At 56.9% G+C, this 70,195-nt stretch overlaps 1 protein-coding gene across 1 annotated transcript; it reads right to left on the bottom strand.

Moving 5' to 3' along the window:
• Positions 1-37,509: 37,509 nt before the first annotated feature.
• RTN4R (reticulon 4 receptor) lies at positions 37,510-61,737 on the bottom strand. The gene is made up of 2 exons (XM_066365324.1): positions 61,507-61,737; positions 37,510-39,188 (listed from the first exon to the last, which is right to left on the bottom strand). The coding sequence occupies exons 1-2, from the start codon at positions 61,526-61,528 to the stop codon at positions 37,789-37,791; spliced, it is 1,422 nt and encodes a 473-aa protein (XP_066221421.1). The 5' UTR covers positions 61,529-61,737; the 3' UTR covers positions 37,510-37,788.
• Positions 61,738-70,195: the final 8,458 nt, after the last annotated feature.

Raw genomic sequence — 70,195 nt, 5'->3', positions numbered from 1 at the left:
GGTTCCCTAGTGCCAGTGTTGTGCTGGAGGCCTCTCCTCAACTCCAAGCACAGTGATGGGAATACTTACACCCTAGAAATGGGCAAATGCTCAAAATCAGAGCCTCCTGGCCTATCCCCAGCCAGTTATGAAACGTGCACCCGCTCCTCATGGCCTGGAGAAGCCTCCTTCCCACACTGGCCCTTTTGGGGGCTCACCAGGCACCAGGGTCACTCATGAAAGAGCCTTGCGGATCAAGCACAGCCCTCTGCTAGGGTTTGGAGGACTCCACTGGAGGATGATCCACTTATTTGTCCAGCGTGCCCACTGCTGGCTCAGGGCCAAGACAGGTGCCTGCCTAGGTGCCTGTGTGGACAGGAAAGTGCTTCTTGCATAGGCATTTGGGGGTGCCGCAGGGAGCCCACCTGCCCCACCTACATGGCCTCCCAATCCCTCTGGGGCTTTCCTAAAAAGTGGATTTTGGGAGGGAGTGAGGTTTCTGCTGTGGAAAATTAACCCTGGATTTCCTGGGAAACAGAAAAACAAGCCAACGGCCCCCAGGGACCAGGATACTTGGGATGTGGCATGTCAGGTCCCGTGTCTGTATCTGAGCCAGGTTGACCCAGGGTGTGGGCAGGGCATGTGCTGAGGTTAGTGAGTGGTGGGGGGATTGGGGCTCTTGAGGCTCTGCTCTCTGGCTGCTTGGCCTCCATTCATCAGCCTGCAGTTTCCCAACCCTATCCTTTGAAGCTGCAATAAATATTGATTCAGGCAAATCAATGTGTTTCCGAGGACCTGGATCGATAACAAAGTTACAAGGATCAGGGCAAAGTCATCCACGCGCCAACTTCAACGTTGCTTTCAATGTTGCTGAGAGCCTGGCCGAAAACGTACTGGCCACATAGCCAGGGGCCCAGCACCAAAGCCTGGGTCCACCCAAGGGTCCAGTAGAAGCCAGCCCTTCACCCTCACCTGGTGGTGACTGAAGGGGTTTGACAGGTAGCATCCAGTTGTCCTTTTCCATGCCTGCCTGAGTCTGTCCTATGCCAGGCTCCCAGCTCAAATGATGCTTACCTTCCTCATCCTCATTCTCTTTTGGGCTTCTCTCTTGGGTACCTGAGCAGGTCTGTACCTAGTGACTATTGGTCTTGGTCAGAGCAAAGGGCCCTAACAAGACAGCCTCCCTTGGGGCTTTCTCTGTGGTTCTTGCTCTCCTTTCCCTGGTGGCATGCCCCTGAGATGGGGAGCTCACCACCTTCTAAGCTGCCTTTCCCATCTCTGCCCCTAGCCAATACCTCGCGTAGATTCCCAAAACACAGAGGGGGCATCTTCAAATGCACACTTCAAGCGGCAGCCTCTGCCTGCTCAAGGTCGCTCTGGCTGTTTTCCTCCCGCTCCATATTCTCACCTGGCCTGTCCCCTCCATCTCTCTGAGTCGAGTCAGAATCCTTGACTGGCCCATGGAGTCTTCTAGGACATAATCACCCCTCAATATATTATACATGCTCTTTGCCTGGAGCTCTTGTCCTCCCTTCTCCATCCTCCGCCCATATAACACCCCCTCCCAGTCCTTTTCCTAAGCTCTCACCTGTTGGGCTGTCCTCCCTAGAGGGTGAGGGTGGGGCCTGGGACCTTCAGAGGACACCCTCTGAGTCTCTTCTGGGGGAGGCTGGGGAGGACAGGCTCCAGGGATTGCAGCTGGGTGGTTGACAACTGTCCTTCCCCGTCTCTCTCATGGACATTCCTGCCTCCCTCCATTTACTTCTCCCCTGATTGGTCTCCCCCCTTCTCTAACCATTTATCATGTCTCCAGCTTACTCCGCGTCTCTTGAACTTCAAGGCTAGGTCTGGTGTGTACCAGCGGGGCTGCTTTATGAGAATTTGGGAAATGCAGATGTGATGTTTCCAGCTAAGAGTCCCAAATCACTCACGCTGCCCCATTAGCAGGGAAACCGGCCTGTGCACATTATGCACTGCCTAAGTGGGAACCGAGACAGTGGTTTTATGACCCCATAAAACTTTAGGAGTTTATTGCTATTGAACAAACATGTAATCCGATGCTTCAAGTTCAATATATGTAGCCAATGGCATCCAGAGCTGGCTGCAGCTGTGCCTCCCATGGCTGGGCCATGCGGCCGCGTAGGCTGAGCTACTGGAGCTGATCGGTGATTGACTGGCTGCAGGATGGGAGAAAGATTTATGGTGACCATGCTGGGACCTATCCTTCCGCATATTGAACAGCCCAGAGGGTGAGCAAAGGGGGAGGGGCGGCCACCTGAACCGCAGAGGGCTTGGCAGAGGGTTGACCCATAGCCCCAGGGTGAGGGTGCAGAGGCAGAGGCTGCAGCAAAGGGAATATGTGCTCCATGGGGGAAGGTGGGACAGACTAGGGGAGAGGTTCATGGCTATAGCTTACACACCCAGAAGCCCCCACCCATCTCGCCATTCATTACCTGTCCACCCACCTGTCTGTCCATCTATCCATCCTTCCATTTGTTCACCTATCCACCCACACATCAAACTGTCTACTTTCTGTCTCTTCACCTATTCATCCACCCTCGATCCACTTGTCCATCCGTCCTCCCACCCCCCCGAGCTGCCCCTCATCCAGGAATAGGGCTGTCCTTCCAGTCCCCAGAAATGACCTGAGCCTGGGAAAGCCTCCGTGACTCACATCAACAGCCAGAGATGCTGACATTATTGGTTTGGCATTTCCAGCGCATCCAAGCCTTCTCGTCCTGGGCTTTATCCTCTAGGATCCCTTCCTCGTGTCTGTGTACTTCATATATTTACTCTAGAGAATGGAGACTCCCATGACTAATGATAGTTTATATCCTTCCGTTCTTGCTCTGTGTACACACTCTTCCTTCCAAGTTCTTATGTGACTCTCTGCACTTGTCTGTTCTGCATTTACACTTTGTATTGTTAGACATTGTGGCTGTTTCCACCTTTTTGGCAGCAACAAGTAATGCTGTGGCCGCACCTGAGTCCACTCAGCTGGGCCTGCCTGTCTGAGTCAGACACAACAGCACCGATCTCAGGAAAGCTTTAGCATCTCATGACACTGAAAACCTGGCCCACAGACCCCAATCTTGGTACATGCGGGACTTCTGTGGTAGCTGGCTGGAGAGGCTGGGGCATCCAATGGGGCTCAAGTCTGGGGAAAGCGAATGCCCCGTCCAGGTGCTGCCTTGTCTACAATTTCCTCACGTCCTTGGTGTGTTGGCTTCAGATAAGCTTGTGCTATGTTAATGGGGATAATTTTTTTGTCACATTCATGTCAAAATATTACCTGATGCATTGCTTGCCTTTTAGCTGTATGGTTTCTTCTGAGCCCCCTGAGAGTTGAGCTTTTACACAATCAAAGTGTACTCATCTTTGCCTTTGTTCTTAGAAAGTTCTTTCCCATGGGAATTCAGTCAATATTTGCCTCTGTTTACATCTAGTTCCTCTCAAGTGGCTTCAGTTCTTTCCTGTCAGAACCACCTTATCCTCCAGCGCACATTTTTGGGTCCCACACTCTGATCAAGAGGATTCCGTGGGATAACTCCCTCCCTTCATCCCTCCCTCCCTTCCCGCAGAAACTTCTCAGTTGCCTCCAGGTTGCAGCTACTGAGGGGACAGACCGGACAGCACAGGTGACAAAGCACAGAAACAAGGCGTGGAGTCAGGGCTGGGGGCGGGGAAATTGGAGCTGGGATGGCAGAGAGGGCTTGGGACGCTGGAAAATTTCTGGAAGGATGACCGACACGGGTGGGCAACTCAGCCAAATAGTGTGTGTGTGTGGGGGGGGGGTTGAACAGTGTTCTGTGGAGGCCCGCAGAGCAACAGAAAAGAACAGCTGCAACTCTGGGAGGCCCATGTGTGGGAGGCAGTGTTGGGAGGCTCAAGGTAATCGGGTAGAGTCTGACGGACTGGGACAGAGTTCTGGGGCAGCCTGCCTGTGGACCTGACCCACAGGGGTGCCAGAGGGCTGAGTCGGGAACAGTGCCCTGAGAGGGAGCTACTGAAGGACAGGGAGACCTGGGGCTGGAATGGGGGCCTGAGGCCCCAGCTTGGCTCCGTGTGTCTCTCGCTGGCCCAGCCTTTCCCTGTATGGTAGCCTTGTCCCTTATTGCTGAAGTTTGGTCCCATCAGCTCCTGGATGGGGCAGGTGCCACATCCAGCAGATTAATGGTCAGCGAGGAGGGGCAGTTCTGCTGCCTAACCTTGTCAACTTCATTATCAGCCTCTATGGGCACTTGGCCCAGGGCACGTGCTGGGCTCCTGTCAACTCAGTACTGCTAATTGTAGGGTCTGGGTGGTCCCTCTGACCTCTGTCACCTGGATCTCAGCTCCTGCCCTGTGGAGGCTGGTGGGTGTGGGGAGCAGGGAGAGGCATGTAGGCAGGAGCTGGCGCTGAATAGGGCAGCACCTCCTTGTAGGGCCTCCTTCCAGCTGGGCCAGGCCAGGCCCCTCTGCTTTGCATGCATTTTGGTCCGCTGGCCTGGAATCACCAGGATTTGGGGAGCCCCTGTATTGCCATGCGCCGGGGGAGGGGGTAAGAGTGGACCAACGAGCAGAATCTGTGGAGTGAGCACGGCTCTGTTGAGGGCAGGGCTCTGAGAGTAGGCCCTGTCATTGCCCCCACTCTGTCCTTGCCCTGCCCCTCTTGTATTGCTGCTTTGTGACTGCGTCCCTTTGCCCACACTCCCCATCCCACAGGAGCCATCTCAAGACTTGCAGAGGTGGGGGTCAAAGATTCACTCACTTGATCAATAAACTCTTTCTAGGCTCTGCAGTGGGGTGGAGCCTGACCTGAACTCTATGACATCATTCATTTTTATCAGGGCATGAGCCTTGCTGGAGGTGTGAGAATGTGAGTCCCCCTTCAGGGCGTCCTGTGCAGACATTGGTCCTCTCCCAGCTGCCCCTAGGCCCCAAAGCTCACCACAGAGGTGGATAGCTCTGCTCTTGAAAGTTGTGGCTCTGGCTACCTCTCCCACCAGAGGTGAGCGAGGACACCTCCATGGTCTCCCTGGGTGTGGCCGAGAGCATGCAGAGGGCCGCTGTGGCCCTGCCTGTCCCCTCGGCAGGCCCTGCACCCGTGCTCTCCAGCTCCCACCCCCCAGGTCCTCCCCTGTGAGCACTGGGCTCTGTGATTCACCTAGGGAGGTGCCTGGGAACTTTCCACCTGATGTGGATTTAAAAGCAGCTCTTGAAACCTGAGGATCCCGAGGAAATCAGCCCATGTGCGGCTGGGAGTGTCACTCTCGCTGCAGCCTCACAGTCAGGATTGGTGGGCGGACCTGTCTTCATCGTGGAACCAGGATGCATGGAGCTGACTTCATCTTTGCTGAATTATGGGTTTAATAGCAGAGGAGCTGAGCAGGCCGCCCTGGGTGCTCCGTGCTGGCTCAGGGCCAGGGGTCCGGGGCTGGGGTTGCCATCGCCTGGCACCCGCCTGCTCCCTGTCAGCCGGCGGAAGCAAGCTGAGAGATTTATCCTCCCCGACTTTACGAGGTACTAACAGAGAGAAGGCTGAGAGGCAGGAGCTAAATAATTGATGGTTCTCACTTCCTCACTTGGTCCGGGATCAGCTGAAGCAGCCAGATCTGGGGGCACGATGACCTCGGAGAGCTGGGAAATGAGCCAGAGAACTGGAGGACCCCAACTTGGGGCTCCAGGGGGTCACAGACACCTTGGGCAAGTGTCCTCAGGAGCAGAGTCCAGAAGATCTCAGGGTTGGCCCACCCCCACTCCTCACTTGCACTCTGTCCAACGCCATCCCCCAAGCCCATGGCTCTGGATGTGGTCTCCAGCAGGCCTCGGGGCTCTGTTCTCAGCCATGTGGGTCATGGGAGACGAGTGGAGGGTGGAAGGACGGTGGTTGCAGTGGGCACCCTGAGCACCCCCTTTCCTGGCAGCCTCGGCCTCCCTCTGAGGAGTCCCTCCCACTTGCTGGACACATCTGTCCTCCCCCTGTGTTCTCTCTCTTCTCTTTTTGCCTCCTCCTCCAGCAGCCTGAGGACCACTTCCCTGCCCAAGAACCAGGTCACACACTCAGGTCCTGTCTCAGTGTCCCCTCCAGGCTCCCCTGTGTTCAGAGTCCCCAGACCTTGGTTCTGGGGCTTTCCCCGTTGCTGGAATGGACATGGTGATAAAACACTCACATATGGTGCCTCCCCATGTCAGATCCTAGAGGCTCAAAGGCAAGTGACTAAACCACAGAGAGGCACATAAAGTGACCTTAGCTGCCACATATTGGTCACCAACCTTCCCCGGTGGGCAGCCCTGGCTACCTGACTGCCTGCTTCCTGTGGTGCCCGGAATGCACACTCAAGACGGCGCTTACCAGGCAGGTGGAAGGCTGAGCAGTGGGCGGGGGCTTGGGGGGGGCGTGGATCATCCCTTGGAGTTTGTTTTCAATTAACACTTGTTTAGTGCAGCGTTTGTCCATCAAATCCCCCTTCACGCAGCAGCCAGGCACCCTCTTGGCCCAGTATAATCTGCTGAGCTCTTGCTCAAATATAAGCAGCTTTGCTGCTTACTAAACACGGCTAATCCAATTTGGGTTTTGGGGATTGGAAGTGGGCAGCACCAGCCATTGGACAATCCTCCGAGCAGCCAGGGCGGGGCAGTCAGGGTGGGCCTGGCTGAGAAGGAGGGCAGCCACGAGGATCTCACAGAGGCAGAGCAGACTTCAGCCCTGCTGGGGCTCACCCTGCCTGGGGCCCAGCCCCACCCTGTGCCACACCACCTCCTGTCCCCCCTGTCTGTCCCTCTGTCTGACTGTAAAAGGTAGGGGGCGTCACGTGGCTCTGCAGCCTGTTCACTGGGAGACCAGGCCCAATGCATCTCGTTTCCTAAGGACCAGGAGGGACCCAGGAGATAGGGACCGCAGTTTGGGGCCTCAGCATCATTGAGGGGCCAGGGCACAACCCCGTCAGCCTGAGACCCCAGCTGAACCTGCCTTTCCCTCCTTCCAGTTCCCCCACCCTTATGCTGGCCCTACTGGGATCTTCTTGTCCCCAGCTGCCAGCCCTGGCCTCAGAGCCCTGCCCACGCAGCCCCGCCTGCTGAGCCTGTAGATGCCAGGCTCCCATGGGCCTCTTGCTCTGAGGTCAGGTATGAGTAGGGTCTTCAAGGGGCCCTCATGCCGGGTTTTGCCTGCCGGTGGGAGAAACCACAAGACTAGCCAGAACATGTGCAGCTCCCAGTGGACGGATTCAATTCAATTCCACAAATATTGACCACTGTCTAATCCACTCACCCTCTAGCATGGCTCGTTCCTCTGAGATACCCAGAGCGACAGCCAAAGCGACCTGTTTAATCTGTCCCGACAATGTCACCGGGTCACAGCCACAGCAAGGGAGCTGAGGCTCTGCAGGGCCTCCAGCAGGTGGGGCCAGAGCTGGGGTCTGAACTCTGCCCTCAGGTCGGCCACTGACAGCCATAGAATGCGCCAGGGGTGTCGGGCTCAGGTCAGCCAGGGGCCAACCATGCCGGGTGGGTCAGAGGCCATGCTGGGGAGGGATCCAGGGCTCTGCCTACACCTTGGTGGAGGGGAAGCTGAGTGAGCCCAGCCTACCCAAAGTCCAGGCCTGTGTGGGGCATTTCAACAGTATCTGATAGCTGAATGGGGCCCAGGACAAAGCCACTCCTTGTGAAGGTCCCCTTTGCTGCAGCAGGACAGGCCCAGATGCCCTAGGTACGCGGCAGGGGTTCAGCATCAGATCCAAGCCCTTCCTGCCACCTCTTGGGGCAGCGCCTTGCTGCTCCGGGGCTTCCCCTCTCCCTCATCCAACCACTTGACTCCGACCCTCAGAATCTTTACCTGAGACCCCTGGACCCTCCTTGTGCCTTCAAGACCCAGGGTGGAGTGGAGGGGGTGAGGGAGGGGCTGGGCCACAGTGTCTCTGCCAGGCCAGGTGTGAGCCCCTCATACCTGTGTGGGCTCACCGCACACCCAGGCCGGGAGCACTGCAGGGTAGAGTTTGAACTGGACTACAGGGGCCTGGAGTCTGGTTCCTGGTCAGACACAGGACGGCCACATCCCACTTCAGTGCCCCTCTGGCCCAGCACTCTAGAAGTCTACCTGAGCGGTACCCCTGAAACACCCTGTGTAGAGCAAGGCGCACTCACTCATTTCTCAGGCCCGTATATTCTGGGCCCACCCGTGTGAGGCCGAGGCTAGTCACTCACACCTTAGAGAGACTGAGTAACCCCTGAGGGCAGGACCTGGGCTGTGGGGTGGTCTGCTGCCAGCCTGGATTCACACGTGTGGGAGTTGTGAGGACCTCGGACATCCCCTGCCACCCAAGCAGTCCTGACCTGGTAGCTAATCTCTGCTGGGCCCTGCAGCTTCATGCTGACCCTGGCACTGGGAAATTAATCAGAAATGGAACTGATGGATTAAAGTGGAAACAGGAGAATTGATTTTTCTCCCTGGGCACTTAAATGCTACTCTCTGTCAGGTGATCAGCTCCCAGGCAGGCGGGGGCCCTGAGAACAGAGATAGGGTCAAGTTTCAGCCTAACCTCTGGGAGGAAAGGCGTGTGAAGTCCCTTCTCCTCCAGCCAGTGGGGACCAAGGGTTGACACCCTCTCCCCATTGGCTGTGTGACACCAGGCCAGTCCCATCCCTGTGAGGCCTTGATGTAACCTGGGGGAGCTCATCACTCAGTCACTCATTCATTCATGCACTTGACAATCCCTGTGCCAAAAGGATAGCAATGAGCCGCCACAGGACGCACGGCAGCATCTGTGACCAGATGTGTGCAGCCCCAGCAGCCCCACATCTGCCTGTTGCAGTTCCCTGTGCCTTCTGCCTCGAAGTCCCACCTCTGCCTGCCCACCCTCTCCTGCTGTGGGCCAGGCGTGGACTGCGTTAGGCAGGGTGGACACCCCCTTGTTCCAGCTGCTTGAGCTTGAAAGTGAGGCAGGAAATTCTGTGGGTGAGCACGGCAGGCAGCATTGGGATGCTTGATGCCTGGTCTGGGACTCTGAGACCCTGGAGCAGAGTGTCTGCTGTGCCCCACCTTGGGCCTGGCAGCAGTGACAGGGGGAGTTGGCAGGTACTGGCTGAGGAAGGGCAGGTGACACAGTGCTGGGCCTTGTCTTGGTGCCACAGGCCCACATCAGCCTGACCCTGGGAGGCTGGGAGCGACCAGACAGGCCCAGGGTAGCAGAGGAGTCCCCAGGGGGTCTGGATGGGGCTCAGCCTTGGGGACACTGAGGTTAAATTCATCATTGGATGCCCCCAACACATACAGCTTCCCCCACAAATAAAGGCCACAGATAAAACATTGGTGGCAGTGAACAAGCCAGTCTGGTGATGGCTGGGATTTCTGGGCTCAGATTTGTTCCCCTCCAGGAAGTTCTACATTGTCCACTTTTCTAAGAGTCTGGCCAGGGACGCTGGTTCTTGTGAGATGTGTGTCTGAGCCTCAGTTTTCTCCTGCATTTAGCAACATGCTCAGCAGAGATGGCTTAGGGGTACAGAGAAACTAAAGTTCCCAGAGCCTTCCTGGCTAAACACCCGGGCTGCAGACCCTCTCCCAGAGTGAGATAGGGCTCCTGTGTACTACCTCCCTGGTGGTCTCTGGCAGCCCCTCCTAGCTGTCAGCAGGGGTGACCCAATCAGACTGTGAACTCTGGTGGCCTCCGCGGACTTCAGGAGAATTGCTGAGTTGGGAGAGCAAAGGGCAAGCTGAGGGCCAGGCTACCTGGGCGGCCTCCAGGAGCTGAGGGGGACAGGGCTGCAGAGCGAGCAGCCCACTGACCACCTGAGCAAGTGCCCAGTACGGGCAGGAGACTGGGTATCCACGATGCCATCCAGGTGAGAGCTGAGGCCGACCAGGCCAGCTACATCTTCATTCTCAAGGCACCCACCCCTGGTGGCTCTGGTCTCTGAGCTATGGGTGTCTGAAGCATGGCAGTCAATAGGGGCGGAGGTTAGGCCTCACTCCAGCCCTGACTGCACTGTCCACCGGCGTGATGGCTTCTGCTCAGGCCCCTTTCTCAGGCCAGGGTCTTTCCTCACAACCAATAACCTAGGTGTCATGTGATAATCAGAAAGAGAGCACGACCCAGGACCCTCAGGCTGTTCCCACCACTGTGAGGACCGCTGCTGGTTGTCATGCCATCCAGCCTTGTTTCCTGCTGTCCCTGCAGCAGAGCACACCTCTGTCCACCCCAGGCAGCAGCATGTCTCCCCACTTGCTTCCTCAGCTCACTCTTGGGGTCCTGGGCTCCTCCAGGTGATGATGGTGACCTGCCACACCAGCCAGTAACTCCCCCAGCCCTATCCAGCCCCTGAGAGCTGGGCCGGCTTCTCTCACTTCTGCTCTGTGAGCATCGGCATGGATGGGCCTGGGCTACTGTCCTGGGAGCCTGAATCTTCTCTTTTTAAAGCTAGAACTTCTTGGTGGTCCTGTCTGTCCAAGCTGTGCAGCAAGCCTGGGCTTCTGCCTGGGGGTGGGACAGCCCCCATGGATGTCCCAGTTTGAACCAGGCCTCCTGAGCTGGGAGTGGCCAGGGCCATGCTGGGTGGAGCCCAGGGCACTGAGAAAGGCCTCGAGTTGTGGATGGGCTCCAGTGGGAGGCCTGGATGCCAAGCAAACCTGGTGCAAACTCGGTTAACAGGTCTGTTGGCTTAGTACCAAAGGCTTAGGGGCTGCTCAGGTATGAACAGGGGCCAAGCAGGTGAGAGGGTTGTCAGGGGGCTCAGGCCCTAAGCAGGGGCTGACCTCAGGCTGACCTGTAGTCAGCATCTGCCTTGTATGAGGTACCTGGGTTGGCCCCTGCCCAGAGCTGGACAACTCTGGATGCTGTTCACACTTGGGGCTCCCACGGGGTGAGGCCAGCCTCGGCCTCACTGAGGGCTCAGCTTCCTCCTCAGGGCAGCTTCCCTCACTTCCCCACTGAGAGTCCTTCCCTGTGCACAGCTGCTTTGGCAGACCCCGAACTAAGACAGCCAACCATCAGCGTGCCCCCCGTCCTCCTTTCCCTCCTCTGCTTGCAGGCTCAGCTGCTACTTAGCTCCTGCCTGGTGCTCGAAGGGGCTGTGCTGCTCCTGGTTGTGGAGGAGACAGACCCTCCTGGCTGTGCCTCTGTCCTTGACCAAGGTGTGGCCTCGTGCCTCGGGGCAACTGCCCTGCCAGGCCCATCTCTCTGTGCCAGCACCTGGCCCTGACGGTCTCTGAGCTGCTATCACCCTCAAAATCAATCATGCTGGCAGCAGAGGCACAGAGAGCCAGACGGACCAACAGCCCTCCTGGCGGGGGCCCTCCCAGGCCTCAGACCCGCAGATGCTGACTCTTCCCCTGGCTGGGCAGCCCTGGTGCCGCCTGGAGCCCTCCAGCACTGCCCCGGGTGGAGAGGAAGGGCTGTGCACAGCTGCTACCCCACCCTATCAGCTGATGATCCCCTTTTATCTGGCTACCAGCGTTTGGGCCCAAAGATGGGCCTTTACCCCTTGTCTGGCCTTGGCACAGGACCCCTGCGCACTGTCTCTTCTTGGCCTCTGTGGCCCAGACCAGTGCCGCCACTTGTCACAAGGTCCCTCTGGATCACATGTTTTCCAGGCCTTTAGAAATCGCAGGGATGAGTTTCATGGGAGAAGATGTCTCTGCCCCCATTTTTGCTGCCTTATTTCTACACCCCCTCACCCCATAGGGCAGAGCCCACGCCTTTGCCGGTCTCATTCTCCATTGCCTGCCTGCCTGGCACTCCAGTTCCAGGGAGGCCTCCAGAGTGCCCAGCACCATGGTGCCCAGTCTCCACAGCCACTGAGCAGGCGGGCAGCAGAGCAGACCTGCTGGCCGGCTGCCAGTCCTCTGGAATCACCACCCATGGCCCGCTCACTGGTCGGCTCAGAGCCTGTCTGGATGATGAGGGCAGACACAGTGTCACTGGGGTGCAGGAAGAAGGTCTGGAGCGGCTGCTAGGCCCACGCTGCTCGCCCACCACATAGGAAGGGGCAGCCACAGGTGGGACACCTGTCCCCATGTCAGAGAAGGGATATGTGCAAAGGACCTGAGTGAGAATCAAAAGACAATATGTGATTGTGTGTGTATGTAAATTATGAGTGTAAACATGTGAGTGTGCAAAGGTGCGTGCATGTGTGAGCATGCCAGAGTACATGTGTGTGAGCATACATGTTTGCGTGTGTGAGAGTGCATGAGTGAACAAGCATACAAGTGTGCATGTGTGATGTGAGTCTTCATCTCCAGGAGTGGGAGAAACATGGTGGTCTCTGTCACCTCCCAACCTTCCTCGGGGCTGGTCTCTCAGGACATATGACCCCTCGTACCATTGCAAAGACCATTAGGAAGATTTTCTCAGAAAGAAATATTTGCCCTGTAGGGCACAGCAGTTTCATGAGCTTTACACCCAAAGGTCTCATGCATGTAGGTGAGCCTGTGGATGTGAATGAGTGATTATGCATATGTGCCCCTGAGTATTACTTGTGACAAGGATGTGAGTGTGCATGTGAGTCAGCATGTGTTAACAAATGTGAATGTACAAATATCTGTGCACGTGTGTGTGTGAATGTGAGTGATCCAGGTTTTATATCCTCATGACTTGGTTTCCAGGAATGACCTGGACAGCTGGGTGGGCCCAAAAACACAGCGGGCCCCCGGGCAGTCTTGAGGCTGGAATGCCTAGTTTCTGGCTTTGAGTGACATACCCAGGAGGCTAGGATGCCTCAGAGGGGAGCCTTTGGCCAGACAGTGTCAACAGTGCCGTCATTACCAGCCTGGGAGCTAGCACAGACTCTGGGGCTGGAGGACACACCCTTGGCCCTTCTCTTGGCCTCACGATGATCACCAGCTTGCAGGGAAAGTGTTAGCAGTGTGGGCTTGCCGTGAGGCACTCTTATGACACTCTGCAGAGGTAGCTGCCATATTCTCCTGCTCCCAACAGGCACACGGAGACTTTACTTCAAACCGGGCCCCCCAGGGGACACAACCAGGGCCTGCCCCTGTGGATCCCAGCCTCTGCTGGCCAATGTCCAGCGTTAGCAGAGCAATGGGCAGCGCGCTGTGTTCTCCGTGAATCTGGGGGTGAGAACAGCCAGCTGGGTGGGGGCGTTTCACACGCTAACACAGGCTCCTGGACCCGGTGGGTGTTCGCAGGCGCTGCTTTACTTAGCACCGGAGAGGGTTTGAGGCCGAGGTGCTGAGCCTGGGGCTGAGCAGTGCTGGGGGCAGGCGCCCTGGGAAGGAGGGTCTTGACCAGAAAGTGAAAAGCTTGGACCTTGGGGGCTGTGCTGCCAGGCAGGATCATCAGGGTGCTCCAAACCAGCCTGACAGTGTCTGGGGCGCACGGGCCAAGGTCCAGTGTGCTTGGCTTGCATGTTTGGTTCTGAAGCCCCTGATAGGACAGACTGGTGCCACTAGAGGACTCTCCTCACCTCCTCGCCACACAGACAGACACACTATCACTGACCCCGCACCCCACTTGGCAGCAGAACCATAGACACTTGGTGGGCCCCATGCCTCTGGAGCCCAGGAAGCCATGCTCTCTGGTCTGAATAGACCCTTGGACTGCACCCACATGCCCACCTCCGTCACAGCTGTCCCAGCAGCCCCAGCGGGCGTTGATAACTAGAAACTGGCTAGGCTGGCATTTTGGGAAAATAGCCCATTGAGGCAGGGAGGGCCTGACCTGAGTTCCCAGCAGTATTGTCTCGCTGGGGGAGTGTGTGCCTTGCTCCTGCACCCCCGGGTGCTTGGCTCCCTCTGTGTAGCCCTTCTTGCCTGGTGTCCCCCGGCCGCCACCTGCCTGCCCGCCTCAGGGTGTGAAATTTCACAGTAGCGTTCTCATTGCCAGCTTGTGTCTCACGTTGGGGATGTTTCCATTTTTATAGCAGAAGGCAACATATTCCAAGCGCCTCAGCCACAGCCGGAGCGCGGCGGCCCCTGGGGAGCTGCAGCCACGTCAGATGCTTTGGGGGGGAGCGGCTGCTCTGCCAGCAATGGCCCTAATTGCTGCCACTCAGGGAGCTGGCTCTCGCCTGGGGCGATGCAGAGTGACTGAGGTGGCACTGGTGGGCAGGAGCCACAAAGAAGGGTGTCTGGGGCAGGCACAGCTGCTGGGGCTCAGCCAGTGTCTGCGTCTGGGGACAGCACCATGCCCAGAGACCCACTGGCGGTCCTGGACCAGGGTTTGCCTGTAGGACACGTGTCAGGTGGGGTGTCCGATGACTCTAGGCCGCGTGGGTGTTTGCATACATGAGTTGGTATCCTGGCGCCACTCCTGTCAGCCTGAGGCCCTGGCAGCCTGTCCCATGGCCGCTGGGAGAAGTGACTGAGGCGGCTGGTGGCAGCTCTGCTGATTTGATTTTGTTGCCAGATGTCACCTATAGACTTTGTCTTTGTTTCCAGGGGTGGGACAAACATGGTGTCCTTTGTCACCTCCCAGCCTTGCTTGGGGCTGGTCTCTCAAAATGTTTGACCTCTCACAACACTGCAAGGACCATTAGGAAGATTTCCTCAGAAATATTTGCTGCATAGGGCATAACAGGCTCGTGAGCTTGACATCCAAAGGTCTCAGAAGCCAGTGTGAACTCCACTCTGCTCCTGAGGATTAGAAAGAAAAGAAAGAGGATGATGACTCACTTGGCAATTTACAAACAAAATGATAAGAATGCTTAGGAAATTGGAGAAGGAATCGACTTTACCGGCATCATCAAAGTTTTGCACCTGCAAAGAAGAGGGTGCTATTTGGCTCATCAGGTTGGTGGCTGAGGGTGACATTGCTCACCCTGCAACACTGGAGGGCATTGCCAGCATCACAGGCCTGCAGGGGGTGGGCAAGAGCCAAGGGCAAGGCCTACAGTTAGTCCTGGCCCCTGGGAGACAGGGTGGAATTCTGGGCTGTGCCTTCTATCCGTCCTGTGGCTAATCACCAGAATGTGTCCCCAGGCTCCAGACAGGACAAGGTTGACTGAGGCATAAAGGGCCTAGGATGGGCATGGGCTGTGGGCTGGCATGCATAGGAGTGGCCAGCCTGGCCCTGGGGCTCCATCTTTCTGCAGGGCCTGATGGAACGCAGGGTTGCTCGGCTTTGGCTGATCCCAGGGACGATCAGGAGGTGCTTAGCCAGCCTGAACAACAATGACCTGTGAGCTCTGACACACGGCCAGGTGGGTGCAGAGGCATCCATCCATACACATGGGATTGGCCTGAAAGGGCAGCACTGGCCCTAGGTCCCTGAGTAGTGTCCACGACAGCCGTGGAGCTGAGTCTGAGAGAGCTGGATGCAAATCCTACCTTGCCCATGGAACAGCCATGTCAGCTGGGGCTGCGCTACCTGAGGCCACGCTGCCCGCCCAGCCTCAGTTTCCTCCCAGCACCTGCTCCTCCTGGGCTTACCCCGGTATCCCGCCGGGGTCATGTATGTGCAATTTCCGAATTTCCTGATGTTAACTCCAACTACAGACACCCTCATCTTCAAGGGGAAGGGAGTTGGCCCTGGGTTGTGAACCTCACCAGGGTTTCTGGCATTCATTGGAGGGTTGAGTTTGGGTCCCTGCTAAGGTCCCATAGCAACTCTTGGCTCCGTGGTCAAGATCTCCAACACCCAAGCCTCAGTTTTCACTCATTAAATGGGGCATAATCTCCATATAGGGGATATGGCCTCATTTCTGCCCCCTCTCTTAGCTTTTAGACCTGATCTATCCTTGTGCTGCCATCCCTGGCAGGTGAGTGGCTTATGTGTGTGCATCTTGTATGCATGCATGTGTGCACATGTGTCTGGGTGCTGCTGAGCACAGGGAACCTGGGCCGGGAACTCAGCGGCAGCCCTCAGGCATTGCTCTGTGGCTCCAGGCTCCTCTAGTGTCTGCCCGGCCAGTCTGTGGGTAATAAGGTCAGTTAGCGGGCCTGGCCTGTGCCCACCAGGCCTGTGAACACGTCCCAGCTCCTGCAGGGCAACCCAGTATCCTTAGGAGTCTGCGCCCTTCACACTTGGTTGGCCTCTCTCTGCTGGCTATGGTGCAGGAACCCCTTCCACTGCCCCTGAGAACCCCGTGGAGACTGACAACCAAGACCACGGCCCTGAGAGGTTCCCAAGGGGCCAGGTAAGGAGCCACATGCAGGGAGCAGCAGCCCGACTCTGGCTTGTCCCCTGGTCGGTCCTGAAACTCATGCTCCTTTGATTCACATTGGCTGTCCTGGCTGTCCCAGCTCTGGTACACCTGCCCTGTCCCTGACCCTGGGGGTCCCTCACATTGGGCCTGCCAGCCTGGTGAAGAGTCCCCCACTGTCAAACACCAGCTTTTACCCAACAGCTTGGGGTGGGGCCAGGGGTTGGACAGGGGGCAGGGGGCAAACATCACAACTGCTTCTGCCCCACTTCGTGAAGATACTTGAGACCTTCACCACCAATCCTGTCCCCGACTCACACTGCTCTACACTCAACCCCCCCCAGACCTCAGGCCCTCCTGGCACGCCCAGAGCGCCCCTGGGGCTGTGCATCCCTGAGCCTCTAATTCATCTGTGACTTCTTTGATGGTGTGACTTTCTGACTGATACCTGCCCACTGTGTCATGGCTGCTTCATCCCACCTGTCACCATCGCTGAGATGGACTCTCCTTCCTGTTGCCTCCAGGATGAGAAGGCCCCCAGGGAAATCAAGGCCGGTAGTTTTGCTAGTAATCAGTCTCCTCAGCCCTCCATGTCCTTGGCCTCAGATGCCATCCATGCCATGCCATCCAGACGTGCCAGGGCACGTGGTGAAAGCAGCAACTCTGACAGGGCTGCTGGGTCCTCCTTGTGAGTGGCTGTCCCATCCAGGGTGAGGCCACAGTCACAGTCTCCTAGGTCCCAGGGTTCCACCATGGCTCTGCCACTCAGAAGAGCTTTGTGTGCCCTCCCAGTAACCCAAATGCCCACTGAAATTAGTGTCCCTGGCAGGACCCAGCAGCCCAAGAGGAAGGGCAAAGGATAACTTAAAGGGATAGGTCTCACCATGCCCCTGCCCACCCCTGTGCCTGGATGGCAGTACCTCATCATGCCCCTCCCCTGCCCCAAGAAGTGGTCCTGGGCTGCCTGTTTTAAATGTAGGTTTTAATATTTTCAGGTCTGGCAAAGCCAACAGATCAGGAGACAATTGTCATTGAAAAGATAGTTGGATGCTCACAGTTCCCTAAAGGAGGGGACTGTGGTCTGTAGTCTTCACTGCGATTTCCCAGGGAAGGAACAGACTAGGCAGGGCAAGGAAGCTTGGGATTAGCTAGTTTGAATCATTTCAGGACTCTGGGGTAAGGGGGCTTCCCTAGTTGTCTGGCAACTGGTCCTGGGTGATCAGGGCAGGTGAACAGTGGCCCTGAGTGTGACAGCCCCATAAGGGAGGTGTCTGGGGGTGAGCTGAGGATTGTCTGGTTTGTGTTTGGAAAGTGCACTCATGGATAAACGAGTTGTGTGCTATCTCTTAGGAATGGGCTGACCAGGGGAAGGGCAGTCCCTCCAGGGTCAGCAAGGACTCAAGCCCTCAGAGCAGCAGGATACAGAGGATGAAATGCATACAATAACATAGCTTCTGCAAAGGCTCAGTGTAAGGGGGTGAGGGGTGCCTAGCGGGTGCTGAAGGCCCAACACCCCACCCCACCTCCATCCCCCATCTACCAGGAAGACCAGGGCCTACCCTCACTGCCCACCCAGTGAGCCATCCAGGCCTGTCACTAGAGGCCCAGAGACCTGCCTGCGTGAGGTGGGCAGAGCCCCAAGAGGACTGCCCCCTGTCCCGGGTCTATTCCCCCAAGGCTGCCCTAGCCGGTCCTCACGTGGTTTTGGATTTTGTGGCATTTCATTATAATTTTTGCTTAGGGAAATTTTCAGAGTATGACAAGAAGCCCTCCTTTCTGGAGGCACCTCCCTGACATGGAGCATTTCCTGCTTCTTTTTACCTGTGTGTGTCCCCCTGAGAATGCCCCATGTGTCCAATAGCTGCTGTGTCCCCGGAGCCCAGCACAGTGAGGCCCTGGGAGGCTCCTTGGGATGTAAGTCAGAGCTTGTCCTTCCTGACTGCCTCTCGATACAGCCGCGGGGAACTCCTTTCCTGCTTCCTCTGGGCCTCCATGATTGACACGGCATTGATTTGTCCCACCTGAGGGCCTCAGCCTTCTAGAAGGATGATGTGAAACATGGACATTCCACATGAAGCAAAGTGCCAGCTTTGCTTCAGTTGTCCAGGTTTTATGGACCTTACTTTAGGTTATTTCCTTTCCTTTTTTTTTTTTACTCTAACAATCCATTTATTGAATTAAAGATGTATATTCAGCTCTGGTCGGTTGAATCAGTGGATAGAGCATTGGCCCGGCGTGTGGATATCTTGGGTTTGATTCCCAATCAGAGCACACAGGAGAAGCGCCCATCTGCTTCTCCACCCCTCCCCCTTTTGTTTCTCTCTTTCTCTCTCTCTCTCTCTTTTCTTCTCCTGCAGTCATGGCTCCATTGAAATGAGTTGGCCTGGGCACTGAGGATGGATGGCTCCATGGCCTCTGCCTCAGGCGCTAAGAAGAGCTCAGTTGCTGAGCAACAGAGCAATGCCCCAGACGGGCAGAGCATTACCTCGTAGTGGGCTTGCCGAGTGGATCCAGGTTGGGGCACATATGAGAACCTGTCTCTGCCTCCCCTCCTTTCACTGAATTAAAAAATATATATTGTATATTCAGGCAGCTCAGCAGGTGATCCTGTATAGTAAACCTAGAGTGAAATGGAGACCTATTTACATATATATATATATATATATATATATATATATTAAATGTAATGGCATATTGACTTATGATGGTGGTTTTTTTTTGTTTGTTTGTTTTGTTTTTTTTCTATTTTTCTGAAGTTGGAAACAGGGAGATATTCAGACAGACTCCTGCATGCGCCTGACCGGGATCCACCCGGCATGCCCACCAGGGGGCGATGCTTTGCCCATCTGGGGCATTGCTCTGTTGCAACCAGAGCCATTCTAGCGCCTGAGGCAGAGGCCATGGAGCCATCCTCAGTGCCTGGGCCAACTTTGCTCCAATGGAGCCTTGGCTACGGGAGGGGAAGAGAGAGACAGAGAGGAAGGAGAGGGGGAGGGGTGGAGAAGCAGATGGGCTCTTCTCCTGTGTGCCTGGCCAGGAATCGAACCGGGGACTCCTGCATGCCAGGCCGACGCTCTACCACTGAGCCAACTGGCCAAGGCTTGATGGTGGGTTTTTGAGAGGAGGGGGGATTTTCTTCTTTTTTTCTTTTCTTGTGGTTAAATATTTGTAACATAAAATTTACCATTTTAGCCCTGGCCAGTAGGTCGGCTGTTTGAGAGCAGTGTCCCAAAGCTCAAAGGTTGCTGGTTCGATCCCTGGTAGAGGAACATACAGGAACAGATTGATGTTCCTCTCTCTCTCTCTCTCTCTCTCTCTCTCTCTCTCTCTGTCTTCCCTCTTTCTCTGCTTCCCTCACTGAAACCAATAAATTAAAAAAAAATTTTTTAAATTTACCATTTTAACCATTTAGAGTGTATAGCTCAGTGGCATTAAGTACGTTCACTGGTGCACCATCAGCACCATCCATCTCCAGAACCTTTTCATCTTCCCAGACTGAAACTCTGTCCCCATTAAACAACAGTTCCACATTCCCCTCCCCCAGCCGCTGCCAACCACCATTCTACTTTCAGTCTTTATGAATTTGACTCCTCCAGGCACGGAAGTGGAATCCTATAGCATCTAGCCTTTTGTGACAAGCCTGTTTCACCCCTGCTTTATGCCTTCTTGCTGCCTGGCATTTTGGGTTTTTGTGCTCTGCAGCTATGGGTGGTAAGGTGAATGGATGTCCTGCTCTTTTTTTTTTTTTTTTTAGAGAGAGAAGACATAGAGAGGAACAGACAAAGACAGGAAGGGAGATAGATAAGAAACATCAATTCTTCATTGCGGCACTTTACTTGTTCATTGGTTGTTTTCTCATATGTGCCTTGACTAGGGGGCTCCAGCTCAAGCCAGCGACTTTGGGCTTCAAGCCAATAACCCCACGCTCAAGCCAGCAGCCCCGTGCTCAAGCTGATGAGTCTGCACTCAAGCCGGTGACCTTGGGGTTTTGAACCTGGGTCCTCTGCATCCCAGGCCAATGCTCTATCCATTGTGCCACTGCCTGGTCAAGCAGATGTCTTGCTCTTTATACTGAGGGCTCAAGTCTCAGTTTTTAAAAACGTACCTTAATCCCTGGCTCTCCCATTATCATGCATTTGTGATGAAGTGATACTGCTTCCTAACATGCAAACCATGGAGGAGATGTCTCGGTTGGCATCAGGGTAAAGATGGAGCCCCTGGCTCTGTACACTCCACCCCATCCCCTGGGTAATTAGACATCAGCTCTGACTTCATGACCGTGGACTGTCATCAGCCTGAGAGCACCCAGGCTCTGATGTGAACCCCCAGGGCTCAGAGCAGTGTTTCAGGACAGTGTGGATAGGGATTTCCTGGGATTCCAAGATGGCCTTGGAAGCACAGGGACTAGCTGGTCCTGGGACACTGGTCTCCTCCCAGCTCTGTTGCCACCTCCCTCCATGGTCCGCCTTCCAGACTGGCAGGTCTCCAAGGTGAACCTGTGGCCCCAGTAGAACTAGACTTGTACCTCCAGACCTCCTTCTAGGGAGAAAGGGGGTCCATCTCCTGCTTCAGTTTGAAAAATTCCAAGGAAACAGCTTGACTGATATGACTCAGGTCACATGATTCTTCCTCCACCCAGTCACCATGATGTGGCCAGCAGGAGGAGGTACTGTGATTGGCCCAACCTGGATCATGGGAATGCCCCTGATGGCAGAGGCATCAGCCATCCCAACAGCATTGTCCCTTGTAAAGCCATCAGCCCCAGAGGAGTTGAGCTCTGAGATGGGAGTTTCCCTGAGGCCTATACTGTACATGGTTTCATGGGGACTAAAAGTCAAGTTCTGTGATTCCAGGAGCAAAAACTGAACTCCAGAGCAGGGGCAGACTCACTGGGAGTGACACAGCAAGTTGGTGATACAACTGGGTGCCCCACCCATACTTCACTGTCTCATCCAGGAAGTCTTCCAGGCTTGGTTGAGACAGGCCTGGGAGGGTCACTACCAGATGTCACACTCCAGTGGGAAGACAGGTCTCCCCTTATGCATCTGTCCCCAGTGTCCAGTACAGCACAGGTGCTGGGTGCACAGTTACTGGATTCAGTCAGCTTCCTCAGAGTGAGCTACGAGCCCCGTGCCTAGGAAGTTTGTGGAGGTAACAGTTGTGAGTGCTGGCCCCACTCCTACCCCTGTCTATTATATTCTCATTGGCCTTCACTGCCAGTTCCCCCACAACTCACTGATCTCTTGGTGCAGTGACCCCCTCTCTTTCTTTCTCCCCAGTTTCTAGGCCTCTAAGTAGAATGCACCTGCCCTCACCTTTGCCCCTTAATGACCAGGTCAGGTGCCCTTAACCACTGATGAGCCTGCACTCAAGCTGGTGACACAGCCCGCAGGGAGCCAGCGGGACAGTGACAGGCACTGTGCCTCCTGCCACCATGGGCTTCGAGCCACCTCGTTACAGACAATGCAGCGTCTATTTTGTAACTTATGAACATTTGTAAGTGTTTATGGAACCCTGGCGTGATTGTGGCATGTGTGGTGATGATTCAAGGGGCACATGTGAAAATGACAAGCCTTATAAATGGGAACCGGCTGGATAAAACTCCCCATTACTAAGATTTATGTTGATCCTTGAATATTGAAGATTAATTTTTGAAAACATCTATAAAATAAGAGATTTATACCTAAAACTATACCATATACCATGACAAGAAGGGATTAGAGTCAATTTATTCATGTATTAGTCAAAAACTCAATTTCATATATTGTGTAGAAAAATTAAAACCCTTTCTACATTTTATTACAAATTATGCATCCTCCATATATAAAGATAAATAATTGATAACATTACAAATACTTAATCTAGGAAATATTTATTAGAAACAGACAATTCATTTTTTTTACGTGTTTTGTTGAGGACAATATTGCACTCTTTAAAAATTAATGACCACTCTTTGCAAGAAGAAAATGTCTACATCCTAATTCTTTTGTTTAGCATCATATCTTAGCCCAGTAAACACAGCTGGGCAGCAGGATGTAGTGTGGTGCCAGGATGTTTGTGTCCTAAACCCTGGTTGTGAAGTGGCCAAGGGTCTCAGGCATCCTGGGACTTGACCAGCCCCATGCCTTCAGTCTGAGAAGGTGCATTTGAAGGGTCAACATATTGTGTTTCTTCTGTTGTCCACCTTCTCCTTGAATGGGATTTGAGGATGGACTCACAGCGCCAAGAAATCAACACAGCTAACCCTCAGCCCAGAAAATCACAGAGTGAAATGATCTGGCCTGGATGCTGGAGTTGGTATGCAAAGGAAGGCAGATTGTGTGGGTGGCATGAAATGGGGAGCTTGCTTGGGGCCAGTGGCTTAACCCCCCCCACAGCTGACTCAGCCTGCCCTTCCAGGTTGGGTGACCCCCAGGCCCTCCTCACCATATGCTGTTCCTGCGAGGAGGACTCCCAGCCTTTGTCCGGGGCCCACCTCACCCTGGGCTCCTCCCCCACCCATCCCAGAGCTGTGGTGAAGAGCTGAGAGGAGCCAGGCTGGGGTCTCAGGACCTAGGCACCTGCGCTGCAGGTTGAGCTGCTGGCCTGGCCTCATGCATGACCTTATCCCTTTGCCCTTTGCCCCTGCTGTGAGCTCGGGAGGCTGAGCTGGCATGCGGTGGGGCGCTGATGGTGGTACCCTAGCAAGTCCCCATCGCCCCTCTGCCGGTACACCCCAGGGAGCACTAGAGATTGAATAAATAACTGCTGTGTTTATTAAAAAATAAATTTGGTGCCTAACAAAAGTGCTGTTTCTATACATAGAAAAAAAACCCGTTAAAAATAAAAACCAAAATATTTTCAAAGGCGCTGTGGCATTAATTATTCATCTCTTGTTAATGAAAACATGCCTTTGTAGGCTGCAGGGCCTCCCCTTCCCCCAGGGGCTCCTGGATAAGCCTGGAGCAAGGACGGGGCCCTGAGGGGCCAGGACAGGTGGCTCTGAGCCTCAGTGTTCCCTTGTGGAAAGTCAGGGTAGTCATGGTATTCTCTCATGGCTGTTTGGTGAGCACCTATTCCCCACTTCACGCCATCAATGAGACCCACTTTCCTTCACACACTGAGCCGGGACCAGAGCTAGGGGCCTGGATGATTCAGCTCTGTGTTTTTCTAGGTTGATTGTCAGCAAGTGTTGATTTCTTGGCTCTGTGAGTTCACCCTCAAATCCCATTATTTGGTGTTTTCTCAGAGATTAAGTAAAACACTTATTTTTAAATTACAAGCCAAGGAGAGTGTGGACAGCAGAAGAAACACAACTCGACTCTCCTGTATGCCAGCATAGGGCTGCTTTATGACTCAGGACTAGAGGAAGACAAAGGAGATAGCCTGGCCTGGAAGAGTGAGCAGTGGGTTCATAATCTGGTCCAGGGAGCAAGTGTCTGACCCAGTTTCTGTGTCCAGTGAGGAACCAGCTTGATGGCTGTCCCCTGTATCAGTTAGGATGGGTGGATTATGCTGACATAACAAACAGCTCCAAACCTTAAAAAAACAGTAAAGGATTTCCTGTTCACATGAAATGTTGCCTTGGGTTGGCAGGAAGCCCTATTCTAAGTGATTCAGCTACACAGGCTAAGGGGCAGCCACCATCTGAGGCATCACTGTATTTAGGGAAGAGAAAGAAAGGGATCCTGCAGGCCTCCCACCAAGCCCAGACGTGTCCCACCCTGCTCATGGCCATAGCCCATTGGCCAGACCTGGCTACATGGCCACCATGCCAGAAGGGCTGCCCTTCTGGGCCTGACAGGGCCAAGGGGAAATGCTTGGGGAATAGCAACAGAAACTTCCACCCCCAGCCTCTACCTCCACACCAAGTGTAGCAGTAATTGGCTCCAGGAGATCCTGCCCATCCTGCAATTGGCTAGAGGGCACTGACAGGAATCTCCAGCAAAACTAGGTCCAGGACCTAAATGGAGCCCCTTTGGGGGGGGGCTGAAACCCTTGGCTCCTGCCATCACTGTGGTAACTCTGCTCCGTAGGGACACTGGGAATTCATTCATTCATTCATTCATTCATTCATTCATTCATTCACAAAGTCCCCGAGTCCTCCTAGGGTCAAGTAACCTGGGTTTACCCTTGGTAAGTGGATTTCCTGGGTGACAGAGGACACTGATCCCATTAGCCACCCCACCCAGTGAAGAGGTCTGGGGGCCCAGGAGCCTCTCTGAGCTGCACTGACATCCCTGAGTAGGGCTGGATGGGATGAGCAGCACCCTCTGGCAGTAGTGGAAGGGGAACCTTTCGAAGGGCCATTGAAGCTCCAACAGCTCCTCTGGCAGGTGGCCGGTGGAGGGGAGGGTGACTGTGGGAAGGGAGCCACAAGGGATCCAACCTGATCAGCAAACTATCCCTGTCCTGGCTGCTCCCTATACTGGGGCAGAAAGTGACATGCCTCCTGTGACCCAGAGGCCTGCGTTCAAGGATGTGGCACGAGGATTCCTGTGCTGGGTGCTCCCAGGGGTAGACAGAGCCAGGTGGGGCGTGGGCCTGGCATGGCTCAGCCCTTTTACAGAACGCACGCGGGGAGCTGGCCGGGCACCTCAGCCTGCTTTCAGCCTGTGAACAGGTGAGGGGAGGCAGCCTGGCCCGATTCTCCCATCGGCCTCTCCTCCGCTTCCCCCAGCAGGTCTGACCTCGCTGGAAGCATCGCTCAGCCCAGTATGGATTTCCTGTCTTCGAGGAGGCTGCTGGGCGGCCAGTGCAGGAGCCGAGCTGATGGCAGGCCAGAGGAGGTTTTTCTGTTGTGGTGGGGGAGGGCCGAGGGCTCCTGCGCTGCCCAGAACTGGGGCTCCCTTCCTGCCTTAATTTGGGGGCTCCTCACCTGGTGCAGTCATTGAGCCTTGCCCTGTGATACAAGCAGCTCTCCAGCCCAGACCCCTCCCCAAGGCTAGGACCCTCAACCCTCTGCCTATCCCCCAGGGCAATATCCCAAGGCCCTTTCTAGAGCTATAGTGACAAGGACATGATTGCTGAGCTCAGTGCACATGTGACCTTATGTAGGGGACAGTGTGGTGACAGTGGGCCCTGCGATGAGTCACTGGCCACCTGGCATCAATAGACAGACCCCGGCGAGGAGTGCACATTCTGTTCCTTAATTTCCCTCTTCACTGTGTGGGGACCTCAGGATCAGGGTGCCTACATGGGGACACCTGTGTGGGGAAGAAGAAGGTACCAGGTGGAGACCAAGGTAGGGTGTGAGCTCGGGAGAGCCACTGCTGTGACCTCATAGGCACACATGTGTGCTTACTCACGTAGCATGTTCATAGACACACATGTGTCTATAGGCATATATGTGCCCCCCCCACCCCCATCATCATGTTGACAGACATACAAAGAACTTACTGTGGGGCCCATGGTGAGGACAGCAGGGGCCCTGGGCAGGCAGAGCCAACCGCTACAGTGATAACTAGTCCCTGGTCGCTGGGCCTGGCCTACCCACTGCAACATCAAAGAACTGCAGCAGCCCGGCTCTGAGAGGGGGCAATGAGGCCCCACCCCTACCCACAGTGCTCCTGGGGACTGCCTGGAGTTCTTCCCTGAAGAAGCCCTGTGAGCTGTGGCCCCAGGGGATGGGCATGCCCAGGCTCCTGCAAGCCCCATGTCCCCAGATCCCCCAGCATGGCATCCGTGGGCAGGGTGCAGATGGAGAAGTGGAAAGCAGGAGATGCGGCCAGGAGCCCTGTTGTTGTTGGAAGACGTGGAATAAGACACCAGGCTTGCTTCGGGTCCCATGAGGATTTTGGGGACTCAGACAAGGCTTGGGCAGGATGCATCACTCCCTGGACAGGCTGACCCATGGTCCCGGGGCTGACTGGGCCGCCATGCTGTCAGGTGTGGGTACAGATGGGGGCCAGCTAGGGGGGTTGTGGGACTTTCAGGTGTTAGCCTCCAGCAGCACAGAGAAGACGAACTGCTCCACTGTTGAAACAATTTATTTTACTCTCCAAGAAACTAACAGCTATTTAGAGTCAGCGTGTCTGAGCCGCTCCCGGGGGTGGCAGTTCTGCTCTATTCATCCTCCTCTTGGCTTCCCGAGTGAGGGGGGTCCTGACAGGCCTAGGGGAAGGATGGGTAGAGGACGCCATTGGGGTCTGGGCCATCTCCTTCTGGCCACTTCCATGACCCTGCGGCATCTCTGACCTGTCAGGTCCATATCCCCTCAGCTACTGTTATGGGTGGTCACCAAGGCCTCTGGGCTCCATCCTGGGAGGGTGCAGCGGTGGGGGAGGCGGGCAGCATGCCACGGGCCACATGGTACACACAGGGTAAGCTGGAGCGGGCGGCAGGACAGCCGTGGGGAAGGAATGAAGCGTAGTCAGAAGTGGAGGATGTGCTGTGAGCAGAGGCCCAGGAGAGGGGTGTGCCTGCAGAGAGTGCACAGAGAGGGGGTGGAGGGACCAGCAAGTGGACAGTTGCTGGGAGCGGGGGTCCTGCAGACCTGGGTCCTGTGAGGCACGGGAGTCTCAGAGCATGGCTACCTTATAAGAGGCTGGAAGGAGCATGTAGTGTCCCCTGTGACCATCCCTGCCAGGCACCTGGGGGTCATTCCTAATGACTGCAGCTGGCCCTTTGACCCCCTGGCCACATCACCAGATGGCTCTACAGGACCCAGGCAAGGGCAGGGTCCCGTAGCACCGTACAGCCCAGGGTCAGGTGCCTTGTCCCCAGTCTCTTCCTCCCCTTGATGTGGGAGCTACCTGCCGCCCACCCCATCCCCACATTTGGGCTTTCAGAAGGCTAGGACTTGGCCAGGTGTGGATGCTCACATCTGAGCACCTGCCCCAGCACTGGTCAGCACCTCTTGCCATGTCCCATGGCTCACAGAAGTGACTGCCCTTTGGGGCTGAGTTTGTTGGAGTTTCAGCAGTGGTTCTAATTTTAACATGGAATGAACTGTGAACACACCACACAGCAGAGTGGGGGTGGGGCTTTGAGGCCTTGGCTTCCGGAGCCTTCTGGGAACAGCACCCTCCAGGTCACCCTCCAGCCCTGAACTGGGCAGAGGGACCCCACAGGGAGGGGGCAGTGTCAGGGGAAGGGGTCGGTGAGGTAGACCCCACCCAAGCCTGAGGGCAGCCTTCTTGAACCAGCCTGGATGGGAGCTGCAGGGTGGGGCCCTGCATCCACCTGTGTCTCAGTGCTGAGCACCAGTGAGGGCTTGGTGTGAGCGAGCATGGTGCGCTCCAAAGCTGGCTGCTCAGGAGAAACTCATTCTCGGACAGCCGGGTGCCCCTGTCAGAAACCTGAGTCCCAGGCTGGCTATTGTTGTAGGCTTCGTGGTGACAGGAGGAGACCTTAGGTAAGGGACACAGCGTGGAGGCAGGCAGCTACAGACACATGAACCCCAGAAGAGAACATATTGCCGAAATCATAACCCTGAGAGCTGATGTGCCTGGTGATGTGCGGGCACCGCATCCGAATCTCCCTCTAGGCACTGTGCACACACGCGTGCCTGAGTCCACGTGTGCATGAGGTTCATGAACATGTTGTTGGCCCCTGCTAGGTGCAACCCATGATACAGGTTTCTGGGAAAGTGTGCAAGGCTGGGCTGAGGAGGGCAGGCCTGGGGCCTTCCCTGTAGGCGTTGCTGTGAGTCTCACCATCATCCCATTCCACAGAAAAGGAAGCTGAGTCCCGGGGAGGTAAGGTGACCCCCAGGATCCCCCAGCAGCAGAGACCAACCCTATAGCTCAGTCTTGCTGGCCCTCCATGCTCCCTCCAGGGGCTTTACTAGTAGTTTTCCTAGTTACAAAATAATGACATTTATTCTTGGCTGTACTTGCTTAATTCTTTGGGGAGTAGCAGTTAGGGTCAATGTCCCAAATGTGGCCAATCATAGAAGTTCCCAGGGCACTTGCTTAGCCCTAGAGCCCCAGACTCATTGACTTACTCTCCAGTGAAGGGCCACCTTGCATTTTTAGTAAGAACCAGGGAATTCTGGGATCAGGCTGGTGGAGAAGGTGGGTTGTGGAGGGAGAACTCTGGAGTCCCACGCAAACTCCATTCCAGCTCTTGCAGAGGAGGTGGGATGACAGCTGATTCTGGTCCCCTCATGTCTTGTTGCCCAGCCTGGGTCCCCTGCCAGACACTAACTGTGCACTTGGCTTGGCCCGGAACTGACCTGCCCGGAGCTGGGCTCAGGGCCTCTCTGAGTCTCATAGAGGTATCTGGGCCCTGGACCAAGCCCTGACCTGAGAATTAGAAAGTCCAGGCAGCCTTAGCAGCCCTATACTGTCCCCATCACACCTTGTATCCTCGCCCCTCCTAGCGCTTCCGCTGCATGGCTCCCAGGGGGCCTAGAGCTATTTTGGCTGCACCAGCCTTTCCACTCTGCCAGGCTTCAGTGAGCAAAGATTGTGCCGATGTTAACAGAACTGGCACAGAGGCCCGTGTGGCACTCTGTCAGGGAGAAGGCCCAATTAGGAAGGGAAGTGGAGGAGGGGCAGCCGAGGTGGAATACAGGGAAGCCCTCAGGCCCAGCCCACTCCGGCAGTCACATGCACCCTCAGGTCACCAGCACCAGCAGGAAGACTGCACTGCGGTGCAGTGACAATGCTGGGTTCTCCAGGTGCTCACTTAGTGCCCCACCTGCCAGACCCCGAAGCAGGTGTGTCTGGTTGCAATCTGGGTGCAGGACTTGGGTGCATAGAGTCCAGCCAGGTACAGAGGGGAGGTGGAGGGTGGGCATAGAACCTTCAGGCAGGACACAGGAGCACAAGAATCTGCTGTGGGTGGCTCGGAGCTGGAGGACCCCCCCACACACACACACACACTCAGCCAAGCTTGCAGGTCTCTGGGAAAGCGCCTCATGGGTGTAAATGTCTCTCAGATGCTAAGTGCCTTCTCATTTTTTCCCTGCTGCTCTGGGTCAGCTCCCCTTCTGGGTGGCACGGAGCCAGCACACCAGCCGGCCTCAGCGACACAGCCGTAATTGGGGAATTTCCTGGCTAAATGAATAGCTGGCCACAGCATCCAGCCTGGCCTGTGCCTGGGCCCAGGCCTTAGGGCGCCCTCCCTGGCCTCTAGAGCCAGGCACGCAGTGCGGTGTGGCCAGCGCTGTGATGTGGATGTTTGGGGAATGGGAAGGACAGGTGGCTGAGATCCACAGCTCAGCAGCTCGGTGGGGTTCTGAGCTGGTGTAGCAGGCTGTCCCGTCCAGCCTCTCCACTGAGGACTTGGCCAGCCTCTCCACTGAGGACTTGGCCTCCCCCACCTCCCTCCATCTCCCTTCCACAGGCCCAGGCCCCCTCCTCAAGCGTAGATGCTGGAGGGGTCCACCAAGGAGCTCTTCATGATCTGCGGACCCTCAAGGTGGTGACATGCCTTACCCTGCAGAGGGCTCGGAAGGGGGCCTCAGTCCTGACCCAACGGCGTGCAGTGCCTTTCCTTACTTGTCACCCATCTGTGTGCCCAGCTCAACTCCTGCTGAGGATGCCCAGCCCCCTGTTCCTGCTGGACCTACCTTGCTGGCTCCCAAGTTCTGATGAGAGACCCAGGAGGAGGGGGCTGAGCTGCTATCATCAGGACTGAAGACCACCCACACTCAGAGCCACAGCAGTTGGGGTCCTGACTGGGGCAGGAGGGGTATGTGAGGCCCCTGGAACCAAGAGCCTGTGTGGTAAGAGATAAGCAAGTTCCCCACCCCATCCCGCCTCCCCACGGGACGCAGGGAAGGGTGCGGTAGGTACCACATGCTATGGGCTGGGTCTCCCCACCCTGGCTTTGCCCACTTAAGGCTCTGTGACTGGTAGGTGGGGGACACTCTCTCCCGATTAGGGCTGCCTACCTGCTCACAACACTCTGTATCCTTGGGCCCTGAATGGGACAGGAACCAAGGTGACAGGCTCAGGCTCCCCTGAGCCCCTTCCTCTATACCCACTCTTATTCAAACCAGACCTGGGTGTGCTCGGCTTTCAGGCCCCCATCCCATCCCCACATGAGCATGCCCTCTGACTAGCACTGCTTTGCACAGACTTTGCAAGTCCAACCCTGCATTTTGAGTGTCTGCTCCATGTGTAGCCAGCCGAACTGGAGGACAGGTGGGAGCAAGGGAGGCTCCAAGTCATGTGGCAGCGGCCACCCAGCAAGAGCCTGGGGACCCCAGAGGCAGGTGGGGCCAACCCTGCAGCCTAGTTCTCTCATAAGTGTCCAGTCACCTCCCTCCCCCCTCTGAGAGAGCCTGGCCCTGGCCTAGCACCCCTCACTGGGTTCTCTATGGAGGCCCCACCACCACCCTGCAAGGGCGGCAGGTACGTTGACAGGTGAGCTCGTGCGCACCAGGGTGTACCCTGTACCTTGTACCCTCTCCCCCCAGGCTCCCCAAGCTCAGCGTAAATTGTCAGCTTCTGGCTCTCCTGTAGCAGGAACCACACAAACTATTTCTTCTGCCAGGAGGGCCTTCTTGATACTGCTCAGCCAGGTGGAGTAGAGAGGGATGAGTCCCTCCTTTCACAGGGCCCTCTGGGACTGAGCATCTGTGACATGCACAGCAGAAGATATGCCACAGGCTGGCTCTCCATGGTGCCGAGCATAGTTTTAGCCCCTCCAGGGCCAGGAGCCCCTTTGTCGAGAGGGTCTACTGCTCTTTGGCTCCCCCTGCTTTCAGCAGCGTTTGGTGGAAGAAGAGGGGCTGCTCCAGCCTCCCCAGCTTCTCCTCTTAAGGCCCCAGTCCTTTCCTTGTACCAACCAGTGATGATGAGGCCTGGCCCCCAGGGGCTGCAGGAGACGACTCACCCTGACTAAGACACAGGCCCAGCCCTCTGTGAGGCACCAGGAGAGGGAACAGGCTAAGGGCCGGCAGAGGCCATCTGTCTTGGGTGTCTCATGACCCCGGAACAGTGAACACTTTCCTAGATGCCATGATCTTTCCCATATCTCCTCTCCAGACAATGGAAGCCTTTCTAAGAGCAGCCAGCACATGGCTGTCACAGGTTAGCAATAGGGTCATGTTTGGAGAGGTTGAGGGCTCTGCCAGCAGGGCAGGGGTAACTCTGGGTGAGGGCTCAGATTCCAGGGCAGAAGAAGTGCAGTCATGGCCAGCTTTTGGGGGGTGGCGGCCTCAGAATCAAGTCTTAGAGCATCTGTAGGATTCATCAAAGTGGAGAATGCTGGGTGCCGGACACTGCGGGCTGCCCGGGATGCCCAGGACAGCTGGCAAGGACACTGAGGCTCCTTTAAGACCCTGCTATGGGGATAGTGAATTACAGCCCCCCCCCCCATTTCACCACACCACAGTCTCCCCCTGGCTCACATTTTTTTCTGGAATGCAGTGTTGGATATTTCTGTTTGGTTGTGTTAATTGGGGTTTGTTTTTACAGAACAAGACTAATAGGGTGAGGAAATTGCAAAAGCCTCAGTGTACCAATTACCCTGCATGTGGGGAGCAGGATTGGATGGTGCCCTCACCATTTGGGCATATCTGTTCTTGATAGACTGGGCTCCACAAAGGCAAGGCAAGGCAGGGCTGAAGCTGTCTACATATTCTACCTGGGCCCCTGAACAGACCAGACCAAGCAGCTGGGTGGGGGGGCCACAGTCTTCCCTGGACTTTGGGCAACCACACCACTGCCCTGGTCTGGTGGGTCACACCAAGTCAGGCCTGGCCCAGGGTATGACCTTGTGGTCAGTTTTTTACTCTGCAGGCCCGGAGTTGGTCCATGGCTAGAAGGGGGAGTATCCTGGATGATATTGAGCTGAGACAGGACCGCCACTGTCCCTCACTCCCAGGATCTGACGGAAACAGTGGGGCCTGTGGAGGTGAAGAGCAGGAAAGTATTACTGGATGGACTGAGTGGTGGGGAGATGGACGGACAGTCAGACGAATGCACAGACTAGATACAGATTCTGACTGGGGCTTGGGTGGCAGAGGGGAAACAGGAGAAGGACCCAGGGATGGAAGGGGAGGACCGATGGGTGAGATACTCGAGGCAGGCAGTTGTGGCTATCCCTAGCCCCTGTTGGTTCTCAGGGGCACCAGTGGTCTCTTGGCTGAGCCTCTGAGCTGCCAAGGCCCTGAGACCCTTCTCCCCATCACATTCTGTGACTGCCTCCCAGAAGGCGCCTGTACTCCAGAGGCCGCCAGCACCCCCTACCCACATACACACCTCTGCTTTTGCTTACTCTCTCCTCCATCATTTTTTAAAAACGATTGTGTGGCATTGGGCTACCCCACCCTTGGGTAGCTGGTTCCCACGTTGGCCTTGCTGCTCTGTGAATGTCAAGGTGTTTTACCCGTGCAAGGTCTTTATCATTCCCTAATTGTTCCCATTAATCCCCCCCTTCCTTGGTGAGCATCCCTTGAAGCCTTGCTCATGTGTCCCCTCTGCTGCATCAAAATGAGGCTGCTGTGCTCCTTGGGAGGGGCTCCCCCCGCCTTGGTTGCCCTGAGATGGATGTTCCTTTAGTGCCCATAAATCTCTACACAGCCTTTGTGAAGACAGATCGGAGGCCTCCTGCTCCCCGGTGTTTGTCGGCAGTGGTTTTAATTAGCCCCCCTGGAACAGAAGCGGGCTGGGAAAGGGGTTCTCCGAGGCCCGCCTGCTTTGGCTCGAGGAACCATGGCTGGGGCACAAAACAGCAACAGGTTGCTCCTCCCACATGTGCTCATGTGTGTGGATTCACCATGCCAGACTACACAACAGGCCTCCCCATGCTCAGTGCCAGGGGGCCCCTTTCTTGCCCAGTGAGACCCATCCTGCCCTCACCTGGCCCAGAGAATTAATACTCCTCCACCCCGCCCTGCCACATGGGAAAGAAGACGCTCCAACAAAGAGCTGGTAGTCCCTGCCAGTGGTCCTGGAGGCTGGCTATGAGTCCCGTGTTTCCTCTGTGGTCAGCAATTGGCTGCAGGAATGAAAGAAATGCAGTGTGCAATGCTCAGGACAGCAGATGGTGGAGTGAGGGGTTTCGGAGGTGCGTTCTGGGGGCCTGGGGTGAGGTGTGCTCAGGTGGCCCAGTCTGGTCCCTCTACTTACTGCATGGACTTGGGGACTCCTTCAACCTGTTGGGCCTGGGATTCCAAGTGTGTACTTGGTGCCTAGGTCCGAGCCAAGAAGACACGTCTGCTGGATGTGGGTCCTCTGGGGGAGGAACGGCCTTGAGCTGGTGTAGCAGGCTGTCCCGTCCAGCCTCTCCACTGAGGACTTGGCCATCTTGGAGCCCCTCCAGCACTGGCCCCAAGCTGGACCCTCTCAGAGTGACTTTGTGAGCTGCAGGGACCCCTTCCATGAGGATTCATTCACTCTCCCTGATAGGTAAAATATTGAAAGGTCACCAAGATGGGACTTGCCCCAGCCACAACCTGACTCCAGACCTCCCCAAGCCCTGGGTGCTGCGGGTCCCTCCTGTGACCCAGCTGGGTGGGAATCAGAAAAACCTGGGAGGGTCATGTCAGAGCTGAATGTTGAAGTGAGGCTACTGAGAATCCCACGACATTCTATTTCTACGTCTGGGAGCTTGGGTAGGCGGTAGTGGGAGTGCTGGAGCAGGACCCCTGAACATCCCAGGATTCTCGCCTGACTCCATAGGAGGGCCGGAGTCTGGTGCTGGGGGCCAGGGTCTCCTACACTGTCCTCCTGGCTGACCAGGCTCCCAGTGGGGACCCTGCCAGGCCCCTGGGCTGTGATGTAAACGGGGGCCAGGCTTGCCATCCAGGCGTCTAGGAAAAGCTCAGCCCAGCACAGCGTGAGGGAAAGAGTGGGGCTGGGCACAGCGGGAGGAAGAGCAAGGGCCCCAGAGGGGCTGTGGCCCAGTGAGACAAGTCATGCCAGTGTGGTCACGTGTCTCCCACGGCTCAGAATGTCATCCTGTGCTGAGCGAGTGACATTCCTGGGCTGAGGGACACTCCCAGGCTGACTGGCACAGGGGGAAGATTGATGTCCAGGGCCACGTGACGTCCTGGAGCTGGGGTGAGGCATGGCGGAGGAGCCACGTGCCGGCCCCAGCACTCTGGGAAGAGCCACATTGCTGGTGGTGTATCTGAACAAGTGTGACCTTAGGTGGTTCCAACCCTGCCCAGACATGTCACATCACACCTCTGGGCCTCCGTGTCCTCATCGGCACACTGAGAGTGTCAGCAGTTTCTTCCCGCAAGGACATGAATGAGACGAGGTGTAAGAGGCACTCACCCGGCGCCAAGGGTGGCTGAGAGCCATAGGGCAGGCGAGCGGGCAGGTGCCCTGGCTGCGGGGAGGCCTCTGCCTGGCTGCCCTGGGCCCTGGCTTACCGGACAAATAAACACTTACTTCTAGCAACATGTTTCTGGCATGTTCTCAGTCTCACTGGACATCAGTTTACTATCAGCTGCTGAGCATTTTACTGCTTCTATTATTTCAAAACCAGTCTAAGGATTAAAAAGTAATTATTTCAATTACTGTGCAAAGCCCCGGACAGCCAGATAAATGGGGTAGGTACTCCCACAGGAGGACCTGGGCTAATGGCAGGCAGCACAGGGTAGCCCCAGGATTCCTCAACCTCAGAGGGCCTGCAGAGAAGTGCCCCCTGGGAGCAGCCCAGCCCTAAGCCCAGCACCCCAAGAGGGCTGCTTGTCACCCCATTCACCCACTTTGAGCCCTGGCTCAAGATGTCACCCTCTACCGATTGTGTTCAGCAGTCCTAACCTGGCCAGGGCCTGGGACACAAGGACTGGTCTGTGAGCTGAGAAAGATTCTGTCCACAAGCTGTCCTGTGGTCGGCCTGGCATCCTTGGATGGGGGCCAGGAGCATCCGCGGTAAACCAGCAGCTGGTGTCAGGGGAGGCTGCCACGCTCAACACCACTTCTGGCTTTAATTGGCTTCCTGCGCAGGTCTCGGGGTCTGGGAGACAGAGGCTGGACATTAGCCACCTGCCAGCCACCCAGGTCCATCAGGCATGATCGAAAGGAACCAGCAGGACCAGTGAGGGGTCGGGGTCGGAGTCAGGGTCGGGGTAGGGGCAGGCAGGAGCTGAACCCTACTGCCTTGAGCCCAGCACTCCCACCCATCCCAGCTCCTCGCCAGCGCTGGCTTGCTGGTGATCTAATCTCTTCCGGGGCTGTAAATATCACCCAAATGCTCCTGATTCCTAAATTGTCCTCCAGCCTGGGCCCCCTCTCCTGAGCTCAGCCTGCACAGCCTACGCAACACCCCCACCCAGATGTCTCCCGGGCCTCGACAACAGGGAGGCTGCTCCTCCCAGCGTCCCCACCTCAGGGACGGTGCCCTGTGCTAGATGCTAAGCGCAGACACTGGGAAGCCTGCCCACTGCCTCCGCCTTTTTCTGGGTCTAACTCAAAACTGGCCACATCCTTCCTAATCCCCCCACCCTAGCCTCCTCTAGCCTGGCCAGACTGTGCATCTCCTGCGCCCATTGCACATGTCCCACTGCATGCATAGCAGCCAGATGGAACTTCTCAGGAGACCAGATCCCATCCTTGCCCTCTTGGGACAGAGCCCCAGAGCCTTAGGGACCCCGCGCACATGCCCCAGGTCCACCTGGGCTCACCCATCCCCTGCTTCACCTTCAGCAGAACTGGTCAGCCCCTTGTTCCCATTCTCCACTATGGCCTCAGTTTCTTCCTCCTGGGGGAAGGGAGGGTGTACCCAAAAGGACAGGCTGGTAAGGGCATGCGGGGATGTCAGCCAAGTCGTAGCTCAGTGTGCGCCCTGCAGCCTCCTGAGGTCCCAGCTGCTGGCGATAGGTATAGTCAGCCTTAAAAGTGTCCTGAGGGCAGACCGGTGTCTCTTTGTGAAGAGCAGGCTCAACAGAGGTGGTGAACTTCCTATCTTGGGTCTTAAAACCATTTGCAAATGGGTGTTTGTGGTTTCCTGGCTGCCAGGAAGACAGGGGAGACTAGGGGCTACCATGCCGCGCCAGAGCCTCAGCCCGGAACCCTGCCCCTCCCCATACCTAGCAGTTTGGCTGTGTTTTCTTGGGCATGGCAGGGGCTGCTCAGAAGAAAAGTAAGAAATGCCTGCCTATGCTCCCTCTGTCCACTCATGCCCAGGCACAGGCTGGCAGACTCCTGGGTGCAGTCACAGGGATGGGGTGCCCAGGAATGCTGATGGTGGGCTTCCAGCACAGCAGCTGCCCAATATCTGGACACCAGAGTCCATAGAGCTGCCTCTTTGGGGGCTATCATGGGGGTTTCCTGGGCCCAGAAGGGCTGCAGTGGGAGCCTGTGTAGGGCCTGCCTGAGCTGCTCCCTCTGAGCCCAGGGGCGAGGCGCTGGGTCTTGGAGCTGGGGTGTGTACCCTATGCAGAGGGGCAGGCTGCCAGGACCAATCAGAGGCAGGCAGCACCAGTGGGTCCAAGCCAAGGAAGAAGAGAAGGGGTATACCGGAGGACCAGGCTGCGGAAGGGTAAGGGCCAGACAGGAGGGGCAGGGGTGCCGCCCCCACAGTACCCTGACATTGCCCTGGGCAGGGAGGAAGTCTGAGCTCCCCCGAGGGACAGAGGAGCTGAGGCCTGGTTGCTGAGGATGCCCCCCCCCCCCCCCCCCCCCGCCGTGGGCTTCTGTAGCCGCAGCAGCCCTCATGCCCATCTGGCTCCACCAGCAACACTCCCCTTGCTCCCTCCCCCAGTCAGTGTTCTCCATCTCCCTGCTCCCCCGGGGCCCTGCCCAAGGAGGATGAGGTAGCCTCCATCACATGTTCTCTTTCCCTTTTGCTTCTGGGTCCTCACCGCCCAGGAAACGTGCGTGTGCATATTTTTGCCTGCACTGGGTGTGGCTGCGTGTGTGTGTACACGTGCTGGCCCTGCCCTGCCTGTGTATGCGTTATGTGCATGTGCGTGTACAGGGATGTGCAGACCCATAGGGGCCTGTGTCCGGGCTGTGCCATGGTGTGAGTGTCCCGGGCACATGCCTGTGCAGGTGTGACTGCAGGTATGGTGTGTGACCACGGGCAGTGGTGTGAAGGTACTTACAGCCCCTGCCAGGCCTCTAACGGGAGGGGCCTGGCCTCATGCCCCAGGCCTTCAGCCTATCTGCACAGAATTTTCCTGGGAACACCAAAGCCACCTGAGAGCTGGGGGCTACTGGGGCTAAGCTGGCTGGGTGGGAGGCTGGGAACTCCAGGGGTCCCATGTGGCACCAGAGCAAATGTCCCCAAATGTCGTCACAAAGGCAGCCACATCCAGCTCCCATGGGCTAATGTGTGGTCTGTGTTGGACACCCACACCTCTCCCTGGATGCCATTATCAGCTCAGCATGGTTGGGGGGTACACAGGGGCACCATCTGTCCCTCGTGCCTATAGTTGCTGGGCTGAGATGGTCTGAGTTGCCCACAACCCAGGCTGCACTGCTCATATGGACGAAACTCCCTCTGTCCTGGGGCCTCTGTGTGGCTGCGACTGAGGCAGGGCTCCACCTCCAGGGCCCGTCCCGCCTCTCACTGCCCACAGCACCCCCAGCCTGACAGGCCACAGCTTAAAAAAGAGCTCTTTATTCCACATTGCCCAATAGTTTTACACAAGTAAAATAAAATGCATATTTCTATATCCCACGGTCCGGGCGGGAGGCGGTGTTTTGGAACAAACACTGCCACTGCTCCCTGTAAACATGATGGAGTGGAGATGGGGTGGGTGGGTGGAAGGCGTCCATCAGGGAGGGCCTGGCTGCCCCTCGGGGCCTGCTCCCTGGTGCTGGCTGACAGCGTGGAGGGGACCCCATATGTACACACACCTGGCTATTGAGAAAGGCCTTGCCCTCAGTCAGGGGCTGGTCAGCAGGGCCTGAGCACGGTCCACAGCACCAGTGCAAGGCCAAGCGGGGCGAGGCTGCAGGCGAGGCCAGGAAGGGCCCCTGAGCCCTCTGTATCGCCAGAGACACTGCCCCCACTGCCCGCCTGGCCCAGACGGCAATGGCTGCGGGTACGGTTCTTGCGGGAACAGCCTGGCCTCCGGCGAGGCCCCACGGTGGGGGTCCCTGGTGGCTCAGAGCCCCGGGGCCGCAGTGCAGTTAGCGGGGGCTCAGCTGAACCAGGCAGGGTTCCAAAGGGGGAGTCGTTGATGTGCCGTGGGCCAGAGCTATTACCTGAAGGGCTGTCACCAGACGGCACACGTCCCTTGAGCGCATTGCCAGCCGAGGCTGGACTACCAGCCTCCAGCACCGAGGCCTTGTCCATGACGTCCGGCAGGCAGCACTTGGGAAGCCCCAGCAGCTGCTCATCGGCAGGTCCACCAGTCCAGATGGGACGGGAAGGCCTAGCAGCCATGGTGCAGCCTTCCAGGTCGGTGGCCGCCAGGCGCTTGAGGTCTTGACCAGCCAGGTGTGGGGGCAGGCTGCAGGGCAGCTCCGAGGAGGAGCCGTGAAACTGCTGCAGCCAGGCCCAGAGCGGGCGGGCCCGGCAGTCGCACACCCAGGGGTTGTCGTTGAGCCGCAGGTACTGCAGGGCGCGCAGGGGCACCAGGGCCTCGGCGGGCAGTGACGAGAGGTTGTTGGCGAACAGGTAGAGCGTCATGAGGCGGCCCAGGTCGCGGAAGGCGTGCGGGTGCACGCGGGCCACGTGGTTCTGGTGCAGCAAGAGGCGGTCGAGGCTGTGCAGGCCGCGGAAGGCGCGCTCAGGCACGCTGGGGATGTGATTGCCATGCAGGAAGAGGTGTGTGAGGTTGCCCAGGTCTCGGAAGGCGTCATCGGGCAGTGCCTGCAGCGCGTTGTCCTGCAGGTAGAGGTACTGCAGGGCAGCCAGGCCACGGAACAGGCCGGGGCCCAGCTCCTGCAGGCCGCAGCGGTCCAGGTGCAGTGTGTGCAGGCGGCCCAGGCCATGGAATGTGGTGGGGTCCACGGCACGCAGCTGCGGGTTGTCGCTGAGGTCCAGCTGCTCCAGGAGGGCCAGGCTGGCGAAGGCGGTGGCGTCAATGCGGGCCAGCGCGTTCGAGTGCAGCCACAGGATGGTGAGGTTGCGGCAGGCGTGGAAGCTGGTCGCTGGCACCTGCGCAATGCGGTTGCCGTGCAGGAAGATGCGCTGGCTGGCCGTCGGGATGTCGGTGGGCACGGCCTGGAGGCCCTGCTGCGGGCAGCTTGTTGTTACCTTGGGCTCATTGTAGCACACGCAGGCTCCTGGGCATGGAGCTGCCACCCGCCACACCTGCAGCCACAGCACCCAGGCCAGTAGCCGGCTCCCTGTGGACAGAGGAAAGGGCAGTTAGCTGGCAGGTAGCCCTGTGAGGCTGGGGGTTGTGCTGGAGCCAGGCCACCCCAGGACATGCTGTCACCTCTGGAAATTTGGGTGCCATGATCTACCTGCCATGTGGAAGCTGCTGGACCAACACCTATAGAAACCACATGTTCCCGGGAGGCAAACAAGGCCTTGGTGCTAGAGGCCCGTATTCCAAAGGCTAGCAATGTGCTCAAGGAACATGTGCTATCTGGTGACAGCCCTCCAGGCACCTGCTCTGGCTCGAGTCACATCAAAGACTCCCCCTTTGGGACCCTGCCTGGCTCGGCTGAGCCCCTGTCTGCTGCAATGCAGCCCCATGGCTCTGAGCCACCAGGGCCCCCCCACCTGACACCAGGCTGTTCTATACCAGGAAACCTTGCATACAGATGCCCCATGCCATCATGCCCAGAGTTCAAATATAAGAGCCAACATGCTCACAGCCCCCACCACTCAGGGACAGCCAGGGCCTGGCAGAGGCTCACCTGAAGGCCTCTCAGTATGGACACTCACACCTGTAGATCCCTTCTCAGGACTCCAGTGAACACAGTCCCCTGGGCTTTCATGCTGTCCCTGTTGGTCCAGCACTGTCCCTGGCCTGCCCCATGCCTCACCAGCCCACAGGCCAGCTGGTAGAGAGGCCCTTGGCAAGCACTTGGGGGCCAGACTGGCGGGGCTCCTTCACAGGGGCCCTGAGCCGAGGCTCTGCCCAGGCCTGCCAGTCACCTGCTGGGCCCTTTCAGGCTCTAAGAAGGTCAGGGTTGTGGCTCCGACCCTGTGCTCTGCCCAGGCTACAGGAGATGCTCAGGCCCCAAGGCTGCCCCAACTCTGAGGAGGCTTCACCACTGCAGGGAGATGTCTTCAATGAGGAAACTGCAGCACATTGGCGGAGCCAGGAGCCACAGCCACCGTGGTCCTCTCACAGCGGCCCTGGTCCCACCAACTGGGTCCCGAGCAATTCTACTATGACAGGATCAGGAGGGTGGACACCTGAGGGCAGGTGGGTTCAGGGCTGGGAAGGGTAAGCCCCTCCCGGGAGGCTGCTCCCTCCTCCACACATCCTCACAGCCATTTAGAGAGCTTCCTCCTCGGCATGGAGCACCCTGCACTGACACCCCCTTTAGCCTCCTCCCTTCAGCCTCATTCACTGCTTGATCTCCTCCGCAGGCGAGGAGTTTACTCCTTACCAGCCCAATAATCCTTGCACAATACCAGCTGCCCTCAGTGCCCCTGCCCCCTACCCAGTCATACTCTCAGGGGGTTTCACTCCAGCCCCAGAGGGCCATACACCCATCTTCTTCCCCCACTGAGGGGCCGGACACACTTACGGCCTCACCAGGGACCTATACCAGGCAGGAGACCCTTCCTGCAGCTATGCGTTCAGCCCTGGTCTCACCAGAAAGGCCACATAATACTAAATTCAGTGCCTATCACCTCACCATTAGAGATCCCTTCTTAAGCTGAAGGTTCTTTCTGCCTTCAGGAGTGAGTCTATTAAAATGTGAATCCCCCTGGGAGGGTTACGACTTATCAGCTAACATTTGAGTTATCAGCTAACACCTGCATTGACAGCTAACACTTTCCTTGACAGCTAGCTAAGAGCAGGATTCTACAGACAGGAGCTGGTTAAGGCCTGGGGCTGCAGCTGGGAAGGAGGAAGGAGGACCACAGGCTAGCTTCTCCCACCTGGAACCATGACCTTGGGGCCTCTCACCCATGCTGGGTCCTCTCTGCTGGGGCTGGTCCAGGTGCTCACCCCAAGCTCAGAGCCCCAGCAAGCTGGCATGTGCAGTGGTCACAAGAGGTGTGTCCTCTCGGGTTGCAGTCTCCAGGTCCTGGGTGCCCCCTCCCCACAGTCTAGGGGTCCAGAGAGGCAGACCAGGCCCAGGATCTCCCAAGCACTAGGCACCCCTACAGGCATGGAGGCTGTGAGGGGCTCCTCAGCTGTTGTTCTATGTACACTGCTGACATCCTCCCTGGCTCTCTCCTCGTGGGGCTTCCTTGGGAAGGCAGTCTCATTATGTCAGCTCCACCAGCATCTCACCTGCTGTCATGGGATGTAACTGTGCTACAAAAACAGCACTTCCTGTCTTCGAGACCTCTGAGAAAGAGCAAGACATGGGGTGGGGCCCCACGTACTCACCAGGCCAGGCTCTGAACCTACCTCAACATGGAGGGAGGGCCACATCATGGCTATGCCTTGTCACCACCTGCACCATGCCACAGACTAGGCCATACCACTGACCGGCTCTCACCAGTCGCCCATCGTGACCATGCCTGCCACATCACCGACCCAGATGTATGACTGTCACAGTGTCCTGTAGCTCTCAGGCCTGCAGCTCTGGTTTGTGAGCTTGGTTGTTGTCCGTTTCAGCTGACTTCACCAGAATGGGGGCCAGCTGCTCCGGCCTCCTGCCCTTCCTAGCCTGGGCCCCAGGAGACTGTGAGCTTGGGGTTACACCCACTCTAAGAGTGCCCCAAGCAAGGTTCCAGGGCTTAGCCGCACCACATGGGGGTGGTTGGTTGGCAGAGCGGCCGAATGGCTCATCCCTGCCAGGAAGTGGGCATCACGGGCAAAGGCACAGTTCCATTCCCATGGAGCCAACTGCTTTTCAGAAACCAACTTCTGAGGCTCGGTCCTTCTGCAAGGGTCCTGCTGTCAGCGCAAGAGCCGGCGGTGGGCTCTCTGCTCTCGGCAGCCACAGTAATTGGCTCCGGTCCGGCCCCCCTTGGGGCCTGCCTGCTGGTCTCCATGGCAACCCCTCTGCTGAGCAAGCACAAGGGGGCATCCTTTTATGAGATAATCAAACCCAACTTTGCAGTGTGGGTTCATATTCACAGCAGGGACCCTGGGGACACCAAAGACCAAGCCAGGTAATGGGAGGGCATCCCCAGACCCAGAGGCTGGACTCAGTCACTCACTCGAGCCCTCCGACACCCACTGTGGCCTGCAGCTCCTCCCAACTCTAAAAGGCTTCCCCTGTCCTGTCTCCTCATCCCACCCTCCATCTGTCCCCTCAGCCTCTCCCTTCATTCTTTCCTCTGCCCTCCCTGGCCTCTGCTCCTTGAGCCGGGCCTCTCTAGCCTGTAGGTCTGCACCCTTGCTGGTCCCATCTGCCCATCGAAGGCTCCAGGCTGAACCCTGTCCCATCTGCCCTCTGGCTGTAGCCTGGTCGCCTGCCAGCCCTCAGCCTCATCTTCAGCTTGTGCCCAGCCTCACTGGGTCCTGGTCCTCAGAGAGCACCCACCGCCAGCTTCTCTCCAGGCACGTGTGGTGAGAAAACAGCCCTGCTGCAGCTCTAGCTTGCGCGCACATGGGAATCATGGCACGCACACAAAAATCATGGTGCACATAGGAAACCATGGCACACACACTGAAACTATGGTGCACGCAGAAAGCTGAAGCACAACACACCCCCAAGGCCACTGTGGCCATCAGGGCCCCACATCAGGCTGCCAGGCCCCCTGAGCTACACTCAAACCCAAACTAATCCCTTTCCCCCATTCCTAATGACTATTCTCTTTCTCAGGGTTCAGTGCAGTGCCCTCAGCATGGAGCGGCTCCTGCCTTAGCCCAGTCGGCTAGAAGCAGTGGGCACAAGGGCCATGGTTGGGGGAAGGCTGGCCACTCCTTCTGGGGGTGGGGTTAGGACAGTGACTGGATTCTACTTGGGGCCCATCCTGTCTGGGCAACCAAACAGGGCAGGAATGACAGCTGAGGAGGGCATGGTGTCAAAGGCCCAGGAACATGGGAGGCATTAGGTCTGGGTGTGGCCCTGCAGGTCCTGCACTGCTCACCCTGTCCCAGCTCCTAAGTGGCAAAGGACCCAGTTCCCCTTTACGTGTTGGGACAGGGGAGAGGGAAACCTGGAGAGGAATAGGGAAGAGAGAGGAGGAAGGGGGAGAGAGGGCAGATGGTGGTGGGGGGAGCCAGGAGTGGCGGGAAACTGGGGACTCACCACCAGCGGCAGGAGCCAGCCAGCAGCCGGCAGGCGGCTGCTGAGACAGCAGCTCAGGAGTAGGGATTGCAGGCACGGGGGGGGGGGGGGGGGGTAAGGGAGGGGGCATAGCTTTGGTGTGTACCTGGCTACCACCATGCCAGGGGTGAGCCTGGGCTGAGGGACTCGGGGGTGCCACTCTCCTGAGGTCCCACGGGGATGCTTCTGCTCCCTACCAGTGAGGCTATAGAGACAGCAAAGGGTTGGCCGTCTTGGAGTCCCAGAACACCAGCTCAGTGCCCTCGGGCCGCGATGCTTCCACACTGCAATGGAGTGGTGGAAACTCCCACCTCAGGGGTTGTTACGAGAGTCCACCAGATGCCATAAAAGGTGTGAGTCAGAGCTGCATAAGAATCAATTTTTCTTTTCAGTATCATGAGCCCATTTTACAGATTAGGAAACCGAGGTAGTGGGTAAAGCCCTGACCTGTTCCTACTGGAGAAGGTCCAGGAAAAAAGGCAGGGGAGGGAAGGAGCTACAGTCTATCCAGCCCAAGCCTGAAAAGCGGCCACTGTGTGATCTTGGCAAGAATGAGGCTTAGGCTGTGAGGACGTGAGCAGGTGCCAGGGGCACGTGACTTCCTCCTGTGTCACTAGTGGCTGGGAGGGGATATTTCTAGGGAGGGTCTGAGCTGCTGCCTGCCCCCCCTTCCCCACCAGGAGGCTGGGGTCAGTAGGCAGTAGGGGGACTGGGCAGCTACAGCAGAGCAAGGACATTGATCAGCTCAGGACCCTCCTGAACATGAACATCCCCGTGAAGGGTCACGTCACAGGCTGCAGTTACAAGGCAGAACAGGCCACAGCTCAGCACACCAAGGCCAGAAATAGCTCCGGCGGGGGCGGAGCCAGTGGTGTCCACATGCCGCAGAGGGTCAGGGCAGCGTTGTGCTCACACTCCTCCCCTGTGCCTGCTCTCCACCCCTGCCAGCCCTCCACCAATGACTGCCCCACCCACTCATCCTCTGTCTTCCATCTGTCCCTCCTCAGTCCTCACTTGTTTCTCACACTCACCACCCACCTTCCGTCCGCCTTGGGCCCACAGGCATACGCAGGGGCAGCATGCCTGTTCATTGCATTTCCTAGGCCCCTTCCCAGGCTCCTGGTGCTGGAGGTGGGAGGTGGTGGGGAGCAGCGGCAGCTCCAATGAGGCCCACTGTGCCCACATTGATCTTCTCGGGGCAGTGACTGCAGGGGTGGGCCTGGTCCATACGGGCCAGGTCACCGCCATGGCAGGCGGGTGCCAGACCCAGAGCTGAACAAGTCCAGGCCAAGCTGGCTGCTGTGGAAGAAACTGAGGCCAGCATGGGCAGAGGCTGCCTGATGTTGCACCGACACTCAGGCAGAGCTGGCAGGACCAGCCTCCTGAAAGCACTCAGTGCACAGGCGGACCCAGGGCCAGGGCCAGATTGGGCTCCTCTGTCTGCTAACTTTCCCAGAGATCTAGCTTATTTACCCATTTCACAGTTGAGGAAAATGAGCTTTGGTGGGGGAGCCACTTGCTCACAGCCCCAGGGCGGGTAGAATTCCTAATGTCACTGCGCTAGGTCGATGAAAGGCCTTGCTGAGCAGGAAAGGGTTAAAGCTCTCCCATCCCACCTTACCCATCATCCTCACCTCAGACTCAAGCTTCATTCTCCCTCAAAATTTCCAGCCAATACAGCACATGGGAGGACAACCCAAGGCCCCTTTCAAGTCAAGGAAAGTGAGGTTGGTAGGGGAGGGGCCTGGCCCACCTGAGAGCTGGAAGCCAGAAGGAGGATCCTGTGGGTGGGACCTTGCCTGTCACTCAACACTCACTCACTCAGCAAACTGCATCAGGTGCTGTGCTGGGCACTGCGGGCCTGAGACCCGGATGCAGGGCCTGGCTTGTGACACTTGTGATCCAGGGGTAGGATGACCACAGGCAGTCACCCTGCCGTGTGGCATGTGCCACATGAGGAATTTCAGGTGCCACAGAACCTTGAGCTGGCTCTAGTTGTCAAGAGATGCTAGGGAGGCGTCCTGGAGCCCACTGCCGAGGTCAGGGTCCAGGCAGATGATCCAATGGTCAAAATGCTTGGCCTAGAGACTTGGACAAGGCTGGGATGCTGACCTGGAAGGCTCTGAAACCTCGCCGTATCCAGCCCACATGACTCCGGATGCCTACCTCCCTTGACCCCCACCCCGGGGAGCCCCACACCAGTGGCTGATGATGTCAGCAGCTGAAGGCTCTGTCCAGCCCCAGGGACTTAGCCAGCATCCCTTCCATTCCATCAGGCCACCAACAAACACCTGCTGCCTAATTACCTGGAGAATTCTATTTCCACAATCAGTTCATCATAGTCCCTTGACTAATTGATTCCAACGGCCATGATAGGCTTGAGTCCCCAGAGAACTAATGAAGAACTGGCCGGTGGCCAACATGCCCTACCCTGAGGGGCTCAGGAAAGGGGCACTCCTGTTGTTGGGGCCTGGGACCTGCCCTGCTACACACACACACACACACACACACACACACACACACACACACACACACACAACCTGCTCTCCCTGACTCCTCCCCACCGCCAGCTCCTGTCCAGGACTGAGTGTGTGGCCTGGTAGGGCCAACAGTGCTGGGTCCTGCCCTTCTCCCCCATCCATCCCTTCTCTTCCCAGGACCCTACATCTGCCACCTAAACAAAGCTGACCATTCTTGTGAGGCCCAGAGTGTCAGCCACCTATAGGGCAAAGTACAGGAGCACACAATCGGTACACACAATAGAAACACATATTTGGGATGCACACTGTACGAAAGCATGCTCGGGGTACACACTATAGGATCACATACTTAGATGCATGCTATAGGAATGCACACTCGGAGTGCACACTGTAAGGACGCACACTGGGGGCACATGCTATAGGAACACACACTTAGGGTGCACACTGTAGGGATGCACACTCGAGTCTATGCTATAGGAGTACACAATAGGAGTACGCTCTTGGGCCTTCAGTTGCTGAGGCCTGGGAGGGTCAGGGCACAGGGGTGAGTCAGCAAACTGCAGAGGGGTTGCTGCAGCAAGGCCCGGCAAACGTGGGAGCCCCTCCCAGGAGCCGGAGCTGGTGGAGGAGAAGACAGGAGGGCACATCCCCACATGCTCTTAAGCCCTCGGCTCTTGTCAGACATCACCAACAAGGCAGGCAGATGGCCTCTGCTTGAGCAAGATTTATTCTGCTATGAAAAGACAAGTGCAGATCTTGGGAAGCCCTTGTCGATCTGCCCTCCGTGATCAGTTCATCCAGACTCTCAACCACTTGGGATCAGCCCCAGTCTGGAGGGAGGGACTGGATTGTAGCCCACCTGAGATGTCCCAGAATAGCCGAGTTCTTGTAAATACCCTGACAAGGGAGGCTGAGAGCTCTGTGAAAGGTTTAACATCTGCAGGGCACTCGGGGGCTTTGAAGTTGGGGAGGGGAGGATGAGAACAGCACCTTCCAAGACCATGGAGAAACCCCGTGTGGACTGGTGAGTCTCACGGGATCTGGGGCTTTCCTGGGGATGAGGGTTTCTAGAGGCTATGAATGGTCCTCCTCGGCTGAAAATACTCCCATTTGAGTCACCACCAGCCAAAGCCAGGGTACCACGTTCAGGTGGCCAAATTGAAACCCTTGCCAGAGCCAATGGGCCCCTGGACTCCTATTCCACTGGCATCCGGCAAGCCAGCCCATTGGCTGCTGCCTATCTTTGTCAATAACGTGTTGTGGGCAGGCCGCTCCGCCTGCGCGGTCACTGATGCTTCAGTGCTTCCCCGGCTGAGTGGGGTGTTCCAACACACAGAGCTGAAATTATTTAGCATCTGGCCACATAGAAAAACAGTTTGCCAACCTGGCTTATTGTGGGAGCATGGTGAGTGCCTGCTGCATGTGGGTGTTGCCGCCTTCACCCTCACAGCAGCCTCACAGAGGTCATTCAAACTCCCACCTAACAAAAAGAAAACTGAGGGTCAGAGAAGGCCACCGTCCTGCCAAGGCCACACAGCTGGAGCGGACCGAGCCCGGCAGCGCATCGTGGGGCTGGAGGGGAGTGAGGAGAGAAGGCGAACCTGAAACAGCACACAGGTCAAAAGGAAAACAATTATTTTGCTAAAGAGGCTGTCGGGAGGCTGGCAATCAAACACACAGAGAAGAGGACAACTTAAAACACAGAACAAAACTGGCTGTGAGGAGCAAAGGGAGGATGTCCTCAGGCACCAGGAGGAGGCACTGGTCCACAGTCCCTGCTGGGGGGGGGGGAGATGTGACTGCGGGAGGCAGTTCTGGGTGGGCAGGGAGGCCCTGGGGCCACAGCCCCTCACACCAATTCAGCCACTCCAAGGTAAGGTGCCCTCCTCTAGGGCGTCAGCAACCAGGTTGCCCCAAGGGTGGCTTGCTGACCAACTGGCATCATACTGTCCCCTTGGGCTGGAAGGAGGGGAAGCAGCTGGTCAGTTCTGACACTCCCTCCCCGGGACATCAGGAGTCAGGCCTAGGTGGATGGGATCTTCCCGTGTGAGAACAAAGACGGGACGACTCGGCCTAGGAAAGGAGAGAGGCACCGGAGAGTGGGGCCTCCTCGGAGTCAGGCTTCACTGACCCATCCTGCGGACCCCGGCCAGGATCTTGAATGGAAAGTGAACCGTGGAGGCCCATAGTCCTTGTCACCACATCAGCCATGTGCAAGGCCTGAGATCACAGAAAGTCAAGAGCTGACCCGGGGTCCACTCAGAATGCAGCCAGCCTCACACGAGGGCAGAGAGCCCCAAAGGGGAGTGAGTGGTGGGCCAGTGCTGGGTGGCCTCCAGACATTCCTGAACAGGGCAATAACTGTCCAACCACTCCTCAGACAAGGGCACTAAAATTCAGAGAGGTTAAGTGATCACAGGGTACCAGTGAGGCCAGGGACTGGGTCTAAGACTCCACCTTCACAGTCCCAGGAGATCAGAGCAGGTCCTGAGTCCCAGAGACCCACACAGGAAGGGACAGCTACTCCCCCATCCCTGATGTGAGCCACCATGCTCTGGGCTCCCTGACCCCCACAACGCCTCGTCCTCAACCCAAGCCTTCTGTTCTCTGGGCTACCGAGGTGGGCTCTGGGATCTGGCAGCTTCGGGCTCGAATGAGCTCTGCAACCCCTCTCCGAGTGGCTGGGGAAGCCTCCGGGGCTCTCTGAGTCTGTTCCCCGCCATCAACATGAGGATGATGGTAAGCTAGCACCTGCCTCCCTGGGGCCCCAAGATGCCTCCAGTCTGGATACCCCGTTAAGCATCCACACCTGAGCCGCAGCTCTGTGGGTGTGGGGCCACTGTTCATCTGATCTGGTCAGCCCTGACTCAGGTGAAAATCCCGGGGAAGTGAGGTCCAGGTTTAGAGGCTGTATCCCAGAGCCGTGCTGCTTCTAGCAGTCTCAAGGCTGCTCCAGCCAGGCCTGCCAGCCCTGTTCCATCCGGGAGAGGCTGCGTCGGGGTGGGGGAGGGCCCGGCAGCCAGGCCGAGCTGCAAGCACGCCTAGAGCCACTTCTCCTGACTCCACCACGCTCAGCCTCAGCAGAGAGAGCAGACTTGCAAACAGGCCTGGAGCTCCACGCAGACAGACTTGCCTCACGAGAGAGCCCTGTCCACACTCAGCACCGAGTCAGGCTTCGGCTGCTTCCAGGCAACTACGGCACACTTGGGGGTCCACTTCCCTGCTCACCCACCACCCACGTGGGAGGTGAGTTCATCCCTGAGGCCCACGGCGATGGGGTTGGGATACATGCTGAGAGAGGCAAGGAACAGGGCAACAAGGCTGCCCCCCTAAAGAGACACCCAGAAAAAGGATCTCCCTTCTGGTAGCTCTCGTCTGGTTGCCCAGATCCTGCCAGTCAATACACGCAACTCTCAGCAGAACATCAGACCAACTTGAGTGCTTTCCAAGTAAATGTGACCAGAAAACCAGGTGTCTGGAAAAGGTGCCAATGGAGACAAGAGGAAAAAAGGGCTCTAGAAGAAGCAGAGACAGTGTGGGGCACAGATAAAAGTTAGGAAAAATCTAATAGTGTCCTTGTAGAGATAGAAGAGGATTTAAAACAAGAACAGGGTGCTATGAACAAGGAGCCATCAGAAAACAAGACGAGTGCCTAGAGGTTAAAAATAGAATTGCTAAAATTAAAAAAAAAAAATCAATAGACGTGTTGGAAAACAAGGTCAAGGAAGTCTTAAAAAATAAAAAACAAAAAGAGAAAGGTGAAAATGATGATATTCAGAAGACAAATACTGGTCCAACATCTGTCTTACTGGAAGTTTCAGAAAGAGAAAACTGAGAACATAGAGGAGAAAGAGTTACCAAAGAAATAATACCAGAAAATCTCCCAAAGCGAGACCTGGCCCTCCACTGGGCAAGTGCCTAGCACAAAACATGACATTCATAGTGCGATTTCAGTCCTCTAAGGCTCAAGAGAGGCCTGACCTACCCAGGGAAAAAGCAACATGGCACCAGGTTTCTCTGCAGCATGCTGAATGCCAGTCTGTTCATTGCCATGGCTTCCAAGCTTGAGGGGAAACTATCTGCAACATGGAATTCTGGACTAGGCCAACGCAGCTTGAATAGATTTGCTAACATTCGGGGACTCACAGAATGATTCTTCACTGTGCCTTTCTTAGAGAGTTAGATGGGGGTGTGCTCCAGATAAAACACAACATAACCCTGGCTGGTTGGCTCAGCGGTAGAGCGTCGGCCTAGCGTGCGGAGGACCCGGGTTCGATTCCCGGCCAGGGCACACAGGAGAAGCGCCCATTTGCTTCTCCACCCCTCCGCCGCGCTTTCCTCTCTGTCTCTCTCTTCCCCTCCCGCAGCCGAGGCTCCATTGGAGCAAGGATGGCCCGGGCGCTGGGGATGGCTCTGTGGCCTCTGCCCCAGGCGCTAGAGTGGCTCTGGTCGCAATATGGCGACGCCCAGGATGGGCAGAGCATCGCCCCCTGGTGGGCGTGCCGGGTGGATCCCGGTCGGGCGCATGCGGGAGTCTGTCTGACTGTCTCTCCCTGTTTCCAGCTTCAGAAAAATGAAACAAACAAACAAACAAAAAAACACACAACATAAAATCAGAAGGAGGAAAAAATAGGGTCCAAGAAATACTGGGTGACGAAAGGAAGTCCTGAGCAGCTGTGAGGGGTCCATAGTTCCCTGACTCAGGTGGGGTCAGCAGGACAAATGTCTGGGACAAGACCTCCTTGGGGTGAAATAAGAGACCCAGTAGAATGTGTGATGTGGAGAAAAGTAAGCACATGAGGGTAGTAGATACGACAAGGGGGAAAAAAAAGGCAAAGTCAATTGTAAACTCCAGGAAAAACAAAAGGCCATACAAGAGTGGGAAGGTCACCTGTGGCTGGTGGCAAAGAGCATTTATTTATGTGACATAGACTGGGAAACATTGCTGTGAGTTTAACTGACGGTAGTAAGACAACCACACTGGGGGGTATGCTGAGAAAGAGAGGGCTGGGGCAGGAGCCATGAGAACGTAAACTAACCACTTGAAAAAATGAGAAACAAGGCAACAGTGGCTGCGTTCCAAGACTGCAAACTGACTCTCCAAACCAGCCTCCGAGGGCTGTGTGCAGGTTTTAACTTTGAGCAGGATATGGTTGACCACAGCGTTACATCTTTCTAAAAAGACTGCACGTTTGGCCATCTCAGAGATAGAGATAAATAAAGAGAAGAATATAAAGTGTAACAGCCAGAAAGTGGAGACGAACAGGGGTGTGAAGTAGGCATCTTCACAGTGCAGGAGAAAGGGGGGCTGGGAGGGCTCCGGCAGAACCGCGGTGCTTGGCCTGGTGTCCGCTCCTCTTCAGCCCCTGCTCAGCCGAGGGCAGCTGAGGATGCCCTCAGGCCCCAGGGATGCTCCAGCGTCTTGACTGCAGAAGCCTCTGAAATCCAGCCTCAAAATCCATCTGTGTGTTCAGGGCTTCTATAGCCCTGCCCCCACTGGGCAGCGACTTCTCCTGACCCCTCCTCACCTCTGCCCTGCTCCTACCTCACGGATCTGAACCTTCTCAGGGGCAGGGGGCCGCCTGCACTTGTGGCCCCCGGGGAAGGTTCACCCTGGCCTTGGCTAAGCACAAGTGAGCTCCCTCTGGCTTCTATGAGATCCCTAATCACATCCCTGCAACTGAACCCACAGCACACAGTCAGGGGCGACGCGAATAAGTAATTGCTCTTTTATTAACAAGTGATAAATTATTCCTATATGATTGTGTGTGATAACTCTTCCTTATTTGAAATCAATTTGGGATGGAAATTGTTGGCGGCTTCTCACCATCGCGGGTGGGAGAAGAAGGCGCCGCTGCCTTCTGGAAAACAGGTCAGTGTATTTTGGCTACTTCCTGAGGCTGATGCGCCTGGCACTCCTGGCTGCAGAAGGGGGTCAGCTGCCCTGGGGGCAGGGCCAGGGAGGGTGGCCTCATTTTCTCAGCATTTGCACCGGGGACAGGTACTCCAGCATGGTCTCTCTCCACCCCCAACCCTGCTGAAAGCTCGCACAGAAGCCTGGCCCACCCTGCCAGACCCAGGGCACAGATGCTCCCGGGCCAAGGATCGGGCTGGGGGAGGGCCCCCCAAAGCCCAAGGCATTAGTGGGGAACACCGCAGGCATTAGCAGCCATGGCTGTGCTGTTGGTGATAGAAGGGCCATCTGCAGGCCACATTCCACTCATTCCCCCATGAGGCCCTGAGGAGCAGAGCAGCCTGACCTTCCACCCCAGAGGGACACAGCTGGCCTCCCCCATCTCCCTGCCTGAGCCGACCATGGCTTGACTTTACTAAGCCTGAAAAATCATTTGCCTTTTTCCTAAAAATTTTCCTAATGATTTAACAACACCCCGCTCCATTCCTTCCTCCTCTAGCTCAGCACAGGAGGGACCCCAGCACAAGCCGAGGCACAGGTCAGACAGACCTGGTCCTCCGCCCAGTGTCCCTGGCAGGCCCAGCCTGCTCAGAGCAGTGCCCTTAGCCCAGACCTCAGCACCTCTCCCGGTTAATGGGTTAACACACACTTAAAACACCGCAACCCACTGGGCAGGCAGCCAGCACCTCCCTCTCAGGACAGGCCTGCAGGAAGCCAGACACTGCCCACCCTTCAGCTCTCCCCAGCTGTGTCCCCCAACCCCAGGGCTGCAGCAGGCCCATGAGGCAGGCCCACTCCCAGCCCAGCCATTTTACCCAACTAAGCTCAGACACCACCAGTGACCTTGGCCTCTCAGGCCTGGGCATGGCATCTGTGAAACAGGACATTGGGTCTGAGAACCTGAAAAGTCCCCAGGGGTGGGGGCACTTTGGTGAACCCACCCCAGGATCCCTGGTAACCCCCACCTCCATTCACCACCAGGGAGCCACCTTCAGCCCACACCTTGCTGATCCACTCAGCAGGTGCCTGCGCTGTTTGTTTCTGTCAGTCACCCCCTAGGCTGTGGACTCCATGGGGGCAGGACCATGGCTGGTGAGCAGCACACAGTGGGTGCTCCATAAATGCTTTTAATGTGAGTGCAAGAAATGTCCACCACTGTGGGCAAAGTTGCACTTTTCAAGGCTGTGCAGACAGCATTCCCTGAGGATATCCAGGCCCAGAAGTCCATGGGGCACTGATCAGGTGATTAGGTTTAATGAAGTCCTGAGGTGAGGCCCCCAACCAGTAATTAGGTTTAATGGGGTCCTGAGGTGGGGCCCTGTGATGAGACGCAGGAGAGCAGGTATCTGCTCTCTCCATGTGAGGACTGCAAGCTAGTTTGAGAGCCCTCACCAGAACCCAACCTGCTGCACCCTCATCTCAGACTTCCGGCCGCCAGAACTGTGAGAAAAAAAAATTTCTGCTATTTAAGCCACCCTGTCTATGGTGTTTTGTTATGACAGCCTGAACTGATTAATATAACTCCTTTCTTAAAACTCTGGAATATTTTTCCGGATTTTCTGTAATGTACACAAACCGGTAAAATCAGAAGTGCTTTTGGTTTGTTCTGTTTGGTCCTGTGCGCCCACGCTGGGCAGGGCAGCCCTGCCCTGGAAAGGCGGTGAGGCTCACCCTCAAGCAGCGGGATCTCCTTCCAAGAGCCCTGGGTCCTGGGGCCCCTGCCCAGGGCTCTGCTCTGCTGGGGCCTCAGGCAGGTCTCCCAACCTCTCCAGACCATTCCCTCACCTGGGGAATGGAGATAGCAAGAACCACCCAAAAGGGGGCGCGCGGCCACACAGCTCACGCAGGCAGTGCACAGTGAGTGCACAGGAAATGCCCAGCTCACCCACCCTGCGGGAGCATCTACAAAGTGCTTTATGTCACCTCCAGCAGGGACCACGGTCCCCAACCGATAGAGGGGAGGACAAGTCACAGCTAGAAAGGGCATGCTCATGTCTAGCCCAGTCTTACCCTAGGCTCTGACCCTGGCAGGAGCAATGGGCCCCCTTCTGGACTGCCCTCCCTAGTCCCAGACACACCCCCTTCGAAGGACTCTCCTCTCCAGAACCCCATGACACCACCCCTCAGAGGCTGCACCCGTCCCAGCCTGTTCCCCTTCCATACCACAGCTTGCCCGGGGTGTCCATCCTCAGACCGGCCCCAACGGGGCCACTGAGGTGGCCGGTGTACAGATAGCGTCTATCTTTGAAGCTAGGCTGGGGTCCCGGCTCATGGGCTCCCACCATGGGATACTCAGCAGGAAAGGACATCAGTGAGGCCTGAGAGGTTCTGCATGAGTCATATGCCAGGGGTCTCGACCGTGCCCAGGCCTCAGGGCAATGTGGGCATAACAAACACTGTTGGCCACCTGGGGCTGAAGCCGCAGCATGGAGGTCTGCAGCTCTTCCCTCCCTAACTCCATGCCTGCCTGAGGGACATACTTCCCCCCTCCCCTGGGCCCTTTGTCACTGACGAGGATGGTCATGCCTATATCATGCTTCCTGTGATCTGGAGGTGGGGGGACAGGTAACCACAGTGTAGGAGAGGGCTCCACAGGGACACTGGCACACACACACACACTGCCACCACCCACCTCAGGCCACCCCAGCGGCCGAGCCAAGGCTCAGGCAGCAGGTGAAGAATGGAGTCCATTAGGGCCACCATCTGTCTCAGCCATGATGGGTCCTCTCGGTGACGTCCAGGAGGTATGTAGATAGAGTATCTTTATGGGGAGAGTTTTTCTTTTGCCAATTTTCAAATAGGAAGCCAAACACTTGTCACACCTGTCCCTGTGTCAGCCTCTGCCTGACATAAATTGGGGCTGAGGCAGGGAGATGAAAGGCAGCCTGGACACGGCTGGTGTGCGGGGCCACGTGTCACACAGCCAGGAGCACACAGAGCAGTGGGCTGGCTTCCAGCTGGGGCTGGGCAGGAGCACCTCCCATCCTTCTGGCCCAAGATCCCCAACCCCTCCCTCTGATTTCCTCTTGGCCCCCACAAGCTCTTCACCTGACCCCCCATCTCTCTCCTCCTCCTGCACAGGGCCAGCCTCGGCCCGCCCCAGAGGCCCCAGAGGCCCCAGCGGCCCCGCCCCCTGCGGCAGGCTGTCACGGAGGCTCCAAGCAGAAGTAGGGCCAGGGTGCCCTTGGGGTGGGGGCCTAGGCCTCAGAGTCCTCACTACCCTGCTGGCATCCATATAGTACTCCTCTCTTCTGGGGACCTAGTGGACTTTGGGGTGTCTGCCTGTGACCTGGGGGCATTTAGGGAGGAAGGTGTCTCAGGAATCCAGGGGACCTGTTGCCCAACACAGGGCTAGCCTGAAAATAATGCTAGAAAGCACTTGCCGAGAGAATGGAAAGAGAAGTGAGTGACCTTCAAGGACCTGTCTAGAGCTCCCCTCAGTCACCACCCTGAGTGCACACCCTGGCTAATCCCACCAAGGGTGGGAAGGGTCCACCCCAGGAGACAGTGTGGGGGGGATCACCTGCTAGGTAGGCCATGTGAAGGAACCAGTCCCATGTCCCTTCTCAGCCCCTCCATCAGTTCCTGTCATGTGGGAAAGGCCACCCATGTGGTGGGGTAGGGCAGTGGTCCCCAACCCCCGGTCCGTGGGCCATTTGGTACCGGTCCGCGGAGAAAGAATAAATAACTTACATTATTTCCGTTTTATTTATATTTAAGTATGAACGATGTTTTATTTTTAAAAAATGACCAAATTCTCTCTGTTACATCCGTCTAAGACTCACTCTTGACGCTTGTCTCGGTCACATGATACATTTATCCATCCCACCCTAAAGGCCGGTCCGTGAAAATATTTTCTGACATTAAACTAGTCTGTGGCCCAAAAAAGGTTGGGGACCACTGGGGTAGGGGATGCTCACTGCACCAGGGGGGTAGTGACAGTCCTGCTGCTTTTTCAGTTGGCCTGGGGGTCCCGGCCATGGCCCCCAAGGAGACCTCCCAGCCTGGTCCCTGCAGGCTTACCAGCCACCGTCGTACACAGCCTCATCCCTTGGGAAGCCCTGCTATCTGGACAGGGGCATGATCGGCCCGCTCTGTGCTCTGTGAGGACAGGGCTGGGGCTGGATGGGTCTGGGGAGAGCAGGGAAGCCTCACCAGGGTCGATGGAGGGAAGTGGACAGTAGAGAGCATGGAGGAAGGAACTTACCAAGGGCTCTGGGAAGAGTGAGGTGTATCCTAGGGCCACTCCCAGGTTCCTGGCGGATGACCTTGGGCCCCACAGCTCTGCTGAGGTGGCTCTAGTACGACACCCAGCATGTCCTGGTGGTCGGCCAGGATTGACTTTTCTGTGGAATTCTGCTTCTAGCCACATCTTTGGGGATGGGGGTGGTTCTGGGCTGGAGGCCACACCCAAGGGGTAGGTGGCCCACCTTCCTGCTCCCCACACCCTACCCTGCCCACACACCGGGCATGAAAATGGAACATAGCCCTCTCACTGCAGCATGAGGCGAGTGCAAAGAGAACTGTGGGCAGAAGCCTCCATTCTTGGCTCTCTGCCCCCTGGTTTTTGCTTAGACTGAAAGTACCTACTGTGTGCCTGGAGCTGCCACAGGATGCCATAAGCCAGTCACCCACCCCCGGTGTCCCTATATACAACACCCAACCACCTCCCCCAGAACGCAGTACCCCCGACTCTTTGGACTTGGGAGTGTTTTCCCATCCACAAAGGTACTGAGTTGGTCGGCAACCGTGGTCTACGAATGAGGCCTCTGGTGACCAGGAAAGGGCGGGTGCTGCCCAAGGTCACACAGCAAGCCAATACTGCACTGCCTTGCTTATCCAACTTCGAGGGGAGTCTGCTGGCAGGTCCCTGAACCTAACCCATCTGGGCCCTGGCAGCAAGTGAATAAAGGCAACATCTCAACAAGGTCACAATGGCTGGCTGGGACAGACTGAGGACACGGCGCTGGGCCCAGGTAAGCAAGGAGCAATCCAAGAGGGCTCCTGGGAGGAGGTGGGGGATCTCAGAGCCCTGCCTTGGCCTGAGCCCCTCGGCACTTCACCCGCTTTCTCGATGGGCCCCTTACCAGCTTCAGCCTCAGCCTGACATTTCCCGTGACATTTGCTGCAAAGAAATAGAGTCATAAACCCAAAGGTTAAATTTGCACATTGCCTCACATTGCCAGGAGAAGCGCGGCCCCTCCACCCACCAGGTGCTGTGGCTACAGGGTTTGTGTAAGATGGCCCACCCATTCCTGGTGCCCTTGCTGGGGGCCCAAAGCTCCCTTTGCCTGTCCCTCTGAGGTATCTCAGTCACCATTTTCCAAAACAAATTCCTGGGCACACCAGGCCCTGAAGTGCATTGCCTAGGGCGCAGAGGGGCCCTCCCACCCTACTTGCAGACCAATGCCCCGAGACGCCCTGGGAAAAAGGAGCTCTATCAGCACCCCTTAACCCAGGTGGCCCCAAATCCGTTTGACTATGAAACCCCGTTCAATCTCCACCAACATTCCACAAAACTTCAAGTCCACGGAACGTGATCTGTGATGGCCAGTTAGAAACGCCTTGTTGCTGACCAGGGAAGTGAGGAGCACTTCCAGGGTGCCAGGTGGGCTGCCTGAACCAAGCTGGGTTAGCTCCTGTCACCCAGCCCTCCACCCAGCCTCCCCGAGTCACCATCAGCCCAGCTCCGCCTGCCAGGCCCACCTGGCCTCTGCCCCATCAGCGCCTCCCCACAGCCCCTCTGGCAGGGCTGCCCACTGTCCTGCCTTTCAGCTACACCTCTTGGGCCTGGCTACCCTGTCTTCTCTGTGTGTGGTAGGGCAGAGGCTGTGGGAGGGTGCCTGATGGCTCCTCCATTCTCCCCCGGTAGGGCGAGGCTGTGGCCTACCTGGAGACAGGACAGCCGCAGGGCGAAGGCAGAGGTGTGTGAGGGGAGCAGGAGAGGGGGCAGGAGAGGGGCTCGGAGGTGCCATGGCTGGAATCCTGATCGACATGAAACCATAGTCCCTCACGACCAGCCAGAGACGCAGAGCCCACCCTGGAAAGGTTGGGCAGGGTTGGGGTAAGGAGAGGGGGTGTATGCCCACACCTCTGGGGGACCTCAGGAGGCCTCTGTGTGGAGTGGATCTCCCCACATCCAGCTACCCAACCATGGGCAGTGTGAGAGCGAAGGCAGGTTCAGATAAATAATGGCGCATCCTCAGGAAGGGACTCTGCACACACCACTAAACCCATGATGCACAAGAATAGTTCCCGATGTGCAAAATGTTTAAAATACAGTGACAAAAGAAGAAACTGCCGCACAAAACACCCGTATGGTGGGACCTGGTGGGCCCACGCACTCCAGGGATGGTGCAGAGAGAGGCAGGGGGTGTGGACACCATGCCTGTCCTCTGGCTAGGCTTCTACTTGCAGCTCTGTTACCACCTGTCCTTTGATGAATTGAGTCCTATAAACTCAGGAGGCCAAAGGTCACATCTCTTTCATTGCTTGGCTCGGAGTAGGGTCTGACAGTCCAGGCATGAGTGAATGAATAAGTGAATGAGAGAAGGAACAGGCATCTGCGTGAGGAAACACTGTCTGGGACTGGGCTGCTGGAGGGTGCAGAAGCGGCCAGGCCACAGGGCAGGGGACACGGAGGGGTGCAGAGGATGCAGAGGCTGGGCCCTGAGAGGACACATGGGGGCGCTGGGGGTGGGGTGGCCAGGCAGGCTCCTGTGGAAGCCAGACCCCGGGTGGCCACAGAGGGTCAGGCAGCCCTGCCTGGGGGTCATCAGTCAGAGCCCACCAGGCTGGGAGTAGGGCAGTATTAATGATATTGACCAGGCACAGTCAAGTCTTCAGGTCCTGGGGTTGGGGGGCGGGGTCACTCCCTCCTTCCCACACTCACTGACACACTCATTCTTGCTTGTTCATCAGGGAACTCATTCTCCGTGATGTGTTCTCCTGATCCCCTTCCAGCTGCACAGACGAAGCTCTGTGGAGACTCTGGCCACAGGCCCAGGAGAGCAGGACCCTCATCCCTAGGGGTGGGCTCCTTCTGCCTCCACCAGCCAGGACTCTCCTAGTGCTAGACCAGCTGCCAGAAATGTTCAGGTTACAAAGCCATGAATTCAAGACCAGAGAGGGGAGCCCAAAGGGGTCTGTACTGTTTGTGGGTGAGGATGAGTTTCCTGGCCTGGAGGCAGCAGAGGGAGGGTGAGGTGGGGGTCAGAGAGTGTGTGTGTGGTGGAGGGGGGGGCACAGCAGCACAGACCTTGGCCTGCCCTCAGTCTTGCAGGACAACAGGACAGCCAGAGCCCCAGAACAGCCCACAGGCCCTCTTGCTTGCTGAGACCCAGTGGGCCAGGCTGTCTTCCCTCAGCCCTCTCCCTTACCGCTCATCCAGGACCACAGGGAGGGGACCAGCCCCACTGCAGGATGCCAGCTGACTGTTAATCTTCACACAGAAAGAAAATGAGGCTCTAGGGTTATGCAGGCTCCTTGCTGGGGAGGGGAAGAGCAGAGATGTTGTCCCAGCTTAGGAAATATAGAGGTGGCCACCTCTCACCCTTCTCCCTCCCTGCTCTGCTACCTGTCCATTCCCCTCTCTCCAACTCCTCTGTCACCTGTAGGGGCCTTTACTTCTCCATCTGTGAATGGGTAGGAGAGAGGGGTCCGGTTGGCAGTGCAGAGGTCCATGAGGACTTTCCTAGGTGGGAATGGCTCACAGGGGTGGGATGGTGGTATTTTGGGGTACTTTGAAGGTAGAAGCCCTGGGGTCAGAACTCAATGGGTCTCTCGGCCTTGAAGTGCCCCCAACTACCTCTGAGAAAAGCCTGATTACTGGCCCGTGTCACAGCTGAGGAGACTGAGGCATGGAGTGGTAAACTGTCACACCGAAGGTCATAATCTCCCAATGGTGGCTGAGCCAGGACCGAACTCCAGGCCATTTTCCTTCTGCCATCCCACAACCAGGATCCAGGTCCCGGTCCTCAAGTGGCTTTTCCTCACTTCGACCAGAGGGGATGGGGGGCAGGTATCCGATTTACAGATGGCTTAGACAAAAGGGACTGGCCAGCCTCACTGCCTGCCCTATCGTGGGACCCACCCTCACACACCTAATAGGAATGACTGACTTAGCCCCATTCTATAGATAAGAACACCGATGTTGGCAGGGGAGCAGGTGGTGTTCCTCTGCCTCTCTGAGGCCTGGCCTGGTCCTCCTTACCACAGCAAGAACAAGTCACCAACCCTTATGTCAGAGCCCCACACAACACCTGAGGCAGGTGACACACTATGGAGCCCCTTACCATGGAGAGATTGAGGCACTGGGGCAAAGCCTTCCTGAGGTCAGCCGTGGGATGGGCACAAACCTGCACCCTGCTGGGCTGAGCAGCAGTCACTGCTGAGCATGCCAGGGAGGCTGGCCAACTTGTCCCTGTGTTGACCTCCAGATTTAAAACGGGCCTTCTCTGCCCAGGTGGGTTCCAGCCCCCATCAACCATCACTATGCCAGCATGGGGGAAAAGGAGGAGTGTCTGGGAGCTCTGTCACCTCACACACTGGGCTGGGACACTGAACTAACCCCCAACACACATTTCCAGGGCCTCTGCTACAAATTTGGGCAGAACTTGGCCACAACCCGCCTGGGAAAACAGGGGAACCTACACCCATAGGCAAAGAGACACGTGCTGATGTGTCTATAGGCACATATGGTCACACATGCGGACACACATGTTCAGATACATACTGAATTATACACACACACACACATACACACACACAGGCCTGAGGGGCTGTGAAGGGGAGACTCCCAGGACATGGGGGTTGGTGGACAGAGGTGGGGCCAGAATCCTGTAGCCCGTTTCTCGCCTCCTCTGTGAGGCCCAGCTGCCCAGAGCCTCCTCCTCAACACATGTGCATATAGGCACAAGAGTGGGTCCTGCTGAGGGCCCCCAGCATGTGCCAAGCGTGGATATCACAGCAAGCATGCTATATACATGTGTGTGTGGCCATGGGCATGCAGGCAGGGGTGAGGATGTGGGTGTGCACCCACAGCATGTGTGCACGTGCACACTGGGGCTGCCTGGCATGTGTGCACACACAGTGTATAAGTGTGCAGCCCTTGTAGATATGTGCACGTGCAAGGAAACGTGTGGGGAGCCTGCGGCATTGTGGACATCAGCAAGGCAGCCCGTGGGGGCCTGGGGAACACTCTCCAGGCAGGGCACGCAGTTGGGCCCTAGCCCCTCCTCTCAGGACCTCAAACCAGATAGGGGGAGGGGTCCCATGAGGGCTGCCAGAAATGGGGTGCTATGAGTACCTGAGCCGAGCCCCGCAGGGGCCCTTAGGCTGCAGTTGTAGGTGCTCGGCTGCTTCCTCTCATCGCTGGCCCCCTGAAGGGGCAGCACAGGGCTAATCCCGCACCCCACGCCCTCTGCTGTTGCCAACGCCCCCATTCGTCCCGCTGCGGCCTGACCCCATCGGCAGGAGAGGTCTTGAGCTGAGTCCGCAGGACAAGGGTGGAGCAGGCCGATGCCTTCACCCCAGCTCGATTCCCACGTTTCTGCAAATCTGCTCATTAACCCCTTCGCAGCCGGGGTGCTCCAAGTCTGGACCGCGCCCTTCCAGTCGGCAGCCCCCACCCCGGCCCGGGTCCGGCGTCGGGGGCCATCTCGATCCGCCGCTTCTGGCTCTGCCGCCGCCGCCAACTTTCCCGGGAAGCGGCAACTTTTCCTGCTGCCGCGGGCTCCGCCCTCGCGGGGCCGGGCACCCGCGGCCCCAGTCGGCGCGGCACTGCGGTGGCCCTCACCGCTGCCTGTGACCCTGCCGCCTGCCTGGGCAGCCGGGACCGGCCCTGCAGCTCCAACAGCCCCTCAACCCCCAGCGCCCCACCCAGCGGCCAGCCCGGCCGCCGCGCAGCGCTCACCTCCGCCGGACGTCTTCTTCATCGTCGGGGTCGGGCGGGGCGCGTCGGGGACCGAAAGTCGCTTCGGGGCCGGCGCCCGTCTCCCCGCGGCCGGGTCCGCATCCAGGCGCCGCCGCTCTGGCCCGGCCCTGGCCCGGCCGCGGGACGAGGCTGGGCGCGCTCCGCTCAGCCAGGCGGATGAACTGGCGGGGCCGCGGCGCGGAGGGCGAGGGCGGCGGCGACGCGGGTCGGGAGCGGATGAATGTTTTATGTGATCATGTGGTCTGACGCGAGAGGAGCCCGCCCGGTACCCACGCCTGCCCGGCCGGGGCGGAGCGGAGGCGGGCCGGGGCGGGGCCTCGCGGCGGGCGGGGCGCTCACCTGCGCGCGGGCCGGGGTGGGGCAGAGGCGCGGGCAGCACAGAGCAGTGGGGCAGGCGGCGCGAAGCCGGGGCGCGCAGGTCGGGTCGCAGAAGGCGCTCAACACTCCCGGTGCACCGGCGCCGCGCGGCCCCAGACAAAGGCGAAGCATTTCTGAAGAAGCGGCGGCCCCTGCAGGCGGTCCTGAGGATGGCGGCCTGAGCCGAAGCGGGCTGGGGGCGCGGGCCCTAGGGCGTGGCGGCCCGGGCTGGCCAGTATGTGCGGGTCTCCAAAGTGGCCAGCCACCGATTAGGGTTTTGCCCGGAGGCCTGAGGATGGACGTGAGGGCGCCTCTGCCAAGCCCACTCTCTTCTTTCCCTCACTAAATTCTGGAGCCCCCATACCCAGCAACCCTTTGCTGGAGTAGGATCACTCCATTTATCAGTGCTAAAACAGGCTCAGAGCTCCAGAGACTTCTGAAGCCCTTTACCATCTTTGTGGACCTCTCTGCACCACCACAGGGAGGGGACACAGGCACAACCCTACCCCCACCCTGTTCCACCCTGTGGAATGGGGGCTCCAACCCCACCTACCTAGTACCTCTACCTTCCACAAAGCCAGCCTGGGATCTAAGGCTAGAGAACCCAATAACCCCACTCCCTCCCCATGCACACTTGCATGGGGCAGGCATCCCACCTCCTTCTACTGCTCAGGAGATGTACCTGGCTTCACAGATCAGCTCCTGAATGTTTCCTGAGTAGCTTCCAGGCCTGTGTGCCTGCAGGCTGCCCTGTACATGGAAGAGTGCTGGGACATGATCAGCTGGGTCTGGGCCTGGGCCCAGCCATCCAAGCCCACCCTACAGGTAAGAGGACCATGTGAATAGAGGACTGGCTTCAGGGCCACCTCAAATTAGACCACAAGTCATGTGGCACTGGCCATCAGTCTGAGATCAGGGCTAATGTGGATCAGGATCTTGGGGCTGCCCATAATTACAGAGGGGCCTTGAGACGACACTTGCCTGCTGACTTCTCCTGGGTGTATATGATACAGCACCCCAGGCTGGCCCACCATGACTGAATACTGTATTGTGTCCTCACCTCCCTGTAGGTTCAAAGCCCCTACGAATGTCTGGAAGCAGACATTCTGGGGCAAAAGCACATGTGGACAGGAATGGGGAGCCAGTGTTGCTTGCAGTGTGGAGGCTTCTGGCACCAGGACCCTCTCCAGCTGCCAAGCTTAGATATTCCTGGCTGTTCTGGGCTGGGTCCTGGGCCTCCCACCTGCCACAGGTCTGTGCGTGGGAGCCAGGCACTGCCGGCTATGGAACAGGTGTTCTTTGCCCCCTTAGTCAGCACCTTGGCCAGCACCTTCCTCACCGGAAGCCTATTGAATGACTCCTGGGTAGCTGTAGGTGTTGGCTGGGGTAGGTGGATGTGGGCCTGCACTGAGGGGGCTTGTAGCAGGCAGAAGGGGAGCCAAGCAGGGCTGGCTGGCAGGTCAGTCTGCTACTAGAAGGACACAGCTTACTGCTCAGTCTGGAGACATGGGGAGGGTTTGATAAGTCACATTTATCAGGGTGTGAGCAAGTGCAAGACAGCATAAGGGACAGTGTACTCCCTGGGTGGGCAGCTATGAAGCCATCATTACCCAGGTCCCAAAGGGTGAGGAACAGTTGCTGAGGAGCCAGTGAGGATGGCTTGGCAGAGGTTGCAGCCTCTGGTCAAGGAGCAGAGCCAGCCCTAGGGATCAACCCCAAAGGAGGAGTGAGAGGTCTCGTGGGAAGAGTCTGGTGGAGCACTGCCTCTGTAATGTAGTCTACACCCATCAGTTCCTAAGAGGCCCAGCACGGGGGCAGAGATGACAGGCCATTTGGTCCTCACTGGTCTGTGTTCCCCAGGCTTTCTGGACTCATGGGTGCAGGCAGCTCTGCTGTCCAGGCTGATAAGGCCTGTTGCTCCCTGCCTGGCCTGGGTTTCTGCCCAAATTGCCTCCTCAGATGCATTACACATGAAACACAACCTCCTATAAGCTGTCCAGTCTGCCGCACCCTCCAATGAGCTCTGGTACTGCCTCACTCCCACCCTCTGGTCCTGGGACCTGCCTTCATGATAGCATGTCAAGCATGCGAGGATCCTCCCAGCTGTGTGACCTGGGCCTAGCCCCTTGGTCTCTCTGAGCTCAGAGCAGCATTTGGATGAGGCAAACACTAATACCCCTTGGAAGAGGTCAGCTCAGGAGACAGGAGAGCTGGTCACTGTCCCTCCTTTGTCCACCTCTCCTGTCCCCTGGGAGGGCCATACAGGGCCCTATAGGGGCAGTTTGAAGTTTTCACTCAAGCTCACAGAATCGAGCTAGGATGAGGGGGTCCTTTGCTGTGGCCAGTCCTGAGCTGACAGGGACACAGTTTGACTTCCTTAGAAGTCACTGCTTCCGTGGGCTCCAGGAGTTTTGCTTCTATCCTGGAGAGACAGGCCCGTGGCGGCTTTGCTCTGGCAGCCAGCGGGAGGACCACAGCCATCCGGTTTCTCAGCATCCTCCTGAGGAAGGGTGGGAAGGGGAGAGACGCGGTGTGTGCGTACATCCTGAGCCATCCCCAGGGCAGTGCAAGGAGAGACCCAGAAGGAAGCTTGAAGGTCATACGGCAAACCTGTGCCTGTGGCCCAGGTGCTGCTCCAAGGTAATCCTTCCCAGCACTCTGAGTGGGCATATGGGAATGTAGTTGCAGTGCCAGGTAGCTGGGGGTGCACCAGCTGCCATCTGCTCTTACCATGGAGGGTGGCTGCCTGCCTGAGGCCTGAGAAGACACTGAGCCAGGCCTGCTAAGCAAATTGTCCCATTCTGTCCTGTGGTATAGATGCCACACCACTACTCATTTTATAGACAAGAGAATTGAGGCTAAGGGAGTTCAGGCAGACCCACATTTTGGCAGCCCCTCCCAGGACTTTATTTGCCCACAGCCACTGCTTCCTCCAAAAGTTGCCCCCCCCTACACACACACAATCCCAACCAACCTCAGGGCAGCAGGGGGTGTTTTGGGCGTGTCATCATCCCTGCACCTCCAGAGTCCCCCTGTCTAATTTTGGTGCACTTTAAGACAATCTGCTTCCTCATCTCTTAAAAGCCAAGCACAGCAGCAGCCCAGGGCCAGTGCAGGGAAGAGGCCGACAGCTTGACACCTGGCAGCATCCCCAAGAATTCCAACTCATCTCCATATGCCTCCAACCTCCACACCAAGCAGGGCCTCCTCCTAAATGACGGCGTCCTAGATTCTGTTTTGTTAGGTGTGCCGCCGGCCTGACCACGTGCACCTCCCACCTCTGAGGGACTGCTGGAGATTGTTGATGGGGCATGTTTATAGCACAGTGGTGGCCTGGAGCCCCTGTGGTCTGTCTCCAGTATGAGGAGACTCAGGCTGCGTGGACATGCAGTGCTGGCATGTGACTCTTAAGGCTGGATCTGCCCCTTTTCCTTGCTTCCAGAGGGAGGGGTGAGTGTCCAGGGCTTCCTAATGGTCACCAGCATATGGGCTCAGGGTCTTCTCCCAGAGGTGCAGCCAGGTTGGTAACCTGTCTGGGCACCAGCCTGGGCCAGGGATGAGTAGGAGGCATCTGGTCCCTGAGGGTCCAAAGTCTGGTGCAGGGCAGAGCTCCAGAAAGCAGGGTCCCCAGGCTGTGCCCAAGGCATCAGCATTTGATTCATTTTCCTCCCATCCCTGCAAGAAACACAGATCCTTCCAGAGCCACCCACCCAGCAGTGACAGCTAAATTGGGAGCCACTGTTCATACCAGGAACCTAGCAGACAGTTAAAATCAGGGGCCCAGAAGTGCCCAGTGGGGCAGGGAAGGCAGGCCTAGGCACGGCCATAGCTGCCTGCTGGAGCGGACAGAAGTGGGGGGGCAGGCACAAATTGCATACCCATTCTGGGGCCGCAGTGAGGGGGTTCCTGCTGGGCTAATTCAGATTTAGTGCCCAGCCTTGCTTTTCCCAGGGCTCTTGAGTCCCCTGATCCCCTTTCTGAGCTGCCTTGATCCACAGGGCATGCAGATTGGCTCCACTTCCCAGATGGAGAGTCAAAGACTCACCCCAGATTGCCTGCTGCTGGCAGAGAAGAGCTGTGTAGCTCAGAGATCCCCCGCAAAGAGCACTATGGAGGAGCCCCTTGCCTTCCTCCCTCAATGCTTTCATCTTCGCTCTTGTTTGGTCACTTAGTCACTCAACAACACTCTGGGAGGCTGATTCCAGGCACTCTCATACCTCTCTGCTAGACTTCCACTTCCCTCACCTCCACAAGATGCAGGCGGGGAAAATGAGCCGCAGGGAGGGTGGGCTTGTCTTGAGTCACTCAGCTAATGAATCCAAAATAAAGGGTGTGCCTATGCTGCATGGTCACCCAGGAGTCCACAGGGACCGACACACCAGTGGGGCAGACGATTAGAACCTGCATGGTACTTGCCTGCTGCCCCAGATTCTTCTGGGTTGGCTCAGCCCAAGCCCTCAGGGTTCTGCCCCTCAGCAAGTGACTCTGCACTGCTAGAGCTACAGGGTGAAGACAGATGCAGGCTGGGAACTGGCAGAGCCTTCATCTGTGCTGAGCTTCTCCTGGACTGAGCCTTGCCCGGGCTCCTGCCTAGGGTCACAGGCAAGGAGCAGGGCAGTGTCCAGACCTGGCCTTGGGGTGAGACAGGAGACTCTGTGGCTGGTTCCAGAGATTGGGGCTCTGGGCTGGGACTCAGTGAGTGTAGGGCCTGAGTTTTCTCATCTGTCCAGTGGGCCCTGTTGCTGACCTCTTGCATGAAGGTTAAAGAGCACATTTGTGGTGCCTGGTGTGAGGAGGTCTGGGGCCTCCAAGACTGGTATTTTTAGCCAGGATTCCTGCTGACAGTCCAGGCTGGCTGAGCTTTCCTGCCAGCCTCAGAGGCACTTCTCTCAGTCTTTCAGGAGTCTGGGGTCTGCCCACCCCACCCCAGCCCTGTAGGGTGCACTCACTCTACCAGGCCAGCCAGTTGCAGCCCTTCACCCAGGTCTGGTTTCTCCCAGGTGAGGCTCTCTAGGTAAGCCATGCTTGGGTCCTGGGGGCGGAGGAAAACGGGTGAGGGAAGAGCTGTGTGTGAAGCTGTGGCTACCTGTGTCACAAATTCTAGACTTTCAGCTGCCACTCTTGACCAGCTAGCCTGAGGGTTGAAGTTCTGGGAGGCTTTTATTGATGCCTAGGCCCCAGGCTCTGGGCTGAGGGCACACAAGTTTAGTTTGAAGGCTAACTGACTGGTGCCTCCCACCTTCCTAGAAACCTCTTCTGGAACAAATGGTCAATGGAGTGGTCATAGCTGCCCACCTTGGGCCCATCTCCTCTTCTGGACACCTATACTCAATGCTGCTCACCTGCTCTGGTCACTGGGCCTCTTCAGATAGTTCTAACTGGGTCTGCTTAGTGCTGCTCACCTGCTCTGGTCACTGGGCCTCTCTAGTCCATTCTATACCATCAGGTGTGTGAGAACAGAAAGGCCCACACTTGGGCTTGAAGAACCTCACGGCTTGGTCAGAACCATCTCCTCTCCCACAGGCAAGTGATGACACCTAGAGAGAAGGTCCTCCACCTGGGCCACTCCTTTGACACACCAAGACAGGCATGGAGAAGAACCACAGTCCAGCACCTTGGACAAGAGTCACCTGCTTACTCCACCCACAGGGCGTGGCCAGGCTGGAGCTCAAGCCCACAGCAACCCAGTAAGGTGAACCCTGCACTGGGACCCAGGCACGTGTTCTGAAGTTCTGACTGCTTGCTCCCTGGATAAAATCTAGAGGCCCAGCCATAGCAATTCTGAAGCTCACACGAAAGAATAAGCAAGCAAAGAAACAAAGGAAAAAATTTTAAACTAAATGTACTGAAGGAGCTCAACTGTGTGGGATCCTAAAATATATATATTCTAAAACCACGAGAGTTAACACAGCCCATGGACAATCAGATGATGGAAAAGAAAGTTTAGAAAGAGATTCCAATGCAAATCTGAGAAGGGGACAGTGCAACCCACCAGGAAAAAAAAATGGATTATTCAATAAATATTTTAAAATACACATAAAATAGATACAATCTTAGGACAACTAAACTGACATTTGGGGGAAACTTTTGGGTCACCATTTCACTCTTTGACATTAAAATAAGTTCCAAATGAACAAAAGCTTTTAAAAGTGGGGGAAAAAGAGCATAAAACTATTAAAAGAATAAAAAATTTTATAACCTTGAATTATTCTAAGAGTTATACAAAACCCAGAAGCCATTAAATAAAAGATGGATATAGTCAACCTCATAAAAATAAAAGGCAGATGCATGGGAGATGAACCAAATAAAAAGATAACAAACTATGGGAATATCGGCACTTCATCTTGCAAAGGGCTGTTACTGCTACATATGTGAATTCTTACAAATTAGTAAGGAAAAGACCAACAACCCAGGAGGATGGGCCAAGACAAGAAATGAACCCATCAAAACAGGCTCAACTTCACTCAAAATGAGAAAGATGCAAATTTAAATTACAGCAAGAAGCAGTATCCTACCCCTGGCAGGATGACAGGGTTTATCAAGGTGGAGGCTTCACTCTGGTGAGAAGGGAGTGAAGGGCTCGCAGGGACTGCTGGGAGGTGAGAGAGGGGACACCAATATGTACAGCTGGGGAATGAGAGAGGGGGGCACCTGCAGTTACAGCTGAGGGTGTCAGGTGGCTGGAGATAGGGTGGCAGGGAGACATTTTCTTGTGCCCTTTTATTTCACATCACCGTCCAGGGGATCCAGTCTAAATAAAAATATTCTTTTAAAATACAACAAATGGCACCATCCTCTCCTGGCTGCTACCACCTACAAGGCAGTGGGCAAAGGTTCTCCTGGCCGTCCCACCCGCCCGTAGCTGCCAACAGCACCCGTGAACACCTGCTCCCCTGTGTTGTCATTGGTGCTGTGCTGGGGGGGGGGGAACTGCTTTACTTGCTCTCTTGTTCTGCTTCTTGGGAGCAGTGCCAGATTCAACAGGGGTGCACGGACCGACACACTTCCTGGCTCCCCGCCCTCACTGCCGTCCCTGCCCAAGAGCCCCACCCCTCTCCTCACTGAGTCCGGTCAGCTTCACCCACATTGCTTTTCACACCCCAGCTGTCCCAGTGCGTCACAGGTGCCTGCAGATCCTGGGCCTGTCAAGGACTGGTCACGTGTCCCTGGGATGATCCCTCCCCTTTCAATTTCAATTTCCCTGAGAAGGAAACGGTGACACCTACTTCATAGGAGGAAGAGTGAACAGAAATGGGGAGAGCAGGAAGGGTGGCACATGAGGGGAGCAACGTCCAAGGGAATCTCAGAGTGGGTCAGGGGTCCGTGAGCTTGCAGGGCCTGCCTTGGGACATCTGTCTGGGAGATGCAGTCATCAGCTGGTTGGAAAGGGGGGGGGCATGATCCAGGAGGGCTGCCTGAAGGAGCCTACGTGCCGGTCCCTGAATGCCAATCAGAGGTGGTCAAGGCCAGCTGTCACCATGCAGGAACCTACCTGCCTACCTCTGTGTGCCTATCCCTATCTGCCCACCCTGAGGAGGGGTCCCCGCCAGACCTGGGCTCAGAGCAGCCCCTAGTGCTGAACTTCAAGGAGCACAGTGAGGCAGGCGCTGTTCTCACCAAAGCCAGGCGTTTGGGTCTCCCCTGCCCCGTAACTTACCAGCTTGTCTTGTCCAGGCAGAGCTTTCTGGGGGAAAAGTCAGCTTTCCAGCTGAGGTTGAACAGGATGGTGGGCCAGGAGGAGCAGAAGGGAGTGAGTCCTGGGGGGTGAAAGCTGAGGGGTATGGGAACTGGGAGAGGCACCTCCAAAAACCACTCCACCTTCAGGGCCAGGAAAAGCCTCCTCTGTGCCCCTCGGGGGCAGGCTGTGCCCGCTGGCCTTATCCCTCTCAGGCCCAGGGACAGAGAGACCCTGCCTGGAAGACCCAGGCTGCTAGGAGGAGGAGTCCAGCTCCAAGAGCACTGGGCCACAGCTGGAAGTGAGGGAAAGGCTCTATCTACCAAGTGTCTGTTGGGTGCTGAGCATGGGGTGAATGTGGCAGTAGTCTGGGCCCATGTCACAGATGAGGAAACTGAGGCACAGGAGGGTCTCCATGGGACACAGGGAATGAGGAAGGGTGACACATGCTTTGTCCACCTTGTCCAGGCCTGACTCTGGGGAAGCCCTCCCGAGCGCCTGGGGAGGCCAAGAGCAGGAGTTTGGGTGGAGGGGGGGGCTCACAGCTAGAGGCCCTGACAGCCAACTATACTCTGAGTCCTCCTGTGCTTGGGAGTTTAAGTGACTAAAAGTCAGGCAGAGTCTCAAACAGAAGAA

This window comes from Saccopteryx leptura, chromosome 2 (genome assembly GCF_036850995.1).
Source record: "Saccopteryx leptura isolate mSacLep1 chromosome 2, mSacLep1_pri_phased_curated, whole genome shotgun sequence".
In the NCBI taxonomy this organism is placed as follows: Eukaryota; Metazoa; Chordata; class Mammalia; order Chiroptera; family Emballonuridae; genus Saccopteryx; species Saccopteryx leptura.
The sequence above is the reverse complement of the archived record's forward strand: the minus strand, read 5'-3'. Positions and strand labels throughout refer to the sequence as shown.

Bases quoted from the DNA above. Each gene is read 5' to 3' on its own strand.
- RTN4R (XM_066365324.1), bottom strand. From the start codon at position 61,528: ATGAAGAAGACGTCCGGCGGAG. The intron at 39,189-61,506 runs GTGAGCGCTGCG...CTCTGTCCACAG, and splicing joins GAAGAAGACGTCCGGCGGAG to GGAGCCGGCTACTGGCCTGG.